Source organism: Budorcas taxicolor, chromosome 2 (assembly GCF_023091745.1).
Source record: "Budorcas taxicolor isolate Tak-1 chromosome 2, Takin1.1, whole genome shotgun sequence".
NCBI lineage: Eukaryota > Metazoa > Chordata > Mammalia > Artiodactyla > Bovidae > Budorcas > Budorcas taxicolor.
The window spans coordinates 103,492,254-103,564,342 of record NC_068911.1 but is presented as its reverse complement, the minus strand read 5'-3'; the positions used below and the strand labels follow the sequence as shown (position 1 = coordinate 103,564,342).

At 39.0% G+C, this 72,089-nt stretch overlaps 1 protein-coding gene across 1 annotated transcript; it reads left to right on the top strand.

Moving 5' to 3' along the window:
- The first annotated feature begins 19,089 nt into the window (after nucleotides 1-19,089).
- On the top strand, nucleotides 19,090-62,519 carry HNMT (histamine N-methyltransferase). The gene is made up of 6 exons (XM_052636058.1): nucleotides 19,090-19,226; nucleotides 30,385-30,437; nucleotides 46,154-46,261; nucleotides 49,310-49,440; nucleotides 54,107-54,200; nucleotides 62,164-62,519. Exons 1-6 carry the CDS (start codon nucleotides 19,090-19,092, stop codon nucleotides 62,517-62,519), a joined length of 879 nt encoding a protein of 292 aa, XP_052492018.1.
- The last annotated feature ends 9,570 nt before the right edge of the window (nucleotides 62,520-72,089 follow it).

Below are 72,089 nucleotides of genomic sequence, written 5' to 3'. Positions count from 1 at the left end.
CTTGGCTAGCAAAGGCTTTTGTTTTTTACAAAAGAAGAGAAATCAGGAAATCGTAGCAAGCCCTGAAGAAGAGGGGAAACTGAGGAGAGGAAGGAGGGAGGGGGCCTTTGAAATCATAATTAGGGAGGTGGAGGAGTACCAGCAAATGTCAAGTCTATTGATGGACTCATTTAACAAAATGCTAAACTGACTCACTTTTTTTAAAAGTCAAAGTAAAAATGCTTGTTCATTTATTTTAAAATTTACATACAGTAAAGTGCACTCATTTTTTCATACAGTTTTAGAAGTCCTGACAAATACCACAACTATGCTTAGACTACAGAATGGTCCTGTAACAGGAGGGAAGTGGGGAAGGCACTACCTTTAAGAGAATGACATAGTCATAGGACATGACAAAACTGGGTAGAACCGGCTAGGTCCAAGATGGCAGATGAGTCGACTTCCACTAGACCTTGAGACTCATTAAACACACATTGTAACACATCAGCAAGCTAAATAACACACCCACCAATGCCATGACAGTTCTGAGGCTAACCATAAAAGGCCAAAAAGTGGGTAGTGACCCAGCTCCTGGAAATGTCCACCTTTTCCTTGAAATAGTTTGAATAATCCTCCCCTTCATTAGCCTATGAAATTACCCAGCTTGTAAAAATGAACCATGGTATATTTTGGCGTCTCTCACCTTCTGAGAAGGCCAAACTATTGTCTGTGGAGTATATTTTTCTCTAAATAAGTCTACTTCTTACTTATCACTTTGTCTCTCACAGAATTCTTTCTGCAAAAAGACATTAAGAACCTGAGCTTCATTAAGTCCTGAGAACAGGTATGTGATCTCAATTAACAGACTATGGGTTCAAGTCCCAGTTTGGCTCCTGACTGAGTTGGAGTCCCAACCCAGGGGTTCAAGTCCCAATCTGAGGTGCACAGTTTCAGTCCCATTACCCTCAAAATACTCCCTCCTGTTGCTCATTTATAGTCTAACCCTCCCCTCAACTTTTAGCCTCTGGCCACTACTGATTTTATAGGGGGGCTCCAAAATCATTGCAGATGGTGACTACAGCCATGAAATTAAAAGACGCTTGCTTCTTGGAAGAAAAGCTGTAACCAACCTAGATAGCATATTCAAAATCAGAGACATTACTTTGCCAACAAAGGCCCGTCTAGTCAAGGCTATGGTTTTTCCAGTGATCATGTATGGATGTGAGAGTTGGACTGTGAAGAAAGCTGAGTGCCAAAGAATTGATGTTTTTGAACTGTGGTGTTGGAGAAGACTCTTGCGAGTCCCTTGAACTGCAAGGAGATCCAACCAGTTCATCCTAAAGGAGACCAGTCCTGGGTGTCCATTGGAAGGACTGAGCTGAGGCTGAAACTCCAATACTCATGCGAAGAGTTGACTCATTGGAAAAGACTCTGATGCTGGGAGGGATTGGGGGCAGGAGGAGAAGGGGACAAGAGAGGATGAGATGGCTGGATGGCATCACTGACTTGATGGACATGAGTTTGGGGGAACTCCGGGAGTTGGTGACGGACAGGGAAGACTGGCGTGCTGTGATTCATGGGGTCGCAAAGAGTCGGACACTACTGAGTGACTGAACTGAACTGAACTTGAATTTTATGCTAAACAAAACAGCCTGTTTTTAGCCTATCAAACATACAAACGTACATCTGCTTTAATTATTATTATTATTATTTTTAAGCAAAGGGCATACTGAGCAAAATTGACTGAGTGACTGAACTGAGCTGAACACCACTGATCTGTTCTCTGACTCTACCAGATTTTTAAATGCAGAAATGAAAATTTCCCACCTGGATGGTAAATGTGGTTTCCTTCTTTTCTCAGCATTGCATTACCCTTGGTCTGGATTTTGGGTTGTACTCTAGCTCAAAGTAATAAAGTTCAGAGAAGAAGGATTGCCTTCTAAGCATCCCTATCATTGTTTTGGCAAATGCTCTTCTGTCTGGGTGCCAGAGGAAGGTCCTAGGGGTGGTGATATATTGTTTTTGGCAAAAATGAACATGATCTCATAGAAAGGCCATTTTCAGCACAGAATGCAAACCTGGTATAAAATTAGAATTGCTTCTCAATGAGAAACAGCCTTTGTTAAAGAAAGTACAAATTCTTTCAGGAGAACCCTAGGTTTGATATAACTTTTAATTAAGTTTCTGAAAAGCTGGAGCTCATTTATTCTTCCCTCTGTCTGCCATCTAACTGCAGTGAGAGGGCCCCATTTTCACTGAGACTTTGCTTTGAATTCTAATTCCAATTCGAGTTTTTATACATAATTTTGGTTCATTCCATGGGTTTTCTAAAATTATTTGCTTGACTATCATCAATATTTATCTCCCCTTCTCCCTCCATTTTCACTATGAAAATCATTCTGGATAAGGCTATTAAGGAGTGTGAGCTATCTCTTCTCAATACTGGATTACAGTTAGAATTTTAAAACCAAATTAAACAAAATGAATTCCCTACACAAATGAAATTCCAATATGCATTCATTTCTTTTCCTGACTGGAGATAAAAAGCTGATAACATGAGACTTAAGAAAACGATTCTAGCAGTAATATGAAAAACAGGTGAACTTTTCAGTGTTTATCTGACTAGAGAAAGGCTAAATACTGTGAAAAGTTTTAATCAACTTTGGAATTCCAACCAGTGTTTCCTTTGGCCAAAAAATTAAAGGCAGACTATGAAACAGAGCAGGCATTTGCAGAAGGTAAATATCTCTGTGATCATTTTTTAGGGGCGTGTGGTGGGGGGGAGTGGTATGATGTTTCAGAGGCAATATAGCCCATACATGTATTCAGAATTCTCCAAAGCAAATTTCCAAAGGAACTAAATAAACCATCTTTGATCCAGTCTATATTTTGCTGTTTGCTAGAACTGTCCCAATTCAAAGTATTTCTTTGGACTAACAGAACAGAGAGGTTTCTTATGTACTTTGCATACACGATGCCTCCTCCGTAAATCATGTGTTTACTGACTGCAAATTTCACTTCACTGCACAAAATGCATTCAGAACTGGTAACTCGGAAATGTAACAGCAGTTGTGTTTATGGGAGGCTGTCTTCTCGCTACTGAAACTGGCTGAAACTCTGTGTATAAAGTCTGATTACAAAACTACCTGGGAAAAGAGCTAGTTCCTCAGGTCCTGTAGGTAACAACAACTCTTAGAGGCCTATATAAGAAATAATAAAAATAGACTTTGATGCTTTTTGGTTTTAAGCAGCCATCTTGATAAATAGATCTTAATTATTTTCCACTGCCTGAGAGCATATGGGTAATTACTATAATCTCCTTATGTTTTCCAAATAATTAGTGCATTATGATGGTATCATTTATGCTTAAAAATGGAAAATAGCTTGAATTTAGTGAAGGAGGAGCACTAAAGAGTCAGAGAAGGAGGCATACAGAGGGCTAAATTTCTGAGAAGTGGCACCCTGCTTTCCTACCTGAAATCTTAGCCACATCTCTGAATGACAAATTTAAACCCAAGTGATCATAGAATTTTATAACCAGAAGTGGATGATGGGATCTAGTGCTTTATATTTGACAAAAGTCAAGCCCAAATGATTTAAGTACTTGCTCAAAGTCACACATGCAGTTAGTAAGCAGAGTTGCAAGAAGTAGAACCAGAAGTCATATGCTGCTCTACTTACTAACTCTGGGTGCCAGAGAAGAAAGGAACTTCTTTTCTTTCTTCTCTGGAACCTGGCTGGCTCTGAAAAGTTCAGAGAACAGAGCAGTACCAGGGGCCCCAGCCCACTGATGGCTCTTTCAGATGAACTTACTGAACCCTGACAGATTCCCAAGAAATACCAACCAAATATCCTCCTCCTAAAACAAAGACAATCTTCCTTATGACTGGAGGGAATTAATAATCACATCTCAGTTCCTTAGTTTTAAAATTTTATAATTACCAGTCTTCTTTTGACCCTGTAAGCTATAAGAACTATAATAGTATCATATAATATATAACATATGTAATAATGCCATAACAGTTAAAATAACACATAATACAATGAAAATAGATTTTATTTTCAAGATTTTACTGTGATTATCTGGCATTCATTGAGCATTAAAAAAAAATATTTTCTTGAAGTATCCTTGATTTTAATTGAACATTTAATATGTTATAGGTGTTTTGCTTTATACCATTTAAAAAAAAATTAACTCTCACAATAAATTGATCTAGTAGGCACTTGTGCTAATTATTATTGCCTGTGTGCTGTCAGATTTACTTCTGGTTTTTCCCCTGTTCTGTGCAATATTGAAAGGGGCTGAGTCCTGCAAGTTACATCACCTAAGCTTTCCTACCCAACTGGTGTTCAGTTAGTTTTAGTAAAGAAGGAAAGTGACAAAGATGAGAAAGTAGAAAGAAGAGAGATGCTGGACATTTCTGTCCATTTGTTTCAGCTTCAGGCTGCATCTTTAAGAGCACCTGTGTCCCCTCCATTGTTCTGGCTTTCACTACGCAGCTGGGCTCCAGGGCTTTGGTAACATGCGTTCTCCCTTCGTCCCTCCAACCCTACAGGTGGTAGGAGCTCCTGGTGGGGTATCTCAGCATCTCAGTTGACCATTTCAGCTCTCCTGGTACCTTTACAATTAGCTCTCAATATTAACAATTTCCTCTTTCCTGGTGGCTCAGATGGTAATGAATCTGCCTGCAGTGGAGGAGTTGTGGGTTTGATCCCTGGGTTGGGAAGATCCCCTGGAGAAGGCAATGGCAACCCACTCCAGTATTCTTGCCAAGAGAATCCCATCGCAAAAAAGTTGGACACAGTTGAGAGACTTTCACTTCACTTCACTGGACCTCTTGACATGGATTCTGTTATTTGAACTTGAATCTCATGATTGTCTTCCTCCTATAAATGAAGGCCATGAAGGTTGGAGAAGCCTGTCTCACACCAGAGATTGTACTATGTGTTAGACACTGTGCCAAGCACTTTTACATAGTATATCTCATTCTCACAAAAATACAGTGAGGTAGATATTGTTTCTATTTTACAGATAAGAAAATAAGGCTCAGGGAACATAAATAATCTAACTAACATCTTACTATTTATAAGCAGACCTGGAGCTATGCTTGTAACAGAGCAGGATCCTACAAGGTGTGCCCAGGGCAGACCCCTCCCCCATATCCTCTGTCTTAGCTCCTCTCTGAAATACCTAGATAATAGTATCTCATGCATAGTTACTGAGTTTTTCAGATGCTAAAAACTGAAAGGAAGAAATCAACTACTTGATCATAAACATATAGCTCCCAGATCTACTGGCACTCGCCTGGAGACTGATAATGCTAACCCTATGACACCACCTTGTTACCTGATCATCCAATCAGAGAACTGTGCACAAGCTGGTCATATACCCTGGGACCCCCTCCCTTACCTGGCCTTTGAAAAGGCTTTGCAGAAACACTTCAAGGAATCTGGGGTTTGGGGAGCCTGAGCCACCAGTTTCCTCACCTGGCTTTCCTCCAGACTCTGATGTTTCAGTTTATTTGACCTCACTGTGCATCAGGCACATGGACTTATATTTGATAACATACTAAGATCAGCCTCTAGATCATGGTGAGCATACAGCCAATTAATTAAGATATGCCTGAAGATGGTACTACTTTTTCCAGAGTCTGATTGGTCAGACTCTTCAGTAAGTTCATGCTGCAGACTGGAAAGGGAGGTCTCTGCTGCATTAGCCAAATCAGCCAGTTTACCAAAAGGCTGTCCATATCACAGAGCTAAAAGCAGCTGTGTGCTGCTAATTGTTTCACAATCCACCCTCCAGGAGAAAAAGTATTGATTCCTTTTATTTGTCAATTTCCATAGTGTAAATATTCCCAATATGGCTGATTTTAAGCAACAAATGTGATATCAATAAGCTCTTGAGATTCCTGAAACTCCAACAATAAACTCTACCACTCCAATGGCTAAAGGAATAAAAGGTACATGGCTAGTTCTTGTTGACTTCATTCTATTAAGCACATGTATTTTCAGATTAAGTCAGGAACTAAAAGGATAAGTTGATGAATTTCTATTCTTCAAAAGACATCATCAAAAAATGAACAGCACATCACAGACCGGGAGAAGACAGTTCATGTATACACATACATATGTAAACATATGATAAGATGCCTAGAATATAAAAACAAATATTGCATAAGTCAATAAGAAAAGGGGCAAATAAAGCGGTTTTAAAAAATGAACAAAAGACTTTCACAGGTTCTTCATTAAAGACTATATCCAACTCTTATAGTTCACAAGTATTTGAAAACACTCAGAATCATTACTCTGAGGGAAATGCAAATTAAACCACGATGCATTACTGCTATGATATATTCCCAGAGAGTTTGCAATAGTGATGGGTAATACCAGGATGTGGAGATGAGAATACCAGGATGAGGATGTGGAGAAACTAATATCCCCATATTTTGTCAGTGATTGTGGATATTTGCAAAACCTTGTTGCAATGCCTCCTACAACTAAACACGTGCTTACCCTATGAATAGCCTATGTACCCATTAAGAGAAAAAAGGTTTAAAAATTGTGAAATATTTATACACTATAATGTCTAGCATTAAAAAAGAATGAACAGCTGAAGCCCCACCCCCACAAAAATATGGGTGAATTTAAAAAATATGATGATGGGCCAAAGATGCCAGACATAAAGAATACATTCTGTGTGGAGCTTTCAAATGAAGTTCAAGAACAGAAAAAACTAATCTATGGGGATAAAAGTCAGAATGGTGGTTATCTAGAGTCGGGGGATAGGGAGTATTATTGATTATACACAGTAGTTAGAGACTTGGGTTTGATCCCTGGGTTGGGAAGATTCCCTGGAGAAGGGAAAGGCTACCCACTCCAATATTCTGGCCTGGAGAATTCCATGGACTGTATAGTCCATGGGCTCGCAAAGAGTTGGACATGAAGAAGGCTGAGCACCGTAGAATTGATGCTTTTGAACGTGGTGTTGGAGAAGACTCTTGAGAGTCCCTTGGACTGCAAGGAGATCCAACCAGTCCATTCTGAAGGAGATCAACCCTGGGATTGCTATGGAAGGAATGATGCTAAAGCTGAAGCTTCAGTACTTTGGCCATCTCATGTGAAGAGTTGACTCATTGGAAAAGACTCTGATGCTGGGAGGGATTGGGGGCAGGAGGAGAAGGGGATGACCGAGGATGAGATGGCTGGATGGCATTACAGACTCGATGAACGTGAGTCTGAGTGAACTCCAGGAGATGGTGACGGACAGGGAGGCCTGGCGTGCTGTGATTCATGGGGTCGCAAAGAGTTGGACACGACTGAGCGACTGAACTGAACTGAACTGAGCAACTTTCACTTTCAATCTTCTAGGATGTATTCATTCATAAGATTTCTTCAACCTGTACGTTTGAAATTTAAGTATTTCATTGCATGTAAATTACAGAGCGTGGTCCACTGGAGAAGGGAATGGCAAGCCACTTCAGTATTCTTGCCTTGAGAACCCCATGAACAGCATGAAAAGGCAAAATGATAGGATACCAAAAGAGGGACTCCCCAGGTCATTAGGTGCCCAATATGCTACTGGAGATCAGTGGAGAAATAACTCCAGAAAGAATGAAGGGATGGAGCCAAAGCAAAAACAATACCCAGTTGTGGATGTGACTGACTGGTGATAGAAACAAGGTCCGATACTGTAAAGAGCAATATTGCATAGGAACCCGGAATGTCAGGTCCATGAATCAAGGCAAATTGGAAGTGGTCAAACAAGAGATGGTAAGGGTGAACGTCGACATGCTAGGAATCAGTGAACTAAAATGGACTGGAATGGGTGAATTTAACTCAGATGACCATGATATCTACTACTACGGGCAGGAATCCCTCAGAAGAAATGGAGTAGACATCATGGTCAACAAAAGAGTCCAAAATGCATTACTTGGATGCAATCTCAAAAATGACAGAATGATCTCTGTTTGGCTCCAAGGCAAACCATTCAATATCAGAGTTATCCAAGTCTGTGCCCCAACCAGTAACACTGAAGAAGCTGAAGTTGAACGGTTTTATGAAGACCTACAAGACCGTTTAGAACTAACACCCCAAAAAGATGTCCTTTTCATTATAGGGGACTGGAATGCAAAAGTAGGAAGTCAAGAAACACCTGGAGTAACAGGCAAATTTGGCCTTGGAATGTGGAATGAAGCAGGGCAAAGACTAATAGAGTTTTGCTAAGAAAATGCACTGGTCATAGCAAACACCCTCTTCCAACAACACAAGAGAAGACTCTACACATGGACATCACCAGATGGTCAACACCGAAATCAGATTGGTTATATTCTATGCAGCCAAAGATGGAGAAGTTCTATACAGTCCACAAAAACAAGACCAGGAGCTGACTGTGGGTCAGATCATGAACTCCTTATTACCACATTCAGAAAATTGAAGAAACTAGGGAAAACCGCTAGACCATTCAGGTATGACCTAAATCAAATCCCTTATGATTATACAGTGGAAGTGAGAAATAGATTTAAGGGCCTAGATCTGATAGATAGAGTGCCTGATGAACTATGGAATGAGGTTTGTGACATTGTACAGGAGACAGGGATCAAGACCATCCCCATGGAAAAGAAATGCAAAAAAGCAAAATGGCTGTCTGGGGAGCCCTTACAAATAGCTGTGAAAAGAAGAGAGGCGAAAAGCAAAGGAGAAAAAGAAAGATATAAGCATCTGAATGCAGATTTCCAAAGAATAGTGAGAAGAGATAAGAAAGCCTTCTTCAGCGATCAATGCAAAGAAATAGAGGAAAACAACAGAATGGGAAAGACTAGAGATCTCTTCAAGAAAATTAGAGATATCAAGGGAACATTTCATGCAAAGATGGGCTCGATAAAGGACAGAAATGGTTATGGACCTAACAGAAGCAGAAGATATTAAGAAGAGATGGCAGGAATACAAGGAAGAACTGTACAAAAAAGATCATCACGACCCAGATAATCATGATGATATGATCACTAATCTAGAGCCAAACATCTTGGAATGTGAAGTCAAGTGGGCCTTAGAAAGCATCACTACGAACAAAGCTAGTGGAGGTGATGGAATTCCAGTTGAGCTGTTTTAAATCCTGAAAGATGATGCTGTGAAAGTGCTACACTCAATATGCCAGCAAATTTGGAAAACTGAGCAGTGGCCACAGGACTGGAAAAGGTCAGTTTTCATTCCAATTCCAAAGAAAGGCAATGCCAAAGATTGCTCAAACTACTGCACAATTGCACTCATCTCATATGCTAGTAAAGTAGTGCTCAAAATTCTCCAAGCCAGGCTTCAGCAATACGTGAACCGTGAACTTCCTGATGTTCAAGCTGGTTTTAGAAAAGGCAGAGGAACCAGAGATCAAATTGCCAACATCTGCTGGATCATGGAAAAAGCAAGAGAGTTCCAGAAAAACATCTATTTCTGCTTTATTGACTATGCCAAAGCCTTTGACTGTGGATCACAATAAACTGTGGAAAATTCTGAAAGAGATGGGAATGACAGACCACCTGACCTGCCTCTTAAATCTGTATGCAGGTCAGCAAGCAACAGTTAGAACTGGACATGGAACAACAGACTGGTTCCAAATAGGAAAAGGAGTACGTCAAGGCTGTATATCGTCACCCTGCTTATTTAACTTATATGCAGAGTACATCATGAGAAACGCTCGACTGGAAGAAACACAAGCTGGAATCAAGATTGCCAGGAGAACTATCAATAACCTCAGATATGCAGATGACATCACCCTTATGGCAGAAAGCGAAGAGAAGCTTAAAAGCCTCTTGATGAAAGTGAAAGAGGAGAGCGAAAAAGTTGGCTTAATGGTCAACATTCAGAAAATGAAGATCATGGCATCCGGTCCCATCACTTCACGGGAAATAGATGGGGAAAAAGTAGAAACAGTGTCAGACTTTATTTTTGGGGGCTCCAAAATCACTGCAGATGGTGATTTCAGCCATGAAATTAAACGATGCTTACTCCTTGGAAGAAAAGTTATGACCAACCTAGATAGTATATTCAAAAGCAGAGACATTACTTTGCCAACTAAGGTCCGTCTAGTCAAGGCTGTGATTTTTCCAGTGGTCATGTATCGATGTGAGAGTTGGACTGTGAAGAAGGCTGAGCACAGAAGAATTGATGCTTTTGAACTGTGGTGTTGGAGAAGACTCTTGAGAGTCCCTTGGACTGCAAGGAGATCCAACCAGTCCATTCCAAAGGAGATCAGCCCTGGGATTGCTTTGGAAGGAATGATGCTAAAGCTGAAGCTCCAGTACTTTGGCCACCTCATACGAAGAGTTGACTCATTGGAAAAGACTCTGATGCTGGGAGGGTTGGGGTCAGGAGAAGAAGGGGATGACCGAGGATGAGATGGCTGGATGGCATCACGGACTCGATGGACATGAGTCTGAGTGAACTCTGGGAGATGATGATGGACAGGGAGGCCTGGTGTGCTGTGATTCATGGGCTCGCAAAGAGTCGGACGTGACTGAGTGACTGAACTGAACTGAATTTTGGGACCCCCTGGGCAAGTGCATCCTTCTAGTCTCTGAATCATTCACAGCCAAGGTCTCAGTTAGAGGGATGTTTTAACCCAGAATATTCTTGAGCACGTGCCCCTGCATCAAATGCCAGAGAAGTTTGCTTACCATGACTGCTCTCTTTATAATAATATCTCTTACATGAACCCTTAACCTTCAGTAGATCCTCAATTCAACACGAGACCTAAAGCTTAGGGTCACTAAGTCAGTAACTGAGATGATCTGCATTACAGACTCAGGCAAACCATGTTGGATGAGTTGTATTATTTTATGCTTTTCTTTCTTTTTTTTTTTTGTCAATTATCCAGTTCCTGATAATTTACCAGGTTCTAAATACTTACCAACCTCTGTCTTTGCAAGGAGATCTAGACTTTTTCAGGTGACTTTTAAAATTGTTGGTTTATTAAATAGGAAATAAGTTGTTAGACTATTTCTTCTTTGTCTTGTCTGATTATCACCTGCAAACATTTTGTACAAGCTTTATATCTCTAGAACATCACTCTTTACTCCTCTACAGATTTTAATATTATTTGTCTGCACAAAAAACCCTCTTCTTGTTAAGTAATAATTTCCCAAATATTTCTTCTGCATTATTTTGTTTGGTTTGTTTCCGGATCTCTTTCTCTCTCTCTCTCTTTTTTTTTCCTATTACAATTAAAATGAAACCATATTAAAAAGGTGTGATTGTAACAACTGTGCCACTAAAAATAAGACATATGACATATCATCGCTTGTGTGAGCTTCAGCAATTTACATTCATAAAATATGGCCAACTGTTACCTAGTCCAAGTTCAGTCATTAACTGGGAGGTGTTGAGGCAAGGAATAGTTGCTCTTTTCAAAAAGTCGAGCATCTGAGAAGATGGCAGACTAGGGTCCTAGAGTGTCTTATCAGGGTCTGGGTGCTAGTTTCTTTTATAGAGCAGAGAAGAGGAGATGAGGAAGTAAAGTAAAAGCCTAGGGGAGGGGATGTATTAATTTCTTCTTTCCTGTAGCCTTTCACAGACAGGCAAGGTCAGAAAGTCTCCCTGTGAGCTGAACAAAGGGACTTTAACATTCAGGTAGAGGAGCAGGGTTCCCCAAGGTCATCATGTAGGCTTATAGCTATGTTGCTAAGTCACTTCAGTCGTGTCTGACTCTGTGCAACCCCATAGACGGCAGCCCACCAGGCTCCCCTGTCCCTGGGATTCTCCAGGCAAGAACACTGGAATGGGTTGCCATTTCCTTCCCCAATGCATGAAAGTGAAAAGTGAAAATGAAGTCACTGAGTTGTGTCCAACTCTCAGCGACCCCATGGACTGCAGCCTACCAGGCTCCTCCGTCCATGGGATTTTCCAAGCAAGAGTACTGGAGTGGGGTGCCATTGCCTTCTCCGTATAGCTATAGACAGCATCTTTAGACAGCATCTTTTTACTGATTATACCAACAAAAGTAACGAAAAGTGAAAGTGAAAGTCACTCAGTGTCCAACTCTGTGACCCCATGGACTATGCAGTCCACAGAATTCTCCAGGCCAGAATACTGGAGTGGGTACCCGTTCCTTCTCCAGATTTTCCCAACCCAGGGATCAAACCCAGGTCTCCCACATTGCAGGTAGATTCTTAACTAGCTGAGCAACAGGTAATGGAAAGCAAAGGTTAAAGTAAAAGAAACAGATCTAACAGGGAGTCAGATTTTGTGCTTACCTGTTTCACAATGACATCTTATATAAAGTCAAGGGCTGCCTATCCATAGACTATTTTAGGTTATCAATTATTGACAGTTTTGATACAGTGGCTCTACTAGCTATGAATCTACTTTTAGTTTCACAAGCCTACAATAATTTTTTTTAAGATGAAGACTAATCAGGACTTCAAGGAATATTAAAGATCATCTAGTTCACCTTCTTTCTCCAAATTTACATATAACACGGAAAGTAGGGGAGGAAGCTTACATCATTTATCCAGTGTTGTTTAGTTAGCAAGGGGTTAAGCTTGTATAGCACTGAGTCTCTTGCTTTTTGGCTTGTTTCTATGAGAAATTTAGCCAAACACCCTGCTGAAACTAAGATTCCTGATACCCATTATTTTTGCCTGAAAATGCCAGTCTAATTGAACTCTAAATTTTTATGTACTATGATTTCCTGATTTCAAACCTCCCTTCAAGACCACTGTTGGCAACTTACTTGCTAAACTTCAAAGAAACAAACACATCAAGTGAGCCAATCAATCTGTATAAAACATCTTCCTCCTCCTTTCTTGCCAAGAGAAAACAAAATGGAACTCTTCTAACTATTTGATTATGATAATTTAACAATATTACCATTGTCATATACATAAAGCATATTACTAAGGATAGGATAGGAAGCCAGTCCAATAATAACAGTGCTCAGAAGACTATATATCAGGGTGAATGGAGAACCAAAGAATCCTATGCACAATAAAAATGGATCAAAATTAGAATTTTGCTGTTTATTTTTCTCTTTTGTTCATTTTTCTGTTTTTTGGGATAGAAAATACAGACTAATAAGAATAAACAAGGGAAATCATTTGCTTTTTGACCTAGCACAGAGAGTATTATATTAAGAGATAACTGGAACAATACAGAATTACTCCACTTTTTCTTTGTTCTAACTGTCTGTAACATGGAACATAATCTTCATGTTGGAAAGGTACAAAAACAGTAAGAAGTAATATGACATAATTTTAAAAAAATGATACATGGAGTTCAACAACACAAATTTGGATCCAGACTCTTCTTTCATGAGTTATATGATCTCATACAACTTATTTGCTCTGAGTCTTGCTTGATGATATCAATAGTTCCATCCCCAGAGCATTAAGAGAAGTAAGTGAGATAATGCATGGAAGGCACTTTGACACAGAAACAGTCCAAGAAGTGGTAGGTAATAAGGGACAGAAGCCCAAAGTAGGTTAAAAACTATCTAAGAATTCTAAATTTAACAATCTGTCAAGGCCTTGAAGAATTGGATCCCAATGTACTGAAATAATTTCTAACAGCAATAATGATGCTATTGCTACCAATCTTTGAGAACTCATGGCAAATGACAGATGTGCTAAACTGCTTGCCCAAATTTTCAAAAAAGAGGGGAAAAGAGGATTCTCAAAACTTAGTAATTCCAACCAGCAACTAGATGTTTTAATCTCCACGACATTCCAGATGAGTTACGGATTATGAAATGGATATTCTAAATGCAATTTTAAAAGGAAGTTGTGATTGCTAAAGCCAGCATTTAGTCAAGTGCAAGTCATGCTGACAGCAACAAGGTTTCCTCTTTTTTTCTTGGAGGGGCTAAATGCCTAATCAAAGAAATGCCACAATGCATCTGCATTTCAACAGGGTATGTGACAAAGGTTTCAGAAACCTTTAATATACATTTATTAATATCCAGAGGGAGCTACTAAAATACAGTACTTTCTAGATTATTTGTCATAGTGCCTTTCCCCCCCCATGTGCAGACCAGCTGAAAGAAACTAGGTTAGGCAGGACATTGTAGAGAAACACAAGTCTAGTCTAAGCCTGGACAGTGACACTCTGCATGGGTCAGGTAGTTTTTGAGATACTGTTTATCTCCAAACACCATTTTTTAAAGAAATTCTGAGAAACTAGAGTATGTCCAAAGAGGAGACCAGCATAATGCATTATATAAAGCTATATATTTTTAAAAATGCAATATATTCTAAAGAAAATAATTAGGATGTGTTATGGACTCAATAACACTTATTAAAGCTCAATATTCAGAAAACTAAGATCATGGCATCTAGTCCCATCACTTCATGGGAAATAGATGAGGAAAGAGTGGAAACAGTGTCAGACTTTATTTTGGGGGGCTCCAAAATCACTGCAGATGGTCACTGCAGCCATGAAATTAAAAGACGCTTACTCCTTTGAAGGAAAGTTATGACCAACCTAGATAGCATATTCAAAAGCAGACACATTACTTTGCCAACAAAGGTCCATCTAGTCAAGGCTATGGTTTTTCCATTGGTTATGTATGGATGTGAGAGTTGGACTGTGAAGAAAGCTGAGCGCTGAAGAATTGATACTTTTGAACTGTGGTGTTGGAGAAGACTCTTGAGAGTCCCTTGGACTGCAAGGAGATCCAATCAGTCCATTCTAACGGAAATCAGTCCTGGGTGTTCATTGGAAGGACTGATGCTAAAGCTGAAATTCCAATACTTTGGCCACCTCGTGCGAAGAGCTGACTCATTGGAAAAGACTCTGATTCTGGGAGGGATTTGGGGGCAGGAGGAGAAGCAGACGACCGAGGATGAGATGGCTGGATGGCATCACTGACTCGATGGACGTGAGTCTGAGTGAACTCCGGGAGTTGGTGATGGACAGAGAGGCCTGGTGTGCTGTGATTCATAGGGTTGCAAAGAGTTGGACATGACTGAGTGACTGGACTGAACTGATGGACTCAATATTTGTGTATTTTCCCTACCCAAACCATACACTGAAATCTTAATCCTTAATATGATTGTACTTGGATGTGGGGGGTTCTTTGGAAGGTGTTAGGTCATGAGAGTAGAATCCTCACAAATGGGATTCATACTCTTCGAGAAATTTCAGACAGCTTGTTTATTCCTTCTTATGGATAAAGATGTAACAAGAAGATGGCTGTTTAAGAACTAGGAAATGAGTCCTCACCTTACATGTATCTGCTAGGTCTTGATCTTGGACTTTCCAGTCCCTATTTCATGAGAAATAGGGGCTTCCTTGGCAGCCTAGTGGTTATGAATCTGCCTTGCAATGCAGGGGACATGGGTTTGATCCCTGGTTGGGGGAACTAAGATTCCACATGCTGTGGGGCAGCTAAGCCCTTGAGCCACAACCATTGAGCCCAAGAGCTACAACAGAGAGAAAACTATGAACTACAACGAAAGATCCCAGGTGCCAACTAAGACTCAACATAGCCAAAAATAAATATTTTTAAAATGAATTATGAGAAATAAATGCTGTTGTTTAAGTCACTCCTTCTGTCGTATTTTTGTTAGAGCGGTCCAAATGGACTAAGAATTACTATGGAAGAGACACCTTTGGGAATAGGGCTATTCCATAAGTCAATTACAAAATTTTTAATGAGTTAGTTATACGGACAAGGAATTAGAATCATTCTGTTTAAACAACCAGAGATAAGAGTGTTATGTAGAAATTATAGGGAGGCAATGTGTGCAGATTTTGGCTGAATATAAAGACTTGTGAGAGCATTGGTCTTAGGATTTGACAGACTGGAGTTACACGCCTAGCCTACAACACCCTAGATACACTGAGCAAAGGACCCAACCCCTCAGAATCTGTTTTTTTATCTGTCATGTAGGAACATTCACAGAAGGACTACAAAGTAAAAATCCTATACTGAATTTGAAAAAAATTCACATAGTTCCTGGCACATTAACAGTCAATAAATGGAACTCTGATTGTGTTAATAACAGTTAGTGTTGTCCAACAAGAAAAAGGTTCAAGAACCTCTGATTATGGAAAGCATCTTCAGAGTGAAAATGATCAAGCACATTTTTAATCACTTAAGATAACTGAAAGCCTACTGTGAGCAGCACATGTCAGAGTAGCTGTGACACAATTTCTATCTCTCTGAACTAGCAATCACATGGGGACCAGCCAGGGAAATGAGGCAAATACATTAATAAACCACGACACAAAGACAAATGCTATCAAAGTTACAAGAGGCTCAGAAATTGAGTACATGAGTGCTAATCCTTTGGAGGGAAATATGGAAGGCTTCATGAAAGTGGCTTAAGGAGAATGGGGAAAATTTTCATGGGTGGGGCAACAGAAGAAGCAGCACTTTATATACAGGGAGGATCTCTTGTGAAGAGAAGTCCAGGCAGGCAGACACAGGGACAGATTCAGATAAGCAGCAGGGTTTGCAGGGATCCAGTGGCAAGTCTCAAGAAAACTGAAACATAAATCTAAATGATGTGGAGGTGGGGGTGGGTCACAGGATGAGTCTTGGACTTGGAGATCAGTGAGGAGATGGACAGTAGATATCTGGGGGAGAGGAGTGACTTTATCAACACTGTTTCAAAACCTGAAAGCTTTCAAAAACTGAATCTGGCAGTGACAATAAACTTGGCTAGGATCTGTGTGACTCCCACTGCAAGAAAGCCAGTAAGAAAACATGTGTATACCTGTGGCAGATTCATGTTGATGTATGGCAAAACCAATACAATATTGTAAAGTAATTAACCTCAAATTATAATAAATAAATAAATAAATAAATAAATATATATATAAAAGAAAAATAGCACAATAGGTTAAAAAAAAGGGTGGGGGGGAAATCTCAAACATCATGGAAGCAAGGAGAATGGAGAAGAAATCCTTAGTGCGTCACATATGGAAAGCAGGTTGTTGGGGAAGATGTGACAGTAAGTTAGACGGTGATGGCCTCAAGTGAAGTTTAAGTTAAAGGTAGTTTTCAGTAGGAAGATCAAGATTACGGTTAATTTTTCTCAGCAGACTAGCTCATAGTAAACCATTACTAAATATTTGTTCAGTAGATGAATTACATGAATGAATGATCTGGATTGAGGTCTAAATAGAAGAGTGGAAAATGATAATAGATGAATTAAAGCTTGTGGGAGTCAGTATGAAGAGGGTGAGGCTGGCTGCATAGAGATGGGAGTTAAGCAGTTACACATATGGAGAGAGGCCTAGGAGCTAGATTAAGGGTCTGCTTACCGATGCAGGAGATGTAGGAGACAGGGGTTCATTCCCTGGGTGGGGAAGAGCCCCTGGAGGAGGAAACGACAATCTAATACTCCTGTATTTTTGCCTGGAAAATTCCATCGACAGAGGAGCCTGGTGGGTACAGTTCATGGTGTCACAAAGAGTCAGACATGACTGAGTGGCTGAGCACAAGCACACAAGGCCAACCAGAGCCCAAGGATCAAATCCTGGCCAGCACCTGATTCTGTGCAGCCCACGAGCTAAGAATAACTTGTGCATTGTTAAATGATCAGAAAAACATCTGAAGAAAAGAAATATTTGGTGACAAGGGAAAATAAATATTAAACTCAATTTTCAGTGTCCATAAATAAAATAACTGTGTTTTGGTTGTCTTATTATTGCAGAAAGGACCAGCCTGCTCCTTAAGCTGTATTAACATGCTAAAAGGACTTTATAAATATTATCTATATAAATCTCACTACAACCTATGAAACATAACTCATTCCCATTTTACCTACGAGCAAACTGAAGCTTATATTTCAGTAAAGTTCCCACAGTTCATTCCAGACTTCCCATTCCTCTTGGATAAAAGCCCTGGCTCGAAGTAGTGAGACCATGAGGTGCTTATAAAAGAGGGTTGAGGAGTGTGCTGAATGCTTACAGGGCAGCTTTGGAACAGAATCAGAAGAGGAGAATGGTTTAGGCAGACACATTTCTAAGACTGGTGTATGAATTAATTTAATTCTCATAACTGCTCTGTGATTTGGATCGTATTATTATTAATATCCCATGTTGGTATAGGGGTGGCCTTCTTAAAGACCATTTCCTAGGTAGAAGGCTCAAACACTTTGAGTCTTTTCACAGGGGACATCACATGGCCTCCAAAGATTCATCCAACCCTAAAAGTCTAGAATCCCTTTTTCAGAAGTACTTAGGAAAGGCTTCCAATGGATTGAAGGGTTCCATTGTCCCGCCTTCTTCCCCTGCGACTGGGCTCTCATACTCCTCATTCCCTCCTCCACCCTCATCCCCTAAACAGGCTTCTCAGACCTTTCAGTTAATTTGAGGTTGGCCAAAACATTCACTTAGGGTTTTGGTATAACATTTTATGGAAAAACCTGAATGACCTTTATAAGGCCAATCCAAAAGCTCCGTTCCTGAATCACAACAAACTAACCAGCACCTGAAGAAGTGCGGCAGAGTTTCAAGTTTAAATGTGCTGGGGTGTGAAGGCAGGAAACTCTCCTACAGAAAGCCTGGAGGCAGATGACAATCGTTTGTCACAGATTCAGCAGCTGTCTCTAGAAGAGAAGGAAAGCCTTGAACTGGCCTGTTTCTTCTGTCAGTGTGGTTACTGCTTTGGTGGCCACTTTCCCACGGGGAACTTACCGGAGGCAGCTGCTGCCAAAACAGGAAGGGATCTGAATGTTGTCTGCTTTTACAACATTCTGAACTTGAGTTGTAAAGCAAGTTTCAGCAGTGGATTTACTGCTCTCTGTTACCACCTCCTTTTCTTTTAAAAGAAAAGATAACTTTTAACTTCTTTTAGAAGTTATCTTAGGATAACTGTGGCCTAAAATAAATAAATTTATATTTTTAAAAATTAAAAAAAAAAAAAGATAACTGTGGCCAGGTGAAGTCTCAGGGGCACAGTCCTGTGCAAATACTGACTTAGTATCAGCTTTTGCACACCCAGCCTTGCCAGCACTTTCAGTTCAAAGCAAGACTGTTGTAGGGTTTGTGTTTTTTTTTTTTTTTTTCTGGAAAGAACCCAGTGGGGAGTGAGGAGAGAAAGAAGGAACTAGGAAGGGAAAAGAAGGAAGTTAAACGTCCCTTCCCTCCCTGTCTCTCAGAAAACCAAAAATGGCATCTTCCATGAGGAGCTTGTTTACTGACCACAGCAGATACGTTGAGTCTTTCCGGAGGTTTCTCAGCAGTTCCACGGAGCACCAGTGTATGCAGGAATTCATGGACAAGAAGCTGCCGGGCATAATAGCAAGGTAACAGCAACAGAAAACAGGCCGTCTTTTGTGCAAGGGACAAGCCTGGGCGCGCTCTGTGCAGTGATAGATGGGTCATGCGCGGCGGCAGGCTGGGCTGCGGGATAAGGGGAACTGATAGCAGCTCGGCTTGTCCCCGAGCGGCCCTGCGCCCCGTCTGCCGCGTTTCAGTTAGCCGATCATTAGAAACATTCAAAAGCTCTGATTTGTGCGGATTTCAAGCTGCTCGGAGATAAGCCTTAACCCTTTGAAGGCACAAATTCACGTTCCTTTGGGAAAAGATAAGATCCAAATCTTTCAGATGAGATTTTTCGGCCCTCCTCCAAATTTTATGTTTCAAAAAATCCCAGAGTCTAGTGTTCTTTGAATTAGAATCAAATAATTACCAAATACTGTTTACCCCTGGGGATTGAGTGGATGCCTCTCAATTCTTCTAACACCCCTTTAAATTCATTTTCCTTATCCATTATCATAGTTACCACTCTCCAAAAGAAAAATTGTCTTTTTACTTTCAAGTTAATATTAACAATGTGGCCCTACCAAAGCATTTTTCCATTATCAATGAAACTCACTAGTTCTTATCCTTATGGCAGACTGCTTTTTTTTTTTTTTTTTTTTTTGGTGATTAATGTGTTCAATTTGTGCCAGAGCTGATAAGCATTATGAGAGTAACAGATTCCACATGGGAAAGATAATCAAATCACCTATCTGGGGGCGGATTGCTGTAACCTGACTCTGCTTCAGGAAATAATGATGGAAAACTGGGAAAAATGACTGTGGATCCAATTTGCAACAGCAAAAAAAAAAAAAAAAAAAAAACCACCACCAACAACAACTGATATTTTAGTCTTTCTGCTGGATTTTTCTGTTATAGGCCTGAAATTCTTTCACCAGGGCAGTTAAATCTGCCTGACTAGAGAAGACATTGTTGGGTGTATAATATATGGAATTTTGTTTCCTTTTCTATCTTTTATTTGTCATGGTTCAGTTTTCAATTTTTTTAAAACTGAGTGTTATATTTTAAAAAATAATAGGATAATAGGACTTCTCAGGTGGCGCCGTGGTAAAAAATCCACCTGCCAATGCAGGAGATGCAGAAGACACAGGTTTGATCCCTGTGTGGGGAAGATCCCCTAGAAGAGGAAATGGCTACCGACTCCAGTATTCTGGAAAAATTCCATGGACAGAGCAGCCTGGTGGGCTACAGTCCACGGAATTGTAAAATGTTGGACATGACTGAGTGACTGAGCATACATACAATAGGAAAATAGAGCAAAAATCAAAGCAGACAGCAAATAAACAATTTTTAATCCAAAAACAAATTATAGTTTCTTTGGGTCTTTTTGCTCATTTCCAAAATTAAAGGTAATGAGTTGATTTCTGAGTTCTTTTGCAGTACTAAGCATCTGTGTTCTAGTCTGTGGTTATGCAGATCCTTAACTAAGTTTGCCTTATAGTGGTAATATCCAATTAGAAATCATCTGAATCATTTTAAAGTAATTTTCTTCTGAAGGTGATATGAAATGAAATTTAGCTAAAGGACTTTCAAAACTGCTACTTAAAGTTGTTTATCAGTTATCAATAGGCAACATGTCTGCTTAATTTTTCAATTTTATTAAAGCAAGATGTGCTCATATTTTTTAAAAAGTCAAATGATTCTGAAAAGTTTACAGTAACAACAACAACAAAAATAGTGGCTTCCTGCCCTAACCACTCCCATTCCTGATTCATGCTCTCTATAGAGACAATGACTTTCAACATTGTGAAATTATTAGTTATTTCTTATGGAATTTTCTTTCCTAATTCTAAATAACATATTATTCTCTTCCTTAATTTTGATGTATTAAAAGTGCTAAATAAACATGCACATCTCTCTCCCCACCATGTCAATACAATATATATATGTACATATATAGCATGTATATATATGTGTGTGTATTTATACATGCATATATACCTTACATATGTCTAAATTTTTATTAGTTTATATCATATCATTTTGTCTGTACATATTACTCATTACTGAACAATGCATTTATACTATCATTACATTTCATGTATAACTTTTTGTTTTTCCTAGTTACCTATTTATTTTAGTTTATATTCTTAGTTTTCTATGTACCTCTCACTATTTATACCCCAAACAGAAATATTAATCTCTCAACATATTCCAACAGATCAAGTAATCTGTTAATTTTTCCTCATGGGAACATTGTTTCTGGACCTTTCTGTTCTTTTTTTTCCAGTTTGGCTTGATTTGCTTTTGGCCTGATAAGGGAATTTATTCACCTTATAGAAATTCTCTTCTCCTCTCTCCAGTACTAAATTCTCTAATTCTGGATTCTATGCTGTGTTTTTCTTGGTTTCTTTAATCTTTTAACCCCATGCTAATCCTTTAAGGGCTTTCTAAGAAAGAGTGCATGGGAAGTAAATTTTTTAAGGCTTTGTATGTTTAAAAATACCTTCTCTCTGCTCATCTTTGTTAGAGTTAGATAGTTAGGGTATAAAACTCTGCACTGAAAATGATTTTATACCAGAAATTTAAAGATATTTTTCCATGGTCTTATAACCACTAGAGGGCTTCCCTCATAGCTTAGTTGGTAAAGAATCTGCCTGCAATGCAGGAGACCAGTTTTGATTCCTGGGTTGGGAAGATCCTCTGGAAAAAGAAATGGCAATCCACTTCAGTATTCTAGCCTGGAAAATCCCATGGACAAAGGAGCCTGGCAGGCTACAGTCCATGGGATTGCAAGAATCAGACACGATTTAGCGACTAAACCACCGCCATAGCCACTAAAGTTACTACTGAGAAACCTAATGCCATTCAAATTCTTCATCTTTAGCTTGTGACCTTTTGCTACTGTGTTTTATTTTTGGTTCTTTTTTAGGATCTTCTCTTATATCTAATATTCTGAAATTTTAAGATAATAATTTATGGTGTAGGTGTTTTTCACCCATTTTTGTGTGTAGTCCCTGGGCCATTTGAATTAAGATTCAGATCCTTCAGTTCAGGGAAGTTTTGGTATTATTTAATCATTCCTCCCCTCTTTTTTTGTCTTTCTGGAACTTTTATTCATCAAACAGAGGACCTCCTAAATCAATTCTCTAATTTTCTTCTGTTTCCAGTTGCTCCCAATTTTATCTTTCAGCCCTCTATTGTTCAGTATAGTGTTTTTAATTTCCAAGAATATTCCTTTATTATAGCATCTTGTTCATCTTTCATAGATAGTCTACCTTCCTTTATCTGTTATAAAATTGTCTTCTGCTTTCTGCATGTTTCTTCTGAATTCACCTTTTCTGTTTCTTCTGGTCTCTCTGTCATTGCTTTCCTGTTAGCTCAGTCAGTAAAGGATCAGTCTGCAATGCTTGAGACCACCTGCAAAGCAGGAGACCCTGGTTCAACCCCTCTGTTGAGAAGATCCCATGGATAAGGAAATGGCAACTCACTCCAGTATTCTTGGTTGGGAAATCCCATGGACAGAGGAGTCTTGCAGGTAATAGTCCATGGGGTTGTAATGAGTTGGACATGACTTAATGACTAAACCACCACCACCACCATGTTAGGGGAGCTCCCCAACTACCTGATAGGCCTTGGTTGTCCATCCAGTTAAATAATGATGCACTAAAAATTGGTTCCAATCCTCTTTGTGTATGTACTGAAATAGTATGTTGAGCAGCTGACTTGTTGTAGTAATTAGATGTGGACTTAGCTCTTGATGGAGGATTCTCAGGTACCAATATAGATAAGTTTATTGGTGAGATGGGTTATTTCCTCAGGGAAGAATTATTCAATCACCTGTCTGGGGGTAGAGAGCAGAGTGGGGAGGGCTATAGTATATAGCTATAAATAGTAGCTTATTGTTGTCATCATGAGTACATCATAAGAAATGCTGGGCTGGAAGAAGCACAAGCTGGAATCAAGATTGCTGGGAGAAATATCAATAACCTCAGATATGCAGATGACACCACCCTTATGGCAGAAAGTGAAGAGGAACTAAAAAGCCTCTTGATGAAAGTGAAAGTGGAGAGTAAAAAAGCTGGCTTAAAGCTCAACATTCAGAAAACGAAGATCATGGCATCTGGTCGCATCACTTCATGGGAAATAGATGGGGAAACAGTGTCAGACTTTATTCTGGGGGGCTCCAAAATCACTGCAGATGGTGACTGCAGCCATGAAATTAAAAGATGCTTACTCCTTGGAAGGAAAGTATGACCAACCTAGATAGCATGTTGAAAAGCAGAGACATTACTTTGCCAACAAATGTCCATCTAGTCAAGGCTATGGTTTTTCCAGTAGTCGTGTATGGATGTGAGAGTTGGACTGTGAAGAAAGCTGAGTGCTGAAGAATTGATGCTTTTGAACTGTGGTGTTGGAGAAGACTCTTGAGAGTCTCTTGGACTGCAAGGAGACCCAATCAGTCCATTCTGAAGGAGATCAGCCCTGAGATTTCTTTGGAAGGACTGATGCTAAAGCTGAAGCTCCAGTACTTTGGCCACCTCATGGGAAGAGTTGACTCATTGGAAAAGACTCTGATGCTGGGAGGGACTAGGGGCAGGAGGAGAAGGGGACGACAGGGCATGAGATGGCTGGATGGCATCACTGACTCGATGGACATGAGTTTGAGTGAACTCCAGGAGTTGGTGATGGACAGGGAGGCCTGGGGTGCTGCGATTCATGGGGTTGCAAAGAGTCGGACACGACTGAGTGACTGAACTGAACTGAACTGATTGTTGTCACATGTAATGCATTTAGACCCTTGCCTGGAAAATAGCAACTTTTCAATAATTCTTAGGTATCATCATACTATATGAAATGGAATAACAGTATTGTCTAACTCACAGAGGTGTTGTAAGAATTCAAAGGGTTAATTCATTACAGATGGCCGATGAAAAGTGTTAAAGTGTTAGTTGCTCAGTCTTGTCTGATTCTTTGCACCCCCATGCACTGTAGCCCACTAGGCTCCTCTATCTATGGGATTCTCCAGGCAAGAAAACTGAAGTGGGTTGCCATTTCCTTTTCCAGAGGATCCTCCAACCCAGGGATCGAACCTGGTCTCCCACACTGCAGGCAGAGTCTTAACCTTCTGAGTTACTAGAGATGGCCAATCAGTTCAGTTCAGTTCAGTTCAGTTGCTCAGTCATGTCTGAATCTTTGGAACCCCATGGATTGCAGCATGCCAGGCCTCCCTGTCCATCACCAACTCCCAAGGTTTACTCAAACTCATGTCCATTGAGTCAGTGATGCCATCCAGCCATCTCATCCTCTGTGATCCCCCTCTCCTCCCACCTTCAATCTTTCCCAGCATCAGGGTCTTTTCAGATAACTCAGTTCTTCGCATCAGGTGGCCAGTGTTGGAGTTTCAGCTTCAGCATCAATCCTTCCAATGAATATCCAGGATTGATTTCCTTTAGGATGGACTGGTTGGATCTCCTTGCAGTCCAAGGGACTCTCAAGAGTCTTCTCCAACACCACAGTTCAAAAGCATCAATTCTTCAGTGCTCAGCTTTCTTTATAGTCCAACTCTCATATCCATATATAACTGCTGGAAAAACCATAGCTTTGACTAGATGGACCTTGTTGGCAAAGTTATGTCTCTGCTTTTTAATAAGCTGTCCAGGTTTGTCATAGCTTTTCTTCCAAGGAGCAAGCGTCTTTTAATTTCATGGCTGCAGTCACCATTTGCAGTGATTTTGGAGCCCCAAAATATAAAGTCTGTCACTGTTTCCATTGTTTCCCCATCTATTTGCCATGAAGTGATGGGATCAGATGCCATGACTTTAGTTTTCTGAATGCTGAATTTTAAGCCAACTTTTTCACTCTCCTCTTTTACTTCCATCAAGAGGCTCTTTGGTTCTTCATTTTCTGCCATAACAGTGGTATCATCTGCATATCTGAGGTTATTGATATTTCTCCCAGCAATCTTGATTCCAGCTTGTGCTTCATCCAGTCCAACATTGCTCATGATGTACTCTGCCTAGAAGTCAAATAAGCCGGGTGACAATATATAGCCTTGACATACTCCTTTCCCAATTTGGAACCAGTCTGTAGTTCCATGTCCAGTTCTAACTGTTGCTTCTTGACCTGCATACAGATTTCCCCACGAAGACTGAGACAGAACTTTGGGTGTCTTCTGAGGTGGTATGGGTCAGCAGAGGACTGCTGTAGGGGCAGGGGCTTTGGGTCAGTAGACCTGGGTTTGGCATAAGCCCTATTGGAGGAGGTCACCATTAACCCATCATAGAGCCACTAGAACTTACATAGGAGTGGGGAAACAGACTCTGCAAGGGCACAAACAGAACCTTGTGTGCACTAGGACCCAGGAGAAAGGAGCAGTGACCCCACAAGAGATGGCCAATAGGCGCAAGTTATAATGCCCAACATTACTAATTCTTAGAGACGTACAAATCAAAACTAAAATAACGTTCCACTTCACACTGATCAGAATGGCCATCACTAAAAAGTCAACAAATTACAATTGCTGGAGAAGATGTGGAGAAAAGAAAATCCTGCCACACTGTTGGTAGGAATGTAGGCTTGTGCCCCCACTATAGAAAATAGTGTGGAAGTTCCTCAGAAAGCTAGAAACAGAATTACCATATAATTCCAGCAATCCCACCCCTGGGCATATATCCAGACAAAACCACAATTCGAAATGATATGTGCACTTCTATGTTCAGAGAAGCCCTTGTCACAATAGCCAAGACATGGAAACAACCTAAATGTCCATCAACAGATGAATGACTAAAGAAGATGTGGTGTATACACACAATGGAATACTACTCAGCCATAAAAATGAACCAAACAATGCCATTTGTAGTAACATGGATACAACTAGAGATTATAAGTGAAGTGAATCAGAAAGAGAAAGACAAATACCATATGAGATCTCTTATATGTGGCATTTAAAAAATGGCACAAGTGAATCTATCTATGAAACAGAAACAGAATCCTGGCCATAGAGAACAGACTGTGGTTGCCAAGGGGGAAGGGATTTGGGGAGGGGTGGAGCAGAAGGTTGGGGTTAGCAGATGAAAGCTTTTATATACAGAATTCATAAACTACACGGTCATATAATGCAGAGAACTATATTTGATATTCTGTGATAAACAGTAATGGAAAAGAATATAAAAAAGAATGCATGTATCAATGTATAATTGAATCACTTTGCTCTATAATGGTAATTAACACAATGTTGTAAATCAACTGTATTTCAATAATAAAAATTCAGAAAAACGATTCATGTAAATTACGTAGCTGTGCTTAGAACAATAATAAGTTGGGTACTTGTCATGTGCAGACACATTTCTAAAGGATTCACATAAATTATATCACTTAATCCTCACAACTCTTTCAAAAAGCAGATACTATAATTATAACCCTATATGGTAGGAGGTATTATTATACTATTTCTTAGTAATAAAGGTACAGAGAATAATTCATTCAAGGTAACATATTAGTAAGCTACGATTTCAACCTATGTGCCTAGGTGCTCTGCTCTGTAACCTCACTATTCTATCCACAGATAGAAGCATCTTCAAGAATTAATCAAGTGCACAGACAGGGATGGGTATATTAAGACTTGTGATCATGAGTTGGAAGATAATTAGAGGCAACTGAGGAAGGCAACTCATTCACAGATGTTCTTGACTCTATGCTTTCTAGTATTTTTAAGAACCCTGGTTGAATCTGTGTTCTTCCTGTCTCTCTGGTAGGCTCCGGACTTTAGCCAAAAACCTAGCTTGTTTAGCATCCTAAAACACAAACAAGCACCATTCTTTCAGTTCACGTTCCCCCTCCAGTCTCCTCTTTTTCCTTTTCACTCTTTCATCCTTTTTCAAAAATCTCTATATCTTCTTTCTCTTTACCAATTTCACTTTTAATCCCACTGCCATCTGACTCCAGCTCTCAACTTCCTTTAAAGCTGCTGTTATCAGATATTCATATTGCCAAATTCAATGAAGAGTTGTCTTCTTTTTTATTATTTAGTTGTACACTGTTATGCCTCTGACACCATCATTGGCTTTTTTCCTTCTCTAATTCTCCGATCACCTCTCTGAGCTTTCCTGTTTCCCTCTGTGTCTTCTTTGTGTGTTCCCCCATTATCCCATTACTTTTAAAGCCTGGTACTGTGTCATGATACCACTATTATTCTCTTTGCAATATTCTTGTGAGATAGACTCTGTTCTCTTAGTTTTGACTATTGCTCTATGATAATTCTCCAGAATACATCATTGATCCAAATCTCTCTTCTACCCAACTTCTGTATTGCATATTCAAATATCTGCTGAATTCAGATTTATCAAAACCCTAAAAACACAAAACAAACAAAAAACTGACAAAACACATAAATGTCATAAAATTACATCCCCCAGCTTCTTTTTCAATACCTGGTCATCCACACTGGAAACATGTGGCAGTCACTGTGCATCTCCTACTTTTTTCTGACCCATTATTTAAAAAAAAAAAAAAATTTACATCAGTCTAAAGAAAGTCCTACTATCACATCCCAATCCATCAAGTCTACTCTATTCCTATACAGAGTCATAAACTTGGCTTTTATTATCTCAAAATTCAACTTGAGAGAAAAGTAGTATTTTACTCATGTTTATATATCAGTGCCTAGGACAGGCACATAATAAATGTTTAGTTAACATCTGTTTATTGAAAGGAAGTTAGCAAGAGGAAGGAAAGAAGGCAACTATCATAGAGATAGTATGAATCACCTTAGCTTTTCTCCCATCTACAATGAAAGAAGTGTGTGTCACTTAGTCATGTCTAACTCTTTGAGACCCTATGGATGGTAGATCACCCGGCTCCTCTGTCCATGGAGTTCTCCAGGCAAGAATATTGGAGTGGGTAGCCATTTGCTTCTCCAGGAGATCTTCCCAACCCAGGGATTGAACCTAGGTCTCTTGCATTGCAGGTGGAGTCTTTATCATTTGAGCCACGAGGGAAGCCCATTTACAATGAATGGCTTATTATAATGACCAGACTCAAAGGTCACTTTTTCTGCTTTTATTCTCTGAACAGTCCTTAAACAAATGTTATTTCCTACCTCTGAGATGTCTATAGTGCTATTTCTAAAAGTCTCCCAGTTTAAGACTGTTAATGATCTAGTTTCATTCTTTTACAAGTGGTTGACCAGTTTTCCCAGCACCACTTGTTAAAGAGATTGTCTTTACTCCATTGTATATTCTTGCCTCCTTTGTCAAAGATAAGGTGTCCATAGGTGTGTGGATTTATCTCTGGGCTTTCTATTTTGTTCCATTGATCTATATTTCTGTCTTTGTGCCAGTACCATACTGTTTTGATGACTGTGGCTTTGTAGTAGAGCCTGAAGTCAGACAAGTTGATTCCTCCAGTTCCATTCTTCTTACTCAAGATTGCTTTGGCAATTCGAGGTTTTTTGTATTTCCATACAAATCTTGAAATTATTTGTTCTAGTTCTGTGAAAAATATGGCTGGTAGCTTGATAGGGATTGCATTGAATTTGTAAATTGCTTTGGGTAGTATACTCATTTTCACTATATTGATTCTTCCGATCCATGAACATGGTATATTTCTCCATCTATTAGTGTCCTCTTTGATTTCTTTCATCAGTGTTTTATAGTTTTCTATATATAGGTCTTTAGTTTCTTTGGGTAGATATATTCCTAGATCACTTTCTAACACCACACACAAAAATAAACTCAAAATGGATTAAAGATCTAAATGTAAGACCAGAAACTATAAAACTCCTAGAGGAGAACATAGGCAAAACACTCTCCGACATAAATCACAGCAGGATCCTCTATGATCCACCTCCCAGAATTCTGGAAATAAAAGCAAAAATAAATAAATGGGATCTAATTAAAATCAAAAGCTTCTGCACAACAAAGGAGAATATAAGCAAGGTGAAAAGACAGCCTTCTGAATGGGAGAAAATAATAGCAAATGAAGCAACTGACAAACAACTAATCTCAAAAATATACAAGCAACTTATGCAGCTCAATTCCAGAAAAATAAACGACCCAATCAAAAAATGGGCCAAAGAACTAAATAGACATTTCTCCAAAGAAGACATACGGATGGCTAACAAACACATGAAAAGATGCTCAACATCACTCATTATTAGAGAAATGCAAATCAAAACCACAATGAGGTACCACTTCACACCAGTCAGAATGGCTGCGATCCAAAAATCTGCAAGCAATAAATGCTGGAGAGGGTGTGGAGAAAAGGGAACCCTCCTACACTGTTGGTGGGAATGCAAACTAGTACAGCCACTATGGAGAACAGTGTGGAGATTCCTTAAAAAATTGCAAATAGAACTACCTTATGACCCAGCAATCCCACTGCTGGGCATACACACCGAGGAAACCAGAATTGAAAGAGACACATGTACCCCAATGTTCATCGCAGCACTGTTTATAATAGCCAGGACATGGAAACAACCTAGATGTCCATCAGCAGATGAATGGATAAGAAAGCGGTGGTACATATACACAATGGAGTATTACTCAGCTGTTAAAAAGAATTCATTTGATTCAGTTCTGATGTGATGGATGAAACTGGAGCCGATTATAGAGAGTGAAGTAAGCCAGAAAGAAAAACACCAATACAGTATACTAACACATATATATGGAATTTAGAAAGATGGCAATGACGACCCTGTATGCAAGACAGGAAAAAAGACACAGCTGTGTATAACGGACTTTTGGACTCAGAGGGAGAGGGAGAGGGTGGGATGATTTGGGAGAATGGCATTCTATCATGTATACTATCATGTAAGAATTGAATCGCCAGTCTATGTCTGACGCAGGATACAGCATGCTTGGGGCTGGTGGATGAGGATGACCCAGAGAGATGTTATGGGGAGGGAGGTGGGAGGGGGGTTCATGTTTGGGAACACATGTAAGAATTAAAGATTTTAAAATTAAAAAAATATATATATAAATAAATAAATTTAAAAAAAAAAAGAGACTGTTAATGAGTGGAATCTTTACTTCCAAAGATCTGTAAAGACAGCAATATAGTCATTGAAATGATCAACACCTTTCATATTGGCCTAATTTTTGTTCACTGTAATTTTCATCTGTTCTCTTCAACTAGACTTGATAATCAGATTTTATAAACTTCCTGGCACATTTTTCTTAAACTATATAATTTTTTTTTCAGGATTGGAGACACAAAATCTGAAATTAAGATTCTAAGCATTGGCGGTGGTGCAGGTATGAACAATGCATTTTAAAATTTGTATTTCACTCCAGACATCATGAACTTCCCTCATAGCTTAGTCGGTAAAGAATCTGCCTGCAAATGCAGGAGACCTGAGTTCGATTCCTGGGTTGGGAAGATCCCCTGGAGAAGTAAACGGCAACCCACTCCAGTATTCTTGCCTGGGTAGCTGGTTACAGTCCATGGGTTCGCAAGAGTCAGACATGACTTAGCGACTAAACCACCAGACGTCATGCTGCTTGATGGCAATTTTGTTTGTTCTTTAGAAAAGCCATTTTCCTTTGCTTTTGGAAGAGATTAGTTTATTAAAACTAGTGAGTGCCATATCACTTCAACTAAGATTAATGTCCCCATATATTTATGGGGTCTAGGACATCAGATTTCATTATTATCTGTAATATGGATAAGTATGATTTTATTTTTTCAAACATATAAAAAGCATGGAAAAACATAGAATAATTTTGAAGATGACATTGAACCAGATGATTTAACTGTTCATAGTAAAGGAAAATTTCAAAAGATATTCCTTAAGTTTGTGCCACTTAAACAAGATCCATAGATGGGTTAGTGGTTTGCGAACTGTTGCTGGTGCATGAGGAGACAAGCATGCCCTAGAATGTAAATCAATACACAGCTCCTTTCATTGAGAAAGCATCACTATGGAGAAAAGTATGCTTCATGACATAGTGAATTTACCCTCTTGTGGCCCCACTCTTTGAGTTGCCGTGGCCTAAGCCATTCCTTTCCTCTGACTCAGGTTCACAGCTGCCCTCTAAGCATTCAGCACACTCCGCAACTCCCTTTCATAAGCAGTTCATGTCTCACTACTTAGAACCAGTGCTTTTATCCAAGGGGAAATGGGAGGTCTGGATAGGCAGATTAATGAGGGTGTAGTTTCTAACTCTGCCACTAATGAACTGTGTGCACCTGGCTAAAACATAAGCTTCAGTTTGCCCATCAGTAAAATGGGGGCAACGAATTATGTCTCATAGGTTGTAGTGAGATTTATACAGATAAGTTTATAAACTGCTTTTATAGGGTGCAGGTAGGTCCTTTCTACAAAATAAGAAAATTTATCTCCAGACTTTGCCACATATCAAACTCCTGAGTAGTGTTTGATTTAAATTGCTAGTCATCTGAAAGTCTGAGTTAATATAATGATAACACATATAGTATATATAATAATATATATTAACATAATATATAGTCATATTATTTATGTTATATAATGTATTCATATATAATAATATAGAGTCATATATATTATGTATGTGTTGAGATCCTTATTATTGTTTTATTTTAAAACAATCATGGAGTGATGGTTAGTTACCACTTGGTAACAAGTGAACACTGCATTACCACCTGTCACACAGTGTTAAATAGTGGTTTCTTGAGTCTCTTAAGTGTAATTGTTCTAATCCTACATGAGTGAGTTCAGTTATGGCAACACAACACATCTTAACACAAAGATAACCAAGAGCCCTCCAATGGAATAGGATAGTTTTTTATGTCATCTAGTGCTCATTTTTCATAAAATACACTGTGATATAATGTAATAAGGACTGACTGTTAAAGTAGTTTTACTTTATTATCATCTTTCAGCAAGAAAACAGAAACCAACAAGGACAGGTAATGAAAGATACTGTCATGAATGATCTAATACATTGTGTTTAAGCTAAAATACTCTATTATTGCTTGTGATATTTTATGTCCTAAGGATTATAAGATTGATGAATTGCTCAAAGAGTGTCCTATTAATTCATTTAACCAAGACAGTCATTTCCAGTGTGTTTTGCATATGAATTTAAGGCCACCACAGGCAATGAGACTTATCATTTGATAGTGTCACTTGTGCTTGGACAAGAAGAGAAGCCCTACAAGGAAAAGTAATTAAAAACAGTCTCTACCATGGCCAAGTTAATTGACCTTTTAATATAAAGTTAATTGAATTTCTAATGTAAATTTATCCAGATGCTTATAAGCTATCTAGAGAAAGGAACATTTGCCCTACACAGTGATTCCTTACATAAAGGTGCAAATAGGGGCTAATATAGAGAACTTTTCAGAACAGAGGGAGTAATGCTTGGTGTTCTTCTGACTGAACCTTAACATTGTATTAATAACAAGCTCTGCCTTGAGGGGAATATGGGTGCCCGTTAAGGTCACTCTTCATAAGACACTGATCAAAAACATAAGAACTGCAAGAGAAATTCAAGCTGTAAATACTTAGCTCTCACTGCTCAAGTAAGATATGAAATCAAAAGTAACACACTTAAAATCCCTAGGTCTAAAAGCCCTTGGCATGAAAGAGCAGAAAGGTGTTTAAAGGGAAAGGACACCCCACTCAGTTAGTTTGAGTGTTTATATACCAACTGGGAGATACTTATCTAATAGTTTGTCATTGACTAAATGCAAGTACTGGGTGTGCAGAAGAAACACACTTTATTATATAGTGAGGAACTTTCTGTCCTTGCCTTAGAGAAATGGTCTCCCTGCATGTTTCACGATCTACAGTGTTCCTGAGATTTTGCATTATCCTGTGGCTAAGTATCCTTAAAAACTCACTGCTGAACTCCAATCCCCAGTAGATAAGGTCATTGGCCCTGCCTTATACCTTGTGTTCTGCTCTAATGCATCTTACAGGGTTCTGCTCCAGTCTTAGCTTATGAGCCTCTCTGTTTTCACTTCCTAGATGTTTTCTTCCTGGATGCCTAGGCACCTCTAGATCATATTCTCCATATATTTAATGGAAATATTCTCTCTGCATTCACAATGGTGCTACCACTTCTTACCATCACAATGAAAAAAAATCTACCGAAAGAAACAAACTAAAAACTTTCCTAAATCAGATTCCGGCATTTATATTACTTAATGTTCATGCTCTTTGGGGACCTATTTGATTTTCTTCTCAGAACCATGAGTAGGGGTGCTATGCACCCTTTCTGTCTTCTGTCTCTTCTATTTGTTGTTGTTGTTGCTGAGTTGCTTCAGTTGTGTCTGATTCTTTGTGACCCTATGGACTGTAGCCCACCAGGCTCCTCTATCCATAGGATTCTCCAGGCAAGAATGCTGGATTGGGTTGCCATGCCCTTCTGCATGGGATCTTCCTGACTCGGATTAAATTCACGTCTCTTACATCTTCTGCATTGGCAAGCAAGTTCTTTACCACTAACTCGATTGGTATTTGGGTGGAGAGGGATTTCATAATCTGAGGAAGAATGTAAGAATTTTGAAAAAGGTATTTGGCAATTCAGTTCAGAAACCAACCAATTATTAAGGCTCTGTGCAGTTCAAAAGAAAGGAAATTGGTGAAAAATTTTTCGGTGTTACCCATAACTGATCTACCACATCAATCAAATACAGTTAATAAGCAACGTTATTATTCATAGATTACATGTTTACTGTTAGGAGAATGTTTGAAATAAATACTATGGGTATTCAAAAAGAGGAAATCAGGAGAAAAAAATCATGTACAGAAATACAGACCATGGAGTTTTTACAGAGGCCAAATGGGGGTAGTGGTTTAGTCACTAAGTCGTGCCTGACTCTGGAGACCCCATGGACTGTAGCCTGCCAGGCTCCTCTGTCCATGGGATTCTCCAGGCAAGAAGACTAGAGTGGGCTGCCATTTTCTGCTCAAGGGGATCTTCCCGACCCCGGAATAGAACCTGGGTCTCCCGCCTTGCAGGCATATTCTTACTAATTGAGCTATGAGGGAAGCCCAGAGGCAAAATAAGGAAGTGTAAAGTTGTATATGTGCATGAGTTTGAGTGCTTTAATGAAATAAAGTGCACAGTGGGAATGCTTTATTTGAGGTATCAGAGCATTTGTGTCGTGCTGATTTCAGCAACTGTTTTTAGATATTGAGAGGAACCACATTGTATTCTAAACCTTACAGAATATGCTTTTTGGTCCATTGTCAACATTGATGCTTCCTAAAATTAAACTACCCAATGGAGCTATTATTCAACTTTTAATGAGTATTGTCTTTATGTTTGATGGTACATAGAGAAAAAGAAACCCATATTCTTTTTGGTAAGGGAGAGTGCTATTAATTTGCAGTGCACACACTTATGCCTGGAAAAATGTTCCAGAAAGCAGTAATGGGCAATGTGTTCTTGCTCTGGGCTCTGCTAAAAGGAGAATCATTTTATCTGTTTCATTGTTCAATTCTTATGTTCAAATGCCAGAAAATTTTATTAGGTTTAAACAGGACTATAACTTAAATAATCTCATTGTATCCAGGTTTCTACTTCTTTTTATTAACCTATTATGTACCAAATCAGCTGTCATACCTTATATAATAGTGTTTACATTTATACAAAATTGTTCAATCCACTGAAGCAACTCACATATGAAATACAGGTGGTATGGACCCTCTTATATAATTTTTCTGATAATAATTATGCTGACATGTTGAGAGGGGTTAGGTGGTTTTCTTCTATGACATATAAACATCAACAATAAGACAGAGATTAAAATATAGAAGAGAATTTAGAGATCATCAACACCCTCATTCCACAAACTAAACACCTGAGAACAATCAAGAAAGAATAAAACCTAGGTCTCAACTAAAAAAACAATAGTCCAACAAACTGTACTAAACAGATATAAAAGTTAATTATTGACTTGGCAAAAGAGAGACTGGGTATTTAGTACGGACCAGCTATTTGGAAATCTAATTTTATCAGATTTTTAATCTTGTTTTCTTTCATAAATGACATGTTAAGGTGACCCTGAAGTTTAATTTTCTAAGCGAGGTGAATAGAAGTTGAAATGAATGTAATTAAGGCAAGAACTGGAAAAGTTGGTCTATCCAGTTTAGAAGCAGAAGCTGGTAGAAAGCAAAGGTTAATGTTTCCAGTGTCCTCAGGTAAGCCGCCAGTCTACATCAGCAACTAAGGAATGATTGAGGAAATACAAGGAAATGCAGGATTTTTTTGCCTGGAAAAAAAAAAAAGTATTTGAATATGCTTATTGCCATCTTCAGATATTTCCTATTAAGCAAACCACAGAATATTTGGCCCTAAAGAGCCAGTGGTTGAAAGAGAAAGTTTTTTGTTGTTGTTCAGTATTAGAGTTTATAAATGATCAAGATATGTGCTTTCACTTCTGAAAGCACGTTATCTTTGGACGTAAAGAGCTACCTGTCATGTTAGGAGTATTAGCTTAGGCTGGAAAAATACTTTTCACATATGCTATTCAAGGGACTCAGGCACTGACATGTTGGGTAGTTGGGCTACTAAAGGTGCTTTCAGTCCAGTAAACCTATGATCTTATGAGTAACCTTCTAGAAAGAGTGGTGTGGCACCACTTTTGGTTATACTAAAGAAGTGAAATTCAAATAGAACTTCTAGACATGCAGATTATTTTCAGTCTGGATTTGAACTGCTTTATAACTTGACCTGAGTAAAACTGGTTCACTTATGTACAGCATTTCCTTCACAACCAGAAGGATATGGACTTGGGTTCTAGTTAATCATTAACCTGTAGGATGTAGGGCTGTCTACTTCAGATAATTTGGGGCCTTAGATGTAAAGTATTCTTAAAGGTATTCATAACTATGCTATTTTAAAATAAACTATTCTCCATATGTAAATTTACCAAAATAGGTTACCTGTATTGTATTTAAAACTTTGAGTGAAGTATTGTTAAAGACAGGTATACTACAGAATTGAGAGGCATGAGCATAATACTACAATATTGGCACCACTGTCATTAAAACCAAAGTAAACAAGATTGTTTTGGCTAATTCAATAAGGCCTGAAGCAGGAAAACAGGGTTTAATGAGCAGAGTGAAGACAAAAGTATCATTATCTGCAGATTAAATGACTGTACACTTAGAAAAGCAAATAAACTCAGTCGTGCAGCCTTACAATTAATAAGAATGCACAATAAGAATGTAGTAATGGCCTGATACAGGTGAAATAGGAAGAAAGCAATATGGTAGATCCGCATTTCTTTCTGCCAGCATTTTAATGTTTTTCATTTACAGGTTGGCTATTTACAATGTACTTAGAAAGTTCATGGCATGTGGCTATCTGTAATTTTGCTGAGGGACAGATTTGTGTCTGCCCAGTTCTTATGCCAGTTTAGGATGCATTCTCTTAGTTGGTGAATGTGCTTCTACCTGACATAAACTAGTGAATAAAATTTTGTGATTTAACACACACAGTCATATAACCCTGGTATAGGTTGTCTATTTCCACTCTCATTTCCATCCTAATCTTATATGCCACAAGGAGGTTGGGGGGAGCAGTCCTAGAGATTGGGGGTCAAAACCCAGGGTCTTCGAGGCTTTGTCTCTATTAACAATAGCAAACTGATAGAAATGGTGAAAAATATTGGATAAGTAAGCTACTGACATACAAAATATAAGAAACCTATTTTGAATAAAATTTTTGCTGAGAACAAGTTGACAAGATTTAAAAAGCAAATATGCCATAATGAGGTTACAGTGGCATGAAAGCTTTCATGTACAAAAGCTAAGTATAGGAAATGAAATGAAATTTTCCTGAAAGTAGCATGGCATTATGTATCAAGAACAGTAGAACAGTTCTAGTATTCATCTAATGCACAAGGAGCTTGTGACAAGGTTGTTACAATACTGACATACTTCATAAACAGCCAATCCCTGCGGTCCCAACAAGGCCTCTGCTGCTCTTCAGTCCCTCCTTGCAGAGTCTGTACATCCTCCCCATTCTATGTATCTCACCCCCCGACCTCTAAGGTACCCAGCAATGGGACTGGTCTTGCCTGCCCAGGGGTCTTCTGAGAATCTGCTATAGTTCTTCAGCCTGTATCCTTTGAAAGAGCTGGCATCTGAGACCTGTTGTTTTGGGTTTTGTTTTAATATCACCAAAGATCAAGGTTCTCATTTTAACCATTAATTCTTGGTATGAATATGCAAAAAAGACTTTGCATAGTAATTCATGGTTCATTGTCAGATGCCTCATAATAGCAAAAAGTTTAAAACTAAGTGTAACTAACTATATACCTTTTAAACATCACAATATTGTAAGTATAGAGTTTACCTTTCTATGTAATGTACTGAAGTAGCAAATATCTTTGTATTTAAAAAATGTAAATTGAAAGGTAAGGCAAAATTTAGTCTTTTTTTGAGTTGTTTGTTGAATATCACTACACCTCAATGTTCAGAACCCTTTGGGACATTTTCTTTAAGTTTGTGTCTCAGAGAATATTTTGGTAGTAAGGGTTTTCTTCTGCAGTTGCAAAGCATTCAGGCGGTATTCTTCCTGGGCCAACAGCCAGAAGACACGAAAGCAAATGGCAATGCCCTTTTCCACTCAGAATTTATATTTATAATCCCCTTCCTGAGACTCTCCGGCTATCTTAATATTCTACTCTCATCTTTCCATACCAACAGAACTGCCTCCATACTGAGGTTCCCAGTGTAGAGGTGGGTGGAGAAAAGAGAGAGAGAGAGTATGGGGGAGGGAGAGAGTTGCAGGGGGTGAGGGGCGCAAGAGAGAGAGACACAGAAAGGGAGAGGGAAAAGAAAAAGACAAGAAAAGGGATCTCATCAGTAATGTTTTATCTTTTGCACTGCAGCTCAAAATCAAGTCTGATTTTGCTCTGGTTGCAAACTCATAGCTGAAATTATTTTTCATCACTAAGCAGAGAGTTATCTGGGCAATTTTTCTCCCTAGAGACAATTTTGTGTGTGTGTGTGCCTGATATTCTGGTAGAGGGAACAAGGAAGATCGTAATCTTAATGCAACATGTAATAGAATAAATTTTTTCCTGCTGATTATCTAAAGAACTCATATATATTTTGATGTGAGAAATGAAGCTAGAGTAGATGGAAATCAAATGGCTGGAGATACTGTGACTAGCCTTTAATCCTCCATTTTCTTGACCTGGAGGATGTTTTTATTTGGGGCATAGCCTCAGGGTTCTCCAGCTGGGCTTTGTGTTTCATTTAATATAGCTCAGTCAGAAAGACAAGCCATCATAAATACATGATGAGTGCTCTTTCAAACTGTCTTTTTATTATGGAGCTGCCCATTTATAAAGGCACATCTTCATTTCCTTCTTTCCCAGCCTCCTTGAGACTTCTCTTCAATATCACCTTTCCCAGGAAGCTTACATGACCACACAATTGAAAATCACGAACTCTCCCATCATGGCTTCCCCTGGCTCTTTTTTCCCTTGGTTTTAGGACTTATCACCATCCGTAAAGGTTGAATGTTTTGGTCTGTTTTATTCATTGCTGTATCTCCAGTGATTAGAACCTAGCATTTAGTAGGTGCTTAAAAGTATTTGTTGAATTAATATACGGTAGCTTCAACTTATTGAATTATTACTATATATCATGAACTGTGGTAAATTATATCCATATAATGCCTTTAACATTTACAATGACCTGCAGCATAGACCATATTATCCCTAATTTAGAGATATGTAAAGGGCAGAGATATTAACAAATTTGCATATTTCCATTGAATACTAAATTTGAGTCCAATTTTGTCTCTTTATAGCCTCTAACTTTTCCTTTTTTTTTTCCCCTTTTTAATCCAATGACCTTGGATTTTAAGCAAAAAGGCAACATTCCTCTGCTATCTTATTAAGTATATCCTTGAAATTCAGGAAATGAAAAGTTGTCTGGACTCCACCCTTTCCCTATTGAAATGGGAAACCAAGTTCTGTTCATGGACCTGGAGCTGAAGAATGAATTCTAAAAATTTGTAAACATACAGGCAAAGTTAATTTTAAAGGATAGAGAGGCAAAACTCTGAGCACAGACACTGAGAAGGGGTGAAGCACCCCAAAAGGTGCAGATAACGGTAGTGCATGTCTTTATTAGAATTGATCTGTTTGTATTTGGTTGGTTCGGGGCCAGATGCATGTGATTTCTGACCAGTCAGTTTAAATGTCGCAGTATCTAGTTTGTCATTTTTGTGGCTTTCTTTTGGTTCCCAGTTTCTCAGTTTCCCCAGACATTGTGTTGCCATCCCTTGACCCGTTCTCAAGACTCCAGACCATCATTTAGGGACCAGATGTATGTTTATGAGTTAGCGGTCCACCTGGAGTTCTTTTTCCTTGATAAACTGAACAGCAGTTAATGATTGTCTTGTCCTGGGTCTGAATGTATTACAACCCTTCAGACCAGGGAAGCATTCTTCTGAATGCCTAGAAACGGGAACAAAGAGTTTAGCTTTAGGTTAAAGAAGTGAGATGCTTACTTGAGAAGACAAAAATTGAAATTAAAAAAAGGGAACTGAGGTCTCAAAGTCCTATACTGTCTAACAATTTCTGCCTCAGTATTTTTGAACTTTTTCTTTAAGTTCCACTATCAGAGGTTTCAATTATATATCTCTCTTCAAATATAGGCATGATGTGTTTAAAATATGGCCCATATGAAAGCAAGATATAATCACAAAAATATCTGACTGTAAAATTAAGTGAAACACTCAATGTAGGTCAGAAAGGAGACATGGGAAGTCATTCTAAAGTTGTAGCTGATTTGATGGACAGGGTAATGCAAAGGAAAGAGGTTTGCAAGAAGGCAATTTAAAAATTTTAGTTTTCATTTAACTTTCCAAATAAAAAAGTCAGCATATTCTGTTTGATAGAAAGTAACACAGGAGTGAACAGAAAAGAAAAAAAAAAAAAAGAAAACACAAACCAGGCTAATAGAAAATAATTTCTGATTCATGCCAACACATGTTAGGATTTCCTAACTTTGCTCAAGCTTTGCTTATTGATAAACTGAGAAAATCAGTTACATCAACATAAAATGCCAAGACTCCAAAATCATTGATTTGCTTTGGAAGACACAAAAGGAAGTGAGGGTGAGGGAGAAAGAAAAAGGAAACGCAGGAATATTGAATATGGGAATAAAGTTGCTTAATCACTATAATTTTCCATTAGTCATGGAAAACTTTGCAGATTTTGTTCCAAAACTAGAAACACACAGCAAGGTTTTATCTAGCTAACTGAAACAGCTGTTGGCCTAAAAGCTTAGGATGTCGACAATAAGTAGTCTACAATTGTGAGAATCATCATTAAGTAATGAGACCATATTAGAACAGAGATTGACCATACAATGAACAATGAGATGTTCATTATTTTATTTTTCATCAACAATAAAATGAATAAAGTATTGCTTTATCCCCCTTAAATGTGGTGTTCTGGACCTGAAAGTTAAGATTCCCAGAAGGCTTTGTTATACACAATAAAAGCAGCAGGCTGCTGGCTTCTACATTTCTTCTGTTTACCCCTGAATTTGCTGAGAATTTCTGAATTATTCAATTGAGTCACTTCCAGTTACCTTCCCCCATTCTTTCAGCATAATTTGGCTTGTGTGCTCTTTCTTAAAAATTAATTCATTTATTTTTGCTGCACTGGGTCTTCATGTGGTACATGGGCTTTCTCTACCTGCATTGTGTGGAGGCTTCTCTTTAGTTGTGGTGCATGGGGTTTTCATTGTGGTGGCTTCTTCTTGTTGCAGAACTTGGGCTCCAGAGTGCATAGGTTTCAGTAGTTATAGCATGAGGGCTCAGCCACCCCAGGACATGTGGAATCTTAGTTCTTGAACCAGGGATCAAACCCATGTCCCCTACATTGGAAGACATATTTGTAACCACTGGACCACCAGGCGAGTCCAGCATGTTGTGTGCTCTTTAAAAGCATATAGAGGGTGATTAATATCTAATATTGAAACACATTCATATTATTATGGCCTCTACTCAGAAGGATTCAGTTGAAAAAGAACAAATGATCTTCTTCCTTTTTTCCCCCACTGTTTGAATCCCTTACTGCTGGCTTATGATACTTCCCTGATAACTCAGTTGGTAAAATAATCTGCCTGCAATGCAGGAGACCCCGGTTTGATCCCTGTTGGGAAGATCTGCTGGAGAAGGGATATGCTACCCACTCCAGTATTCTTGGGCTTCCCCTGTGGCTCAGCTGGTAAAAATCTGCCTGCAATGAGGGAGACCTGGGTTCAGTTCCTGGGTTAGGAAGATCCCCTGGAGAAAGGAAAGGCTACCCACTCCAGTATTTTGGCCTGGAGAATTCCATGGAATGTATAGTCCATTCGGTCACAAAGAGTCAGATACAGCTGAGTGATTTTCACTTTCATTTTCATGGTACTATAGTCTGTTAACCCTTCACATGCTTTTCAGTGATTGATGATCAAAGTTGCTCACTTGCTCGGACTAGCATTTGAGTCCTTGATACCCTTTAATAAACTCATTGGAATCAAGCCTTTGCTTGTTTTACTTAATTTTACAGTAAGATATTTTTTGTGATTGTATCTTGCTTTCATATGGGCCATAGTTTAAACACATCATGCCTATATTTGAAGAGGGACAAATAATTGAAACCTCTGGCAGTGGAACTTAAGGAAGAATTAAAAGGTTTGAAGTTGATCAGGCCAGCTTTGGAGAAAACTGTCACATAGATTTCTTCATTCTCCACTTTAGCATCCTTCCCCTACTTCCTCCCTACCCTAATCCCCACCTACTCCCATCACCAGTACCCAGGACATTCATTATACCATTAGACAACTCTCTTTTCCTAGTCAGGCATCTTTTGTTCCTGATTTATCTTCCTCATCTCCTTCTTCCAGCCTGCTCAGTCTTATGACCTATGCCTTTTTTTCACCTGCCATATCTAACCTTGGAAAGGTTCTGTTAATGCCATTTATGCCAAAATGTTAAAGACTAGTGTCATTTTCATATGCTAGTCTTGCCAGCACATAAGTATTTTAGTGAAGGTCAACATCATAACTAAGAGAATAAAAGTGCAAAACTTAATTTGGAGCCATTAGTAATAGGGAAAGAAGAGAGATTTTTAAAGAGAAGGACTCAATGATAACAATAAAAATAATGAACAGCTAACATTTATTAGGTGCCAACTCTCTTTTGCAGTGTGCTTTATGTGCATTGTCTCATTTAATCCTCACACCCAATAAATTATGTACTATCATTATTGCTGTTTTTCTGATGAGGAAAATACAGTTTGGAGAGAGAAAGCAAATGGCTGAAGGTCGTAATATCAAGTCAGTGGATCAGACAGGGGTGGAATTCAAGTCTATCCAATTTACCACGGTCTCTCTCACATTGTCACCTACAGGCTAAAGTTTCCTCAGGGCAGGTATTTACTTGCTCCTCTTATCATTTGCCTGGTGTAGTGCCTGGCACACTGTAAAATAATCAATGAATCACTGGTACATGAGTGAATGAATAAATATCTATTTTCCATAACCTCCTTTCCATTTACTTCTCTGGAATCACCTCTTTCCTGGAGGCCCTGCCTTACCTACACATTCTAAAACACTAAATTGCCAGCAGTCCCACATATACAACTTCACTTCCTGTCCTCTGCCTGCAATCCCCATTTCCCCAAAGTCCCCAGACTAACTTCCACTTACCCTGTAACACAGAGCTCAAGAGTGGTCTGCCATGCAGCTTTCCATCTCTCTGGCCTCTTGTCTTATCCTCTCCATCACCATTTCCTTCCTTCTTCCCTCCATGGCCCAACCCAAGCCAGGGTTTCCATGTCTGTCTTTCCATGTCTGTCTTTTCTACAAGAACATGATGTTTTTGAGGGCACATGTCTCATACAATTTTTATACATCTTTTATACCTAATATATTTTATATAAATCTGATCTAGCCTAATTTATCAATTCTACAGCATATTTTTTTCATATTTTAATATCACAGATTGGTATATATCTTCCAGTTGGTGAAATCTTACAATTATAATTGACAGAGTTGTTTTTATTTTATGACTTAGTGATATAAAAGAAGCATTATTTTTATCCTATAATCAATAGCATCTTAGATTTTACTGTAAGTCAGTCAGTTTGTTCAGTCGCTCAGTATGTGTCTGACTCATTGGGACCCCATGAACCATAGCTTGCCAGGCCTCTCGGTCCATCACCATCTCCCAGCATCCACCCAAACCCATGTCCATTGAGTCAGTGATGCCATCCAACCATCTCAGCCACTGTCGTCCCCTTCTCCTCCTGCCCTCAAATGTTCCCAGCATCAGGGTCTTTTCAAATAAGTCAGCTCTTGGCATCAGGTGGCCAAAGTATTGGAGTTTCAGCTTCAGCATCAGTTCTTCCAATGAACACCTAGGACTGATCTCCTTTAGGATGGACTGGTTGGATCTCCTTGAAGTCCAAGGGCTCTCAAGAGTCTTCTCCAATACCACAGTTCAAAAACATCAGTCAAAGGCTTTGGCATAGTCAATAAAGCAGAAATAGATGTTTTTCTGGAACTCTCTTGCTTTTTCGATGATCCATTGGATGTTGGCAATTTGATCTCTGGTTCCTCTGCCTTTTCTAAAACCAGCTTCAGTATCTGGAAGTTCAGGGTTCACGTATTGCTGAAGCCTGGCTTGGAGAATTTTGAGCATTACTTTACTGGTGTGTGAGATGAGTGCAATTGTGTAATACAATAAAAGGTATTAAATATAGTTTACCACTTCTGTTTCAATGACTACACTAAAGCCTTCGACTGTGTGGATCACAACAAACTGTAGAAAATTCTTAAAGATATGGGAATACCAGACCACCTGACCTGCCTCTTGAGAAACCTATATGCGGGTCAGGAAGCAACAGTTGGAATTGGACATGAAACAACAGACTGGTTCCAAATAGGAAAAGGAGTACATCAAGGCTGTATATTGTCATCCTGCTTATTTAACTTATATGCAGAATACATCATGTGAAATGCAGGACTGGATGAAGCACAAGCTGGAATAAAGATTGTGAAGAGAAATATTAAGCACCTCAGATATGCAGATGACACAACCCTAATGGCAGAAATGAAGAGGAACTACAGAGCCTCTTGATGAAATTGAAAGAGAAGAGTGAAAAAGCTGGCTTAAAACGAGACATTCAAAAGATTAAGAAAATTAAGATCATGACATCTGGTCCCATTACTTCATGGCAAATAGATGGAGAAACAATGAAACAGTGACAGACTTTATTTTCTCAGGCTCCAAAATCACTGCAGATGGTGACTGCAGCCATGAAATTAAAAGACACTTGCTCCTTGGAAGGCAACCTATGACCAACCTAGAAGGCATACTAAGACACAGAGACATTACTTTGCCAGAAAAGGTCCATATATTCAAAACTATGTTTGTTTGTTTTTTTCTCCAGTAGTCATGTATGGATGTGAGAGTTGCACCATAAAGAAAGCTGAGCGCTGAAGAATTGATGCTTTTGAATTGCGGTGTCGGAGAAGGATCTTGAGAGTCCCTTGTACTGCAAGGAGATCCAGCTAGCCCATCCTAAAGGAAATCAGTCCTGAATATTCTTTGAAAGGACTGATGCTGAAGGTGAAACTCCAATACTTTGCCCTGACTCATTTAAAAAGACCCTGATGCTGGGAAAGATTGAAGGCAGGAGGAGAAGGGGACAACAGAGGATGAGATGGTTGGATGGCAATACCAACTCAATGGATATGAGTTTGATCAAGCTCCAGGAGGTTGTGAAGGACAGGGAGCCTGGTGTGCTGCCGACCATGGGTTCGCCAAGATTTGGACATGACTGAGTGACTGAACAACAACAGAAATATGAATGAATGAATGGCAATCATCTGTTCAGTTCAGTTGCTCAGTCGTGTCCAACTCTTTGTGACCCCATGAATAGCAGCACACCAGGCATCCCTGTCCATCACCAACTCCCAGAGTTCACTCAGACTCATGCCCATCGAGTCCGTGATGCCATCGAGCCATCTCATCCTCTGTCATCCCCTTTTCCTTCTGCCCCCAATCCCTCCCAGCATCAGAGTCTTTTCCAGTGAGTCAACTCTTCACATGAGGTGGCCAAGGTACTGGAGTTTCAGCTTTAGCATCATTCCCTCCAAAGTAATCCCAGGGTTGATCTCCTTCAGAATGGACTGGTTGGGTCTCCTTGTACTCCAAGGGACTCACAAGAGTCTTCTCCAACACCACAGTTCAAAAGCATCAATTCTTCAGTGCTCAGCTTTCTTCACAGTCCAACTCCCACATCCATACATGACTACTGGACAAACAATAGCCTTGACTAGACAGACCTTAGTTGGCAAAGTAACATGTCTGCTTTTGAATATGCTATCTAGGTTGGTCATAACTTTTCTTCCAAGGAGTAAGCATCTTTTAATTTCATGGCTGCAATCAACATCTGCAGATTTTGGAGCCCCAAAAATAAAGTCTGACACTGTTTCCACTGTTTCCCCATCTATTTCCCATGAAGTGATGTGACCAGATGCCATGATCTTCGTTTTCTGAATGTTGAGCTTTAGGCCAACTTTTTCACTCTGCAATTTCACTTTCATCAAGAGGCTTTTGAGTTCCTCTTCACTTTCTGCCATAAGGGTGGTGTCATCTGCATATCTGAGGTTACTGATATTTTTCCCGGCAATCTTGATTCCAGCTTGTGTTTCTTCCAGTCCAGCGTTTCTCATGATGTACGCTGCATATATGTTAAATAAGCAGGTGACAGTATACATCCTTGACATACTCCTTTTCCTATTATGACAATCATAACCCTCCTCAAAACACGTTTTTAACCTAGTTGTTCTTCATCATAAACACTGTGTCAGAGCAACAGCTGAGTATTCTACTTTATTTATGCTGGACTTTCCTAGAGATAGTAAAGTAGTTGAAAATATTCTTTTCTATTCTATTCTATTCTTTTCTTTCTGGGCCAAGGTGAACTGTTCTATATGCTTTTCTTCTAGGTGAAATTGATCTTCAAATTCTCTCCAAAGTGCAAGCTCAGTACCCAGGAGTTCATATCATCAATGAAGTTGTTGAACCAAGTGCTGAACAAATCACCAAGTACAAAGGTACTTATAACCCACGATGTGTGTGTGTGTGCACTCAGTTGCTTATGGTGCTGTATATCAAATCCTATTCTGAAAGGCTTGTCATCCCACATGCATCCCTTCAGTCAGTAACAACATAATTACTGTGGTACATTCTTTGTAAGCTTATTGAGAGAAGAACCTATTTACTTTCTTGGCAGGCAAGACTTAAACACCTCAGAATATAAATAGTAAATAGAATCCCTTTTTTTTTTTTTAACTGTCTCGCCATCCATCCCCTGGTCATCAACCATTGTTTTTGATGTTTATTTTATAGACAGTCATTAATTAATTCAGAGGTGTTTAAACAGAAACCTTACCCTAAAGGCTTATGCATAATTGGTAACAGCAAGAATCAACAAACTTTTCTCTGAAAAGGGCCGAATAGAAAGTATTTTAGACTTAGGCCACCTGTTTAGCCACTAAGTCGTTTCTGACTCTGTGATCCCAGGGACTGCAGCACACCAGGCTCCTCTGTCCTCTACTGTCTCCCAGAGTTTGCTAAAATTCATGTCCACTGAGTCGGTGATGCTATCTAACCATCTAATCCACATGATCCCTGTCACAACTAATTAGCTCTGCCACTGAACACCAAAGGCAGCCAGAGACAATCCATACACTAACAAGTGTGGCTATGTCACAATAAAACTTTACTTCAGTTCAGTTCAGTTCATTTCAGTCGCTCAGTTGTGTCTGACTCTTTGCAACCCCATGAATTGCAGCACGCCAGGCCTCCCTGTCCATCACCAACTCCCAGAGTTCACTCAGACTCACGTCCATCGAGTCCGTGATGCCATCCAGCCATCTCATCCTCTGTCATCGTCTTCTCCTCCTGCCCCCAATCCCTCCCAGCATCAGAGTGTTTTCCAATGAGTCAACTCTTTGCATGAGGTGGCCAAAGTATTGGAGTTTCAGCTTTAGCATCATTCCTTCCAAAGAAATCCCAGGGCTGATCTCCTTCAGAATGGACTGGTTGGATCTCCTTGCAGACCAAGGGACTCTCAAGAGTCTTCTCCAACACCACAGTTCAAAAGCATCAATTCTTCGGTGCTCAGCCTTCTTCACAGTCCAATTCTCACATCCATACGTGACCACAGGAAAAACCATAGCCTTGACTAGATGGACCTTAGTCAGCAAAGTAATGTCTCTGCTTTTCAATATGCTATCTAGGTTGGTCATAACTTTTCTTCCAAGGAGTAAGCATCTTTTAATTTCATGGCTGCAGTCACCATCTGCAGTGATTTTGGAGCCCCCAAAATAAAGTCTGACACCATTTCCACTGTTTCCCCATCTATTTCCCATGAAGTGATGGGACCAGATGCCATGATCTTCGTTTTCTGAATGTTGAGCTTTAGGCCAGCTTTTTCACTCTCCTCTTTCACTTTCATCAAGAGGCTTTTTAGTTCCTCTTCACTTTCTGCCATAAGGGTGGTGTCATCTGCATATCTGAGGTTATTGATATTTCTCCCAGCAATCTTGATTCCAGCTTGTGTTTCTTCCAGTCGAGTGTTTCTCATGATGTACTCTGCATAGAAGTTAAATAAGCAGGGTGACAATATACAGCCTTGACATACTCCTTTTCCTATTTGGAACCAGTCTGTTGTTCCATGTCCAGTTCTAACTGCTGCTTCCTGACCTGCATACAGATTTCTCAAGAGGCAGGTCAGGTGGTCTCATAGTCCCATCTCTCTCAGAATTTTCCACAGTTTATTGTGATCCACACAATCAAAGGCTTTGGGATAGTCAATAAAGCAGAAATAGATGTTTTTCTGGAACCCTCTTGCTTTTTCCATGATCCAGCGGATGTTGCCAATTTGATCTCTGGTTCCTCTGCCTTTTCTAAAACCAGCTTGAACATCAGGAAGTTCACGGTTCACGTATTGCTGAAGCCTGGCTTGGAGAATTTTGAGCATTACTTTACTAGCTTGTGAGATGAGTGCAATTGTGCGGTAGTTTGAGCATTCTTTGGCATTGCCTTTCTTTGGAATTGGAATGAAAACTGACCTTTTCCAGTCCTGTGGCCACTGCTGAGTTTTCCAAATTTACTGGCATATTGAGTGTAGCACTTTCACAGCATCATCTTTCAGGATTTGAAACAGCTCAACTGGAATTCCATCACCTCCACTAGCTTTGTTTGTAGTGATGCTTTCCAAGGCCCGCCTGATTTCACATTCCAGGATGTCTGGCTCTAGATTAGTGATCACACCATCATGATTATCTGGGTCGTGAAGATCTTTTTTGTACAGTTCTTCTGTGTATTCTTGCCAAACATTAAATTTGAATTTTATATCATTTTTACCTATCATGAAGTATTATTCTTCTTTGATTTTGTTCAACCATTTAACAGTTTAATGCACAAAATATGAAGGACAGGAGCATGAAGTCGGGAAGAAGAGTAATGTATATTTTTAGCTTGCGGTTTATTTAATAATAGGTAGTAAGTCAGATATGGTCCATGCCGCAGTTTATTGATTCCTGAGTTATAGAACCATATCACCTGTTTTATGTCAATTCTGCATTGATAAAATCCACCAGTTGATTTCCCCTTAACACTTGAGATAATGTGCTTATACACAGCTTCCCTGGTGACTCAGTGGTAAAGAATCCTCCTGCAGTGCAGGAGAAGCAGGTTCAGTCTCTGGGTCAGGAAGATCCCCTGGAGAAGGGAATGGCAACCTGCTCCAGTATTCTTGCCTGGGAAATCCCATGGACAGAGGAGCCTGGTGGGCTACAGTCCATGGTATTGCAAAAGAGTTGGATGTGACTTAGCAACTAAACAATAATATTGACTGTGTCTGATCAGTATTCTCATAATTATTTTTTATTGGCTTTTTAGTTATCTCCAATTTTATTTAATGCTAGAGGAAAAACTAGGATGAACTCTCTGGTCTTCTGGAGCTGCATAAAAAAGAAAAATGTGCTTTATATCTGTTGTGTATATAATATTGATTGCATTAAAATTCTAAATGGAAATGGGTTCCAAATTTGCAATTAAAATTGATGGTGAGCCACCTTTTCTCCATATTTTAGAGCTTGTAGCCAAGACATCAAACCTTGAGAACATAAAGTTTGCTTGGCATAAGGAGACATCATCTGAATATCAAAATAGAATGATGGAGAAAAAAGAACTTCAGAGGTGGGACTTTATTCATATGATTCAGGTAAGAAATATTTATTATTATATACTCTCAGAAGAAAAGATTCTTCAGAAATATTTCAGAGTACTTAATATTCTAAATTTTAAAAGAAAAATGAAAATCTGATTTCTGATTTTATAAGTGAACATTACCTGTCCAAACTGAGAATGGACCAACATCCCAGAGTTTTTCTGAATCCTCTTGCTTTTGCCTTATGTTCATGACCTGGCTAGTATGTGTGTGACAAAGGGGCAGGCTGGATGATTCCTCAGGTCAACAAAGTATTACTGACATCAGTCTTTCTGCCAGAATGTATTTCTGTGGTCCAGCATTAACAGTGTATTTCTTGTAAAGGGAGTGCCTCTTGAGTAGATGATATGGGGACATATTTCCAAAGGTCACTGATGTATCTGAATAGCATATAGGTGTATAGGCTTTGGGTGTTGGCTACCATTAGAAGATGTACAAATTTTAGAAAAACCATGATGAACAAGATGCCTTTTGCTTTCTATAGTCTACAAGTACAGTCATCCCAAAGGAATAAACTTTTGTGTAAACTTTTTAAAAATTGAAATATAATTGATTTACAGTGCTGTGCCAATCTCTGCTGTATAGCAGAGTGACTCATTTATACACCTATAGACATTCTTATTTTTATATCCTTTTCCATTGTGGTTTATCACAGGATATTGAATGTAGTTCTGTGCTACATGTTTGGACCTTGTTGATTATCAGTTCTAAATGTATTAATAATAGCCTGTATCTACCAACCCCAAGCTCCCAGTCCACCCCTGTCCCTCCCCACCTCCCCCGTGGCAACCACAAGTCTGGTGTCTGTGCCTATGAGTCTGTTTCTGTTTTGTAGACAGGTTTATTTGTGCCATATTTTAGATTCCACATGTCAGTGATGTTATAGGGTATTTGTCTTTCTCTTTCTGACCTACTTCAGTTCGGATGATACTCTCCTGGTCCACCCATGTTGCTGCAAATAGCATTATTTCATTCTGTTTTATGGCTGAGCACCATTCCATTGTATATATGCACCACATCTTCCTTATCCATTTGTCTGTTGATAGACATTTAGGTTATTTCCATGTTTTGGCTGTTGTAAACAGTGCTCCTGTGAATGTAGGGGTGCATGTATCTTTTTGAATTATAGTTTTGTCCAGGTATATTCCCAGGAATGGGACTGTTGGATCATATGGTAACTCTATTTTCAGTTTTCTGAGAAACCTCAATATTTTCGACAGTGGTTGTTTCAACAGTGTAGGGGGATCCCTTTTCTCCATACCCTCTCCATACTTGTCTTTTTGTAGAATTTTTAATGATGGTCATTTTGACTAGTGTGAAGTGGTAACTCATTGTAGTTTTGATTTGCACTTCTCTAATAATTAGTGATGCTGAGCATGTTTTCATGTACCTAATGGTCATCTGTATGTCTTCTTTGGAGAAATATCTGTTAAAATATTCTGCCCAGTTTTTGATTGGGTTGTGTTTTCTGTTTTTGAGTTGTATGAACTGTTTGTATATTTTAGAGGCTAAGCCAAAAGGAATATACTTCTAAAAATTACAGGAAGAAATGACTTCAGGGTTGGCATATCTAGGCAATTCTACATCTTTGCTTTCTTAGCAGATAAAATCTTTTAACTATAAGGGAGTGCTTTTAACATTACCCAGCAAACCTAAGACATTTCTCTGCTAGACTTACTTTTCTACTTCTCATATCGTTGGCCCTTGCACAACACAGATTTGAATTATGTGGGTTCATTTGTATGCTAATTTTTTCTTTTGATTTTTTTTTTTTTTTTTTTTTTTTTTTTTGACCACATCACAGGGCTTGTGAGAGCTTAGTTGCCCAACCAGGGATTGAACCCATGCTCCCTGTAATGGAAGCACCGAGTCCAAACTACTGGACCTCCAGGGAATTCCCTGGAGTTTTTCAGCAGTAAATGCTGCATGACTGGATGTGGCACTCCAGAAACAGAGACAACGCATATGTTATATGTGAATTTCTGACTACACAGAAAGTTGGCACCCTAATCCCTGCCTTGTCCAAGGCTCAACTGTATAACTGTTTTACACCTTCTTCTCTCTCCTTACAACTCCTGTAATCCCTTCTTTGCCACTGGTTTCCAATTGATGACCTCCCTTCCTACTCTATAGTGAAAAGAAAAATGATCAGGTAGAAAGTCATCTTTTACCCACCACATTTATAGAGATGCACCTGTACCTACCATTTCTTTCTTTTTTCTTATTACAAAAGAATCCCAGGAATCCTCTTGTACTGTCAGTGGGAATGTAAACTGATGTAGCCACTAGGAAGAACAGTATGGAGGTTCCTCAAAACAGCGAAAAATAGAACTATCATGCTGCGCTTAGTCGCCCAGTCACATCCGACTCTTTGCGACCCTGTAGACTGTAGCCAGCTAGGCTCCTCTGTCCATGGGGAGAATATTCCATGTATTCTCCCCATGTGGGTTGAGAATACTCAACCCACTCCAGTGTTCTCCAGGCAAGAATACTGGGGTAGGTTGCCATGCCCTCCTGCAGGGGATCTTCCCAACCCAGGGACTGAACTCAGGTCTCCCACATTACAGGTGGATTCTTTACCATCTGAGCTGCCAGGGAAGCCTGAGAATACTGGGATGGGTAGCCTATCTCTTCTCTGGGGGATCTTCCCGACCCAAGAATCAAACTGGGATTTCCTGCATTGCATGTGAATTCTTTACCAACTGAGCTACCAGGGAAGCCCAGAACTACCATATGACTCAGCCGGCACACTACTGTGCATATACCCAGAGAAAACCATAATTCAAAAAGATACATGCATCCCAGCGTTCATAGCAGCACTATAGAGGCGGAGGTGTTGAGAACAAATATATGGACACCAAGGGAAAAAGGGGTGGGTGGGATGAATTGGGAGATTGGGATTGACACATATACAGTACTGATACCACGTATAAAAGCTAACTAATGAAAACCTACTGTATAGCACAGGGAACTCTGCTTAACACACTGTGGTGACCTGAATAGGAAGGAAATATGAAAGGGAGGGCATATATGTATGTCTGATTGATTTTGCTGTACAGTAGAAACTAACACAACCCTGTAAAGCAACTACACTCCAAAAAAAAAAAAAAAACAACTTAAAAAACAAAAAAGCCTCCCTTTATCAAAAGCCAATCCCTTCACAAATGCTCTGAATCCCATTCCTCACTTGTTATAAAATGTTGCAGCTTCAGAGATCATCCTCCAGTTTCTCTCAAAACCTCTACATTTGTTTTCTTTCTTATCTCTGCTTCCTCGGCACTACTACTGTCTTCCTCTCTGTCGACTGCACTTTTCTGTTGTATGTCTCTGTCTCTTCATTGCTCCTTACAGTCCTAACATTTTCACAGCATCGTTCAACTTAATATTCATAGTCAACTGCAGAGAATCTGTCTATTAGATCAAATTTCAGAGCATCTGCTATGATCAGCCTCCTCTTTCTGAGCTAGGTCATGTCAAGGATTATTAGCGATCTTGTGGACTAGCTGCATCTGGGTGCCAGTCTATATGGTCCCTGTGGTGAACAGCATGGAGTGACATGATACTAAATATGGCCTCTGAGACTGCACAAGCCATGTGCAGGTCCCTTGTATTTCATTCATTCATGTGAGGGAGGCATAGCTCAGGTTATTTTTGCTTTACACAATAAATTCTATTATCCATGTGTACATGCTTAGTCATGCTCAGCTCTTTGTGATCCCATAGAGCCGGCCATGCTCCTCTGTCCATGGAATTTTCCAGGCAAAAAGACTGTAGAGGGTTGTCATTTCCTACTCCAGGGTATCTTCCCAACCCAGGGATTGAACCCATGTCTCTTGCATTTCCTGCATTGGCAGGTGGATTCTTTACCACTGCGCCACCTGGGAAGCCCATAAAAAAATTGAATAAAATATTGAATTCTTGTCTAAAAGAGTAAAAGATGAGACATAAAAAGTAAGCGTCTAGGTGAGGTAGATTCCAGGGCTATAAGCCCTCAGGGGAAAATTTCCATTGCCCATGTATAATTCCAGGCTCTATCTGTGTTAGGTGGAAAGACCTCTCCCTGCAGTTCACCAGAGATCGTTCAGAGTTATTTAAAATGAGTGGACTGACACCTATCCCCTTGTGATGATGCTGCAACCTTAGGCTTTTTCCAATCCATTTTCCTAGAGAATCTGTCAACATCAAAGCTTGTCGCATTTTCTGTGATTTAAAAAAAAGCATTGGTGAGCATATGGTAAAGCTAGTGCAAAGGGCGTAATTTTGAAGCAACGTTCCATGAAATGGAATGTTTTTATGGTGCCAGCACCATTTTCTCCCAGAAGAACTACAATTCACAAAATATAGAGAAAGCACAGAATCAATGCTCGCATGTGGAGTAGAGACTGTCTGAAGCTATAAATGTCTGTTACTGAAGCCAGAAAGAGAAAATTTTAAACTATTTGATTCTCGTTGAGTAAATACCATAGTTTCCTCTATCCCCAAATATTTTCGTTCATTCTTATTCTATCTCTCCATATAACATCTTTAACTTCTAAATTTCTTACATGTTTTGTTGAGTAAAAACCCACGCAACTTGAAAATCTTCTAGTGAGTATCTAGTCTGAGCAACAAAGACACTGACATAGAAAAGTGCCTCATTTCTCTTTTCCTTCATTTCTAGATGCTGTATTATGTTAAAGACATCCCAGCTACCCTGAAATTCTTCCATAGTCTCTTAGCCACCAATGCTAAGATTCTCATTATTCTTGTGTCAGGTAAGTTATTTTCCTCCCACCTAAATTTTTAAAAACCAATAGTTCATGTGTTTGAAGGCTGATGGTATATTTCATCTTCATTATGAAATTCTTGACTTGGCTTATGGTCATAGGCAATTAATTAACACAGTATTAGGAAAGCCCTTCAAACTTTCAATTTAGGATTTCCAGTGGAAATAAATATCTGTTTCTTCTTCCTCTTGAGAAAGTATATCTTTGTTCATATATAAATTATTTTTATATAACATATAGCAAATACAACTGATAGGAATTGTTTTGAGGAGACTAAAAATAGAAAATATTTCTATTTACCTCCTTTTTGTCCCTTAAATGTCTCTTTCCCTTCTGTGATGTTTAAATAAAGGTTGAAATATTTGTGACACTGTCATATTTGATTAATTTGCATTTCCAGAGCCACTGCCAATGTTGCTGCTTATAGGTTTTCTCAAATAACTATCAAAAATAGCTAATGATTCACTTGTTTGGTTTTGTGTTGTGTTATTTTCCAAAGACGGCATTTGATCATACTTTGTTTCCAATGATACAATTAAGTATCACACAGAGAACCTAAATAAACAGATTAGCAAATAAAACACTGACACTGTTGAATTCATTAATTCACAACTTCATTCAGCAGTCTTTATGGATTGTTCACACAGTGCTATTCAGGTTGACTCTAGATATACAGCAGTTTCTATCTTCCTAAATTTATACCAGACCCTATAATCAAAAACCACATCATAACATTCATTTATTCCTAAACATGAGGAACGGCTTTAAGGATGGCAAACACAGTGGTTGCCTATAATCCTAGCTTTGAATTTATGTGGGATTTTGGCAAATGAAAGTTCCTGTACACAACCTCTTCTGCAAGGGAACATGTGATATACCATTTTTATCTCAGATTAGTTAAAAATACTCATTTATGTGAGAAAGTTCTATCTTCCCATTTAGGAGGGCTTATGTAAACGGGATGCTTCCCACTAACCTCTCTCCAAACGAGGACACTTGGATAAAGCACTTTGAACATTTAGGAATACAAAAGTAAATTTAGTTACCAACACTGAATTGATAACTCAGCCTACTCTTGATAATCTGTATCAATAATACAGAAAGTGTTGCAGACAGAAATAACAGTTCATCCAGCAGTCATATATATCTGATTTTAAAATATATTCCACATCAAATGAAGATCCACTTCATTTATATTTAGTTTATCCTTAAATATTTTCAGAAGTTATGTATTTGAGTGTCAGAAGGCAGCTCTTTTGTGAATATATACCTACCAATAGGAAAAAAACAGCCTGAGCTTTACAGGGTAGCACGAGTGTCTACAAGCAACTGAGAATTGACTTAGTGCTCTTATGGAGACAGTATTTTGCTGGCTACATCATGACTACAGTTACTAGAATCGAAAACCAGTTAGCTTTCATCAAAAAAGTATTTTGAGTCAAAAATTATTCACTCTGCATTTGATGGTAGAAATATTTCACTAACTTTTTCAGTACAGAGCTTACAGTTCTTCATGACTGCACACAGTGTGGGAGGCAGGTGTCACAGAGAGGAAAAGATTGTTAACAGATAATCCTTTTAGCTCAGTGCTTTTTCTAAGATACCAACTCTTCACTTTCCCCTTTCACCCCTTCTTACTCATTACATAGAGCAGATTAACTCCCCTTTTGCTCTTCCTCTCTGACCTAGATAAATCTGTTCACCTATAAACCTATCTTAACAATAATGTATTTCTTTGAGAAAAGTTGTATCAGCCCCTTGGTGTAAGGAAGTAGCTGAAGTCTCCCTTTTTAAAAAGAGCAGTAATTGCCTTGTTGCATTAAAAAAGCTGATACAAATATATATGGGTCAGTTTTTAGAAACATAAATTATGGTCAATTTCCAACAATGGAAACAAATTTAGTCACAAGAAGATTTGTCTTATATCATTGCCAATTAACATGTATAAAATCGATCCATATTGTCATTAGTAACTTTTTCATTTCATGCTGCTGCTGCTAAGTCACTTCAGTCATGTCCGACTCTGTGCGACCCCATAGACGGCAGCCCACCAGGCTTCCCCGTCCCTGGGGTTCTTCAGGCAAGACCACTGGAGTGGGTTGCCATTTCCTTCTCCAATGCATGAAAGTGAAAAGTGAAAGTGAAGTCGCTCAGTCTGTATCTGACTCTTGGCGACCCCATGGACTGCAGCCTACCAGGCTCCTCCATCCATAGGATATCACTACAAATCCCTATGAGCCAGACCAGTCTGCTAACCTGTGGATAGTAGACAGGTGTGAGGAAACTCCCCAAGTCACCTGAGGTGCCTGATCAACTTCCTATCTCACTCCTATTTAATAAAACCCATTATCCTAAACTGCCTTCTCAGCCCAAACTATAATTCTTGAAACCCCATTCTCCATACTTGCCCAATGAAAACATGCCTTAAACTTGACTATTACCTTAAAACTTGGAAGACCTACACCAAAATGGTTCACACACAGCTCTGTTTTCACTCAGGTTGTTGAGGTCACTTTGTAAATGGAATTTGGTCATTATTACCTAGAAGTGGCTCTGGCTTGGTGGTAAAGAATCTGCCTGCCAATGCAGGAGACCGGAAAAGGAAATGACAAACCACTCCAGTATTCTTGCCAGGGAAATTCTATGGACAAGAGGAGCCTGGTGTGCTACAGTTCATGGGGTGGCAAAAGAGTCAGACATGGCTTAGTGACTAAACAACAACAACCTAGAAGTGAAGAAGCTTGTTTGTATATTTCCTTTGTTTCAGCAATATTGTCATCCATAGCCTCACGGCAATATAGCAACTGAGTGCTCCCTGCAAACAGACTCAGAAGCCTAGCACTAGTTACTCAATTAAATTTCCATGAGTACTCAGCTAGCTAGTATCTCAGCAAGGCACCTAATGGTATGTCTGGATTAACATGTTGCTCTAAAGGTCATCTCAAATATGCTCCATAGCTAAGGTTTCTGCCTGTCCATCCCGGTTAGACAGTGACCTGTGACTGAACTGATGCGTTGTCTCTCTCAATAAACTGAATTACTCAGTTATTTGAGTACCATATGGAAACCCATTTTTGCAATTTATTCGATTGTAAGATAATGAAATATGGGATCTGTTTCCAGATTTAATTATGCAGGGCACCTAGCTTGGTTAAGGTGACAGGTGTGTTCAGCATATTCAAAATATAGCTTGTAGTCTTGGTCTCAGGCTGTCTGAACAGGATAGCTATTGTGCAGATTTGGTTCATTCAGCTTTTATTGAGCTCCTCTAATCCATCATTAGGTAGACATAAATTTGAGCAAACTCCAGGAGATAGTGGAGGACAGAGGAGCCTGGCATGCTACAGTCCATGAAGTTGCATAAGAGTTGTCCTTGACTTAATGACTGAACAATAACTGTTCATCACTGCTAGGCTCTGAGGTTGCAAAGATGACTATTACTCCTCCTCTGCCTTTGATAGACTTCTAATCCAATGGAGGACTGAGAGGGGTAAACACTTTCAGCAGTGTGCTCGTTTCCTATCAGAGGCAAATGGGGAGTTTTTAAGGAGAGTCCCTGAAGGGCAGTTCTGCTCTCTAGTCCCAGATTTTTGCAAAACCCTTGGCACCTAGAAGAACACACCCAGTGAATGTATTTGAATTGAAAAATGAAAGTGTTAGTAGCTAAGTAGTGTCTGACTCATTTGTGACTCCATGGACTGTAGCCCACCAGGCTCCTGTGTCCATGGGATTTCCCAGGCAAGAATACTGGAGTGGGTAGCCATTCCCTTCTCCAGGGGATCTTCCCAACCCAGGGGTCAAAATGAAAAATTATTTATTATTTCTTCTTTACGATATCCTAACTACAACTGATTCTAAATATCCATCTAAAAAGAAAAAAAGAGAGAGAGAGAGACCATGTTTTAGCTAAAATTTACTACATGATAGACATGGAATCAGGGAATATAGACAGTGCCAGAGATTTGAAGATGGACTACATAAAAAGGAATAAAAGGCTCAATAAAGAAGACACACGTATTCACACACAAACAGTGCATGCTGAAAGAGGCATACAAAAGAACAGAAGAGTAGGCAAGTGAAACTAATTAGGAAAAGGAAGAGAAATTATATTCAGAATTAAATGACAGTGTTTTACTGGTCAGCCTATTTGAATATATGGTGCTTGAGGGAACAGAAGCTTTCCTCTGGTTCCAAAGAATCCACTGAAGAATTAGCCCATCTGAGTAAACAGTCATTTATTTATAACAAACAGATGTTTCTGATTATAGAGACAAAAGATCTGATTTGGGGATGAAAAAGAAGAGAAATAAGAGGTAGATTTTTAAAATGAGTATCCCACACAAAAATAAAGTCAGTGGCACGTTTTTCTGCATATGTAGTAGCCAGACATTAGTTGAGAGAGTTGCTATTAATAATTAAAATGCAACTTATCTGGTTAAGGGAGATCAGTGACGTTTTCTTTCCTGCCCTCTCCTTATTTGACTAAGGAAGGAGGCAAATCATAGTGTGTTATTTTTAATACAGTGTGTTGGGGGGAAGGACCTGGTTTATATCATGTTGCATACAAAAGTCACACCATATGTTGTGCCCACCGAGAGCTATTATGATAATGTATCAGTCAGAAAGTGTCTAATTGCTCAGCTTAGAAATGGCACTGAGTCACCAAACACTGACACCAACAAATGCTCTGCAATTAGTGTTTAGCTCTTTTTTCTCTGCCAGATTTAAAAAATAATAATGATAATGCTAACAGAGCCTCTCAACCACTGAAATATTTATTTTCTTATAAAGTCTTATTTGTAGGCAAATTCTTATTTGGGCAGACAATCACTGTCTTTGGAATGAAAAATGTTTTTAATACATACTCATGACCCTGATTTTTTTTCATTGAACTGAGGTTTCTTATTTTCTAATTTTTCTGCTTCATTCCAATTCTACCTTCTCCTAAAGCTTACCCTGAAGTTATCACTCTCTTCTGCAATATTAGTGGAACATCAGACCACTCTTAATGCACTGTATCCACTGTATATATAACAGCCCAGTATTACACACTTATATTAGAAAGTCCATAAAATTGTCATTTGTTTTAATTTTTATTTTATTATAGATTTTTGAATAGCAAGTTTGTTTTTATCACAGTCTCAAGTTTACAACCAGTGGAAATATCCAATTAATTCCATTTAATGTTCATTTATTTTCTAAGTACATATTACACATCTGCTATGTGCTTACCATTGTGCCATGATTTACTTCAATTATATTATTTAATATTCACAGTTGCAACAAGTATAGTTATCTCTGTCTTATAGATAAGAAACTAGAGGTTCTGAAAGACTGCATAACAAACCTCATGTCATTCATGAAGAGTCAGAGGAACAATCCAACCTCTCTCTCCCTCAGATTCTGTATCTCTTAGCTGCTACACTAGGCCAGATTTTCAATTAAATGCATCATACACTGCTAATATACCTTCTAAAGCTGGGGACAAAATTTTTAAACTCAACTGAGGTGTTTCAGTCCAAGGCAGCATCTTATAAGTGTATAGACCCGAGAGGCTATCTCCCCTTTGGTTTGAGTAAACTATCATTGTATTTGCTGTGCTCTTTCTTCCATTTCAGTTTTTACTCAGACCCTCTCCTCTGAACCAGACTAATGTAAACAATTGCCTTCCTCTTATCACAACCTGGATGTCCAAGAGATAGCTCAACTTTCATACTTCCAAAACAAGATGCCTGCTAAAACACTGAAAAATGTTCCTCCCTCATTGTTCCCATTTCTAATGGCAGTTCTCTCTTTTCAGATGCTTGGGCCAAAATCACTGGGGTCATCACTGATTCTTTTCTTTCTTCTACTATCCAAATTGTTATTGCTAACAATATACAAGTCATTAGCAAATGGCATTGGCTCTAGGAGTGTAATATATAGGGTGTGAGTGTGTGTGTATATATATATATGTATGAAGCAACCATTTCTCGTTATTACAATCTTGCTGTGTCAACTTACCATCATCTATCACCCAGATTTTTGCAGTAGCTTTCTTACTGTTCTTCCTGCTTCTGTCCTTATGCCCTCGTTCTCATCTGTGTTGCCAGAGTGACCTTAAGAAAATGTAAATCAGGTCAAGTCACTCTAATGCTGTGTCATCTGATATGTAAGTCACAGTTGGCAATTGAAACTGAAATGAATTAAAATGAAATAGCACTTAAAATTCATTTCCTTAGTCAGACTAGCCATAGTTCACACGTTTCAGAACCAGTTCAGTTCAGTCGCTCAGTCATGTCCGACTCTTTGCAACCCCACGAATCGAAGCACACCAGGCCTCCCTATCCATCACCATCTCCTGGAGTTCACTCAAACTCACGTCCAATGAGTCAGTGATGCCATCCAGCCATCTCATCCTCCGTCGTCCCCTTCTCCTCCTGCACCCAATCCCTCCCAGCATCAGAGTCTTTTCCAATGAGTCAACTCTTCGCATCAGATGCCAAAGTACTGGAGTTTCAGCTTTAGCATCATTCCTTCCAAAGATATCCCAGGGCTGATCTCCTTTAGAATGGACTGGTTGGATCTCCTTGCAGTCCAAGGGACTCTCAAGAGTCTCCAACACCACAGTTCAAAAGCATCAATTCTTCGGTGCTCAGCCTTCTTCACAGTCCAACTCTCACATCCATACACGACCACAGGAAAAACCATAGCCTTGACTAGACGGACCTTAGTCGGCAAAGTAATATGTCTACTTTTGAATATGCTATCTAGGTTGGTCATAACTTTTCTTCCAAGGAGTAAGTGTCTTTTAATTTCATGGCTGCAGTCACCATCTGCAGTGATTTTGGAGCCCAGAAAAATAAAGTTTGACACTGTTTCCACTGTTTCCCCATCTATTTCCCATGAAGTGATGGGACCGGATGCCACAATCTTCGTTTTCTGAATGTTGAGCTTTAAGCCAACTTTTTTACTCTCCTCTTTCACTTTCATCCAAGAGGCTTTTGAGTTCCTCTTCGCTTTCTGCCATAAGGGTGGTGTCATCTGCATATCTGAGGTTATTGGTATTTCTCCTGGCAGTCTTGATTCCAGCTTGTGTTTCTTCCAGACCAGAGTTTCTCATGATGTACTCTGCATAGACATTAAATAAGCAGGGTGACCATATACAGCCTTGACGCACTCCTTTTCCTATTTGGAACCAGTCTGTTGTTCCATGTCCAGTTCTAACTGTTGCTTCTTGACCTGCATACAGATTTCTCAAGAGGCAGGTCAGGTGGTCTGGTATTCCCATCTCTCTCAGAATTTTCCACAGTTTATTGTGATCTACACAGTCAAAGTGATGGTTAGTGGCTACCATATTGGACAATGCTACCAATTTGGAACATGTCCAGGAGTCCATAATAGTCTATTAGACAGCACTACAATGACTTCCCATCTTTTCCTATATGATTAAGCACCCAATCCACTCCTCACCATCACCCAGCCTCATCTCTTTTCATTCTCCCCTTGGTTCAATTCCAATCTCACTGGCTCCCTGGCTAGTTCTTAATGTGCCAAGCATGTCCCTGCTTCAGGTCCTTTGCAGTTGCTCTTCTCTCTACCTGGAGTAACCTTCCCCCTGATAGATTACTACATATCTATGTGCCTTGTTGTCATGTCTCTGCTCAAATGTTACATTATTAGAGAGAATGTCTGTGACCATCCTAAATAAAGCAGCAGTCCATCCAGCTTTTTGATCCCCCTTATCTCTTGCTTAGATTTGTTTTTCATTAGCACTTTGCACCATCTGATGTATAACTTATTTATTTATCTTTCTCTCCAACCCCTTGCACTCCTTGAACTGAGCTATAAAAGTCAAACATTCCTACTTTTTAAATGGACTGCTCTATTCCAAGCATCTAATGTACTGCTTGCAGAGTAGGTAAGTGAAAAGAAGAATAACTGAGAGCATGAATGCTTTTCCGTTGCACAGGAGCCAGCAGCTGGCAAAAGCTATGGGAAAAGTATGGACCCCGCTTACCCCGGAATGACCTCTGCCAGTATGTCACATCGTCTGACCTCACTCAGATGCTGGATGAGTTGGGGATTAAGTACGAGTATTATGACCTTCTGTCCACCATGGACATATCTGACTGTTTTATTGATGGCAATGAAAATGGAGACCTCCTTTGGGATTTTTTGACAGAAACCTGCAACTTTAATACAACAGCACCACCTGATCTCAAAGCAGAAATTATGAAAGATCTGCAGAAGCCTGAATTCAGTATAAAGAAAGAGGGAAAGGTTCTTTTCAATAATAGTCTGAGTTTCATAGTGGTTGAGGCATAAATACACATCATGAGAATGTTAAAAAACTATAATTTGAACAATGTTGATCATTCATTTGTGTATTAAAATTATAAATATATCTCATAACATAAACAGAAGCATCTTCACTTATATGTAACACCTAGAAAGTTTTAAGACATTCTTGGACTCTCATATAGAATCATATAAGACACTGCTGGTCTTATCTCTCCTATAGGTAAAGAGACGATGTATGGGCTACATACCACGTAATCTGAAAAATGAGACAGCTAAGTTTCAGGGGCTTACTGACAATAAAATCGACTCCACTTATTAACTGTGATGGAATTTTCTAGAATGCTAATAAAATATGTGCTATGGATTTTTAAAATGCTAGTAAAGTATATGCCTACTGATACATTAGACATTAAGAAAGCATATATTTATTGACTTTCCCCTTTTGTAAAGAAGTGTTTGTCTATATACGTTTATTTGCTATAGTTTCTATCCTTATCTTTAGTGATTACTAAAAGTAAGCACTTAGGATGTGACAAAACTAACTCTGTCATGTGTTGTCATTTCCTTCGATTTTGGTTTCTCTTTTAACTTTGTTTATGGTGTTGTAGTGTTTTGTTTTTAGATACACTGAAGTTTTTTTTATTCATTCAAATTTAGTTTTTTTTTTTAATTTCTGAAACATTTTAAAAGGCGTTCTAAACCCAAGGTTTTAAAATATTAACATATTTTATCAAAATGATTGTATAATTTCACTGTATAAAAGTCTTTGATCTGTTTGAAGTTTACACAAGGAGTGAGTTAAGAACAAACTGACTTTTCACAAAAATAAAACCATCTATATCAACACAGTTGACAAAAAATAACCCCACTTACTTAAAATAAATCTTTTATCATTTACTAGATTTCTAGAAAATATTTGAGTCTATTTCAATACTTCATAGTTCCTTCTATGACAAAGATCTCCTCTAAGAGCAAGAATCATCTTTAACAGTAAGATTTCAGAGAATTTTTGAAAAGTTTTTGATAACCTTTAGTTGGTTAATCCAGTGCTATCAGAATTTAACTTTGTAAGGATTCCTAAAGTAGCTGAATGTTCCCAGCTCCCAGAGAAAACTAAAACCTTGGTAGTTTGATGTGGTTTCATTGTATAAAATAGACTATTTAATTTTATATGAAAATTTAGTCTAAAGATTAATTAATTATTATTGAAGATCAGTAGTAGTAGCCTGAATATTGCATGTAAACTTATTAGATATGGGCTCCATATCGTGGCTCAGTGGTAAAGAATCTGCCTGCAATGTAGGAGACATTTGATCCTTGGGTCAGGAAGATTCCCTGGAGAAGGGAATGGCAACCCACATCAGTATTCTTGACGGGAGAATCACATGGACAGAAGAGCCTGGCAGGCTATAGTCCATGGGGTTGCAAAAGATTTGGATACAACTTAGTGACCGAGCACTTTTTTCTTTTTTTAGTGACTGAAGAGCAACAACATATTTAATCATAAACATCTGTCATTCTTTTAAAAAAGCATACCTCTTAAGTAATTGAGTAATTCTGTAATTAATAAATACTTACATTTTTAAAGTAAGTAAATAATTCTCTCTGTTAAAAACAGAATAAAAGTAAGGTTTTACTAAAGAGCTCATAGACCCCAATTCTCCAGTGATGAAGCCTTCCACATGGTATGATATTCGCTCTTTCACATCACAGAGCTACCACTTAATGCTGCAGTATGTCACTTAAAAGAGTTAATGCCCCTCCTTCAGGCCCAGAGAGTACACTGGAGTACAGAATCTATTTACACCAGCAAAGTACCAAGCTTTATTGTTCATAATAAGTAAAATTGACTTGCAAATTTTATTTTATTTTATTTTATTCTTGGACAACTTCATCAATGTTTTTTGAATTGCCAGTTCCAACAAATGAAATGACAGTTATCCAATCACATTCCTGAATATGAACCCTGAACTATTAATCATACTGATATGTACTACTGACAAAGGAAATCTGTGAAGCAGGCATGATTGATGGATATGGACCATGACGACCTTGAACGACTTCACCAAAAAGATAGAAATCAAAACTGCAGAGCAAATGATGGCTGTTTCTAAAAAGCACATGTGCAAAGCAAGAAAATAACTAATATGCTGTTTCAAGATGAAAAACAATAGCAGTATATAGATGGATGTTTGTAAATATAGTCTTTTTTCCTCATATAGGCCTTACTATAAAATACAAGGGAAAATAAATTCTCATCTGCTTCAATCTAATGCAATGGAAATAATCAAGTTTTTTTATAAACAGAAAATCCTCAAGAGTTCAGTGCCAGTCAGTGATGGAAAGATACAAGGGTACAAGAGGGGCAAGGGGATGGAACTCTTGGCTTCTACTTGTATTGCATATTACAAAGGGCTTGAGACAGTGTCATATTTAATTTTCTAGTCTGTTGTGGGGCTTCAGAAAAAGAAGCCTACAGCATGAATTTGGAATGTTGTTTTATATATCACTGTACATTTCCCAGTGTTTTATATGGGGGCTTCCCTGGCGGCTTAGATGGTAAAGACTCTGCCTGCAATGCAGGAGACCCAGGTTCAATCCCTGGGTTGGAAAGATCCCCTGGAGAAGGGAACGGCTACTCAATCCAGCATTCTTGCCTGGAAAATCCCATGGACAGAGGAGCCTGGAGACCTAGAGTCCATGGGGTTGCAAAGAGTCAGACACAACTAAGGGACTTTCACAGTCATGCATATGGAAGATGCTAAGTAACAGAACACTCAGTGAATTCTTTTTCAAGCATTTATCTTATACCTATATGTTTATACTTTTATTATAACCAGAGCTTGAGAAAACCAACAAAGTTGTCTGTTAAACTCAGTATAAACCTTAACTTCTTTATAGTGTTTCTGAAATCTTCCTGTATTTGTTAGAGAGTACTGCCAAATCCAAAGAGGAGATATTAAATGGAAAAAAAATGTTTTAGGACCTTGACTTTGTTTACTATGAAAATTGGCAAATTTCTTAATTGAAAACTCTGCCAACAATATACAATGGAGAAAAGATAGTCTCTTCAGCAAGTCAGTTTTTGGTAAAACTGGATAGTCACATGTAAATCATTGACGTTAGAACATTATCTCACACCATATACAAAAATAAACTCAAAACGGCTTAAAGACTTAAATTTAAAACACGACACTATAAAACTCTTAGAAGAGAACATAGCAAAATATTCTCTGACATAGGTAATAGATATCAATGTTTTCTTATGTCAGTCTCCCAAGGCAATATAAATAAAATAAAAAACAAATGTTCTTTAGTTGCTCAGTTATGTCCAACTCTTTGCAACTCATGGACTGCAACATGCCATTCTTCCCTGTCCTTCACCATCTCCCAGAGCTTGCTCAAACTCATGTCCCTTTAGTCAGTGATGTCATTCAACCATCTTGTCCTCTGTCATCCCCTTCTCCTCTTGCCTTCAATCTTTCCCAGAATCATGGTCTTTTCCAATGAGTCAGTTCTTCACATAGGGTGGCCAAAGTATTGGAGCTTCAGCTTTAGCATCAGTCCTTTCAGTGAATATTCTATTAATTTCTTTTAGGATTGACTGGTTTGATCTCCTTGCAATCCAAGGGACTCTCAAGAGTCTTCTCCAACATCACAGTTCAAAGGCATCAATTCTTTGGCACTCAGTCTTCTTTATGGTTCAATTCTCACATCCATACATGACTACTGGAAAAACCATAGCTTTGACTAGATGGACCTTTATCGGCAAAGTAATGCCTCGGCTTTTTAATACGCTGTCTAGGTTGACAAGGAGCATACATCTTTTAATTTCATGGCTGCAGTCACCATATGCAGTAATTTTGGAGCCCAAGAAAATAAAGTCTGTCAGTGTTTTGATTGTTTCTCCATCTATTTGCCATGAAGTAATGGAATCAGATGCCATAATGTTAGTTTTTTTAATGTTGAATTACCTAATAAAACTTATAAGCTTTGTATAGCAAAAGAAACCATAAACAAAATGAGAGGACAACTTACAGACTAGTAGAAAATATTTACAAATTCTACAACCAACAAACGTTTAATTTCCAAAATATACAGACAGCTCATACAACTGAACAAGACAATAAAAAATTGGCCCAGTACCTAAAGAGACATTTCTCCAAAGATGACAAACAGATGCCCAACAAGTACATGAAAAGATGCTCAACATCACTAATTTTTAGAGACACAAATCAAAAATACAATGCAGTATCACCTCGCACCAATCAAAATGGTCATCATCAAAAGCTCTACAAATATCAAGTGCTGAAGAAGTTGTGGAGAAAAAGGAACCCTCCTATACTGTTAGTGGGAATGTTAATTGGTGCAGCCACTATGGAATACAGCATGGAGGTTCCTTAAAAAATGAAAAATAGAGTTACCATGTGATCTAGCAATCCCACTCCTAGCATATATCTGGAGAAAACTAATTTGAAAAGATATATGAACCCCAATGTTCATAGAAGCAGTATTCACAATAGCCAATACAGGGAGCAATCTAAATGTCCACTGACAGGTGAATGTATAAAGAAGATGTGATACATATATAATGGAATGGCACTCAGCCATAAAAGAGAATGAAAAATGCCATTTGATATTTGCAGCAACACAGATGGACTTAGAGATGATCACGCTAAGTGAAGTAATCAGGAAGAGAAAGACAAATACCACGCATCACTTACATGTGGAACCACAGTATGACATAAATGAGTTTATCTATGAAATAGACTCACAGACACAAAGAACAGACTTGTGGTTGCCAAGGGAGAGAGAGGTGGGGGAGAGAGAGAGTTACTATATATATATGTGTGTGTGTGTATATATATATATATATACACATATACATAATAGATAAACAACAAGGTCCTACTGTATATCACAGGAAACTATATTCACTACTCTGTCATAACCATAATGGAAATGACTATGAAAAAGAATAACAATATATATAATTGAATCACTTTCCTGTATACCAGAAATTACTACAACACTGTAAATCAACTATATTTGAATAAAATATTTTTTAAAAGCCCCAAAAAACAAAACAAAAGAAGAAAACTCTGCCAATCTGGACAAAAGAAAACATTTAAGTTTCTGGTGTGTATCCATAAAAACAGATGCAAAGGTCATAGAAAACACTAGATCTTACATCTGTGAAATAGTACAGTTCCAAGTGAATATTTAATGTCTTTATAATATTTCTTTAATAAAAATAGCTTACACATAATATTTTTTTCATTTTAAAAGCACATTTTCATGTATTAAACCCATCAGAATGTTATTTCTAAGAAAATAAGGACTTCTTGCTAAGCCCCACAGGGGACTGAATAGAACAGTCTTGTTAGATGGTAAGGTAGAACCAGATTTCCTGGGTTTAACTCCTGGTTCTGTTAATTACTCACTGAGAGATCCCAGGCAATTCATTTTCTCTGTATTCTTACATTTCTTCATCTTCAAAATGAAGATCATAATCTTAATAGCCACCTCAGAGGGCAGTCATGAGGATCCAGAAGTTAAGCTGCATAAATATGCTCTTAAAGTGGCAGGCTCATAGGGAATTCAAAAATATTGACTATGATTATTATTAACAGCTCATAAAAATTCAACATAAAATGCAAAATTAATTTTTTAAAATTAAAATTAAAGAAAATTATGACTGAGGCCAGAGAGAGAGCAAGGACCTGGCAGAATCAATCTAGTCCCTGACCTTGGCATTTCTAGCCAAAGGTAGATGGCCTCTCTGTTAGAGCTGAGCTGGAGCTTCACAAAGCCCAAGTGCCACCAGAGCTGGGCCGCTCAAGCCCCACCTGAGGGCATCTGCCTTCCTGATGCTATAAGTACCAGTACTCTGTACTGTGAGAAGGGGCCCCATCTCAATCCTGAGAAGACCAAGGGCCAGCTGCCACAAGGATGGCACTTCATAGGCTGGCCAGACATTGACTGCGGTCGCTTCTCCTGAAAAACACAAAAGTGATGCTTTTAATTCTGTTAGAACTTTAGAATTCCAAATCTAGGGAAATAAAGCATTCCTTCTTTCACTCATTCATGAAATATACATTCCACCAATACTAACTGTATGAGACACTGTTCTAGGCAAAGTGTTAATGCTGTAAAGAAAGTTCCCAATGTCAGTGAACTGGTTTCTAGCAGGAGGGTGAACTGAAATGGAAATATTTGTCAGATAATGACAGTCACTATTAAGAAAACAAAACTAGATAAACAGAAAAGCATACTGGTGGGGATAATACTAGTTGGAATGGTCAAGGAAGGCTTTTTTTTTTTTAAGGTAAGATTTGAACAGAGATTTAAATTAACTGAAGGAGTGGCCATGCAGACTTCGGAGATGAGCATTTCAGGAAGAAGGATGTAAAGTACAGAGTCCCTGGTGTGGGAATGAGCTTGACACATCCTAAAGACAGTCAGAAGGCTAGGTGAGTTTCTACAATAAGTGAGCTGAAAAGTCACGAGGTTGATTCTAGTCCAGAGTAGCCACTGCTGTGGCCATATGTGGGAGGACCTCACTAGGATGCCACAGTTAGAGAGGGAGAAACAGAGCAGACCCACAGAGATAAGAAGACCCCATAGCCTTTGAACAGGAGATGCACATTGGCTGTCTTAAGTCATGCTCCTTGCCATTTCCAATTCCTGTCCGAGTTCAGCCTGAAAACAAGCACCCCTTTCTCCAAGGTATCCATATGGGTGTCTGACTCTTGCCCACCAAATGTCCTAGTTAGAAGAGCATGTAAGATCTCACTTCAGTTCAGTCACTCAGTCATGTCCGACTCTTTGCAACTGGATGGACTGCAGTATGCCAGGCTTCCCTGTCCATCACCAACTCCAAGAGCTTGCTCAAACTCATGTCCCTTGAGTCGGTGATGTCATGCAAACATCTCATCCTCTGTCATCCCCTTCTCTTCCTGCCTTCAATCTTTCCCAGCATCAGGGTCTTTTCCAATGAGTCAGTTCTCCCCATTAGGTTGCCAGAGTATTGGAGCTTCAGCTTTAGCATCAGTCCTTCCAATGAATATTCAGCACTGATTTCCTTTAGGATTGACTTGTTTGATCTTGCAGTCCAAGGGACTCTCAAAAGTCTTCTCCAACGCAAAAGTTTAAAAGCATCAGTTCTTCAGCTCTCAGCTTTCTTTATAGTGCAACTCTCTCATCCATACATGACTACTGGAAAAACCATAGCTTTCACTGGACGGACCTTTGTCAGCAAAGTAATGTCTCTGCTTTTTAACCCACTATCTAGGTTTGTCATAGCTTTTCTTCCAAGGAACAAGTGTCTTTCAATTTCATGGCTGCAGTCACCATCTGCAAGTGATTTTGGAGCCTGAGAAAATAGTCTGTCACTTTTTCCATTGATTCCCCATCTGTTTGCCATGAACTGATGGAACCAGATGCCATGATTTTAGTTTTTTGAATGTTGAGATTTAAGCCAGCTTTTTCACTCTCCTCTTTGACCTTCATCAAGAAGCTCTTTAGTTTCTCTTTGCTTTTTGTCATAAGGTGTGCATATCTACATATCTGAGGTGATTGATATTTCTCTCTGCAATCTTGATTCCAGCTTGTGCTTCATCCAGCCCAGCATTTTGCTTGATATACTCTGCATATAAGTTAAATAAGCAGGGTGACAATATACAGCCTTAACCTACTCCTTTCCCAATTTGGAACCAGTCTGTTGTTCCATGTCCGTTTCTAACTGTTGCTTCTTAACCTGCGTACAGGTTTCTCAGGAGGTAGGCAAGATGGTCTGGTATTCCCATCTCTTGAAGAATTTTCCACAGTTTGTTGTGATATACATAGTTGAAGGCTTTAGCATAGTCAAAGAAGCATAAGTAGATGTTTTCTGGAATTCTGTTGTTTTTCCTATGATCCAGTGGATGTCAGCAATTTGTTCTCTGGTTCCTCTGCCTTTTCTGAACACAGCTTGAACATCTGGAATCTCTTGGTTCAAGTGCTGTTGAAGCTTAGCTTGGAGAATTTTGAGCATTACTTTGCTAGTGTGTGAGATGAGTACAATTATTTGGTAGTTTGAACATTCTCTGGCATTGCCTTGCTTTGGTATTAAAAACTGACTTTTTCCAGTCCTGTGGCCACTGCTGAGTTTTGCAAATTTGCTAGCATACTGAGTGCAGCACTTTCACATCATCATCTTTCAGGATTTGAAATAGCTCTACTGGAATTCCATCACCTCCACTAGCTTTGTTCATAGTGATGCTTCCTAAGGCCCACTTGACTTCACTTTCCAAGATGTCTGGGAGTGATCACACCATTGTGATTATCTGGGTCATGAAGATCTTTTTTGTACAGTTCTTCTGTGTATTCTTGCCACCTCTTCTTAATATCTTCTGCTTCTATTCGGTGCCTACCATTTTTGTCCTTTATTGTGCCCATCTTTGCATGAAATGTTCCCTTGGTATCTCTAATTTTCTTGAAGAGATCTCTAGTCTTTCCCATTCTATTGTTTTCCTCTATTTCTTTGCATTGATCACTTAGGAAGAATCTCACTTAATTCTTACTTAATGAATTTGAAAGACATTATTATTATCCTATTTTTGAGGTGAGACTTCCCTATTGGCTCAGACGATAAAGAATCTGCCTGAAATGCAGGAAACCTGGGTTGAGAAGTTCCACAGGAGAAGGAAATGTCTACCCACTCCAATATTCTTGCTTGGGGAATCCCCTGGACTGAGAAGTTTGGCAGGCTACAGTCCACGGGTCTCAGAGTCAGACATGACTGAGCAACTAACACGCGCACACACACACACACACACACACATTTTTGAAGTGAGGAAGCTGGGATACTAAATTAAATGAATTGCCCAGCTCTCAAAATCAGTTTGTAAAAGAATGTAAGCTAGTCTGTATTCACACTGTCCATCTATACATTGGGAAAATTAAGTTGATGGCCCTCTGTCCTCATAGCAGTGGTGGTTTAGTTGCTAAGTTGTGCTGACTCTTTTGCCACACCATGGACTGCAGCCTGCCAGTCTCCTCTGTCTGTGGGATTTCCCAGGCAAGAATACTAGAGTGGGTTGCCATTTCCTTCACCAGGAGATCTTCCCAAACCAGAGATCGAACCCGCATCTCCTGCATTGCAGCCAGATTTTTTTTACTAACTGAGCTAGCAGGGAAGCCCTGGTCATCATAGATGCAGATTATTTTACAGAGTAAGACTCATCAGACTATATTGCCTTTGCCCAGATGTCCATCTGCAATTTGAATGGGATCTCATTGCAAAAAAGAAGAAACAAGATGGTGAAAGGGTAGTATAAAAAAAAAAAAATCACTTCCTTGAATGGTGAATTAGCACTCTTCCTAAACACTATGCTTCACTAATAAGTTAGTTTTAATTCATTCCCAAATGCATGGGTTCTCTCATCCATTTGCTTCAACTTTTCATTTTTTTCTCCATTCCTACCAGGGGCTTCCCTGGTGGCTCAGTGGTAAAGAATCTGCCTGCCAATTCAGGAGACATGGGTTTGATCTCTGGGTAGGGAAGATCCCCTGGAGAAGGAAATGCTAACCCCCACTCCAGTATTCTTGCTT

Excerpts from the sequence above, each read along its gene's own strand:
- HNMT (XM_052636058.1), top strand. The coding sequence starts at position 19,090 with ATGGCATCTTCCATGAGGAGCTTGTTTACTGACCACAGCAGATACGTT. Across the intron at positions 19,227-30,384 it reads CTGCCGGGCATAATAGCAAG|GATTGGAGACACAAAATCTG; the intron begins GTAACAGCAACA and ends TTTTTTTTTCAG. Across the intron at positions 49,441-54,106 it reads ACTTTATTCATATGATTCAG|ATGCTGTATTATGTTAAAGA; the intron begins GTAAGAAATATT and ends CTTCATTTCTAG.